The sequence below is a fragment of the Mustelus asterias genome, chromosome 18 (genome assembly GCF_964213995.1).
Source record: "Mustelus asterias chromosome 18, sMusAst1.hap1.1, whole genome shotgun sequence".
Lineage (NCBI taxonomy): Eukaryota > Metazoa > Chordata > Chondrichthyes > Carcharhiniformes > Triakidae > Mustelus > Mustelus asterias.
Genome location: NC_135818.1, coordinates 23,596,250 through 23,668,338, shown reverse-complemented (window position 1 = coordinate 23,668,338; position 72,089 = coordinate 23,596,250). Strand labels below are relative to the sequence as shown.

Here is a 72,089-nt window from a genome sequence, read left to right as displayed (position 1 = left end):
ACCTTCTTCTCTTTAACGAAAACAACCTCAAGCCCCTCAGCCTTTCCTCATACGATTTTCCCACCATACCAGGCAACATTCTGGTAAATCTCCTCTGCACCCTTTCCAACACTTCCACATCTTTCCTATAATACGGCGACCAGAACTGTACGCAATACTCCAAATGCGGTCGCACCAGAGTTTTGTACAGTTGCAGCATGACCTCCTGGCTCCGAAACTCAATCCCTCTACCAATAAAAGCTAACACACCGTACGTCTTCTTAACAGCCCTATCAACCTGGGTGCCAACTTTCAGGGATCTATGCACATGAACACCCAGATCTCTCTGTTCATCCACACTACCAAGTATCTTACCATTAGCCCAGTACTCTGTATTCCTGTTACTCCTTCCAAAGTGAATCACCTCACACTTTTCCGCATTAAACTCCATTTACCACCTCTCAGCCCAGCTCTGCAGCTTATCTACATCCCTCTGTAACCTGCCAGTTCCCTCCGCACTGTCTACAACTCCACCGACTTTAGTGTCATCTGCAAATGTACTAATCCATCCTTCTATGCCCTCATCCAGGTCACTAATAAAAATGAAAAACAGCAGTGGTCCCAAAACAGATCCTTGCGGTACACCACTAGTAACTGAACTCCAGGATGAATATTTCCCATCAACCACCACCCTTTCTTTTCTTACAGCTAGCCAATTCCTGATCCAAACCACTAAATCACCCTCAATCCTATGTGTCCGTATTTTCTGCAAAAGCTTACCATGGGGAACCTTATCAAACGCTTTGCTGAAATCCACCTCTTTGGTCACCTTCTCAAAGAACTCAATAAGGTTTGTGAGGCATGACCTACCCTTCACAAAACCGTGCTGACTATCCCTAATCAAATTATTCCTTTCTCGGTGATTATAAATCCTATCTCTTATAATCCTTTCCAATACTTTGCCCACAACAGAAGTAAGGCTCACCGGTCTATAATTACCAGGGTTGTCCCTACTCCCCTTCTTGAACAAGGGGACAACATTTGCTATCCTCCAGTCTTCTGGCACTGTTCCTGTAGACAATGACGACACAAAGATCAAAGCCAAAGGCTCTGCAATCTCCTCTCTAGCCTCCCAGAGAATCCTAGGATAAATCCCATCTGGTCCAGGGGACTTATCTATTTTTACCCTTTCCAGAATTGCTAACACCGCCTCCTTATGAACATCAATCCCATCCAGTCCAACAGCCTGCATCTCAGTACTCCCCTCAACAACACTGTCCCTCTCCAGTGTGAATACCGACGAAAAATATTCATTTAGTGCCTCTCCTATCTCTTCAGACTCCACGCACAACTTCCCACTCCTGTCCTTGACTGGCCCTAATCTTACCCTAGTCATTCTTTTACTCCTGGCATACCTATAGAAAGCTTTAGGGTTTTCCTTGATCCTGCCCGCCAAAGACTTCTCATGTCCCCTCCTGGCTCTTCTTAACTCTTTCTTTAGGTCCTTCCTGGCTAACTTGTAAGTCTCAAGTGCCCTAACTGAGCCTTCACGTCTCATCTTAACATAAGTCTCTTTCTTCCTCTTCACAAGAGATTCAACCTCCCGAGTAAACCACGGTTCCCTCACACGTCAGCTCCCTCCCTGCCTGACAGGTACATATTTATCAAGGACACGTAGTAGCTGTTCCTTGAACAAGTTCCACATTACAATTGTGCCCATCCCCTGCAGTTTCCTTCCCCAACTTATGCCAGCTAAATCTCGCCTAATTGCATCATAATTTCCTTTCCCCCAGCTATAACTCTTGCCCTTTGGTATATACCTATCCTTTTCCATTGCTAAAGTAAACGTAATCGAATTGTGGTCACTGTCACCAAAGTGCTCACCTACCTCCAAATCTAACACCTGGCCTGGTTCATTACCCAGTACCAAATCCAATGTTGCCTCACCTTTTGTTGGTCTATCTACATACTGCATCAGGAAGCCTTCCTGCACACACTGGACAAAAACCGACCCCTCTAAAGTACTCGAACTATAGCTTTTCCAGTCAATATTTGTAAAGTTAAAGTCCCCCAGAACAACTACCCTGTTACTTTCGCTCCTATCCAGAATCATCTTTGCAATCTTTTCCTCTACATCTCTGGAACTTTTCGGAGGTCTATAAAAAACTCCCAACAGGGTGACCTCTCCTTTCCTATTTCTAACCTCAGCCCAAACTACCTCAGTAGACGAGTCCTCATCAAATGTCCTTTCTGCCACCGTAATACTGTCCTTGACTAACAATGCCACTCCTCCTCCTCTTTTACCACATTCCCTGCTCTTACTGAAACATCTAAGCCCCGGAACCTTCAACAACCATTCCTGTCCCTGCTCTATCCATGTCTCCGAGATGGCCACAACATCGAAATCCCAGGAATCAACCCATGCTGCAAGCTCACCCACCTTATTCCGGATGCTCCTGTCGTTGAAGTACACACACTTCAAACCGCCTTCCTGCCTGCCAGTACACTCCTGCGACTCTGAAACCTCATCCATGACCTCACTACTCTCAACTTCCTGTACACCGGAGCTACAATTCAGGTACCCACTAACCTGCTGAATTAGTTTAAACCCTCCCGAAGAGCATTAGCAAATTTCCCCCCCAAGATATTGGTACCCCTCTGGTTCAAGTGCAGACCATCCTGTTTGTAGAGGTCCCACCTACCCCAGAAAGAGCCCCAATTGTCCAGGTATCTGAATCCCTCCCTCCTGCACCATCCCTGTAACCACGTGTTCAACTGCTCTCTCTCCCTATTCCTCTCCTCACTATCACGTGGCACGGGTAACAAACCAGAGATAACAACTTTGTTTGTTCTAGCCCTAAGCTTCCACCCTAACTCCCTGAATTTCTGCCTTACATCCCCATCCCTTTTCCTACCTATGTCTTGAGTGCCTCTGTGAACCACAACTTGGGGCTGGTCCCCCTCCCCCTTAAGGATATCAAAAACACGATCCGAGACATCACGGACTCTGGCTCCTGGGAGGCAACACACCAACCGCGAGTCTCTCTCGTTCCCGCAGAATCCCCTATCCGTCCCTTTAACTATGGAGTCCCCAATGACTAATCCTCTACTCCTCTCCCCCCTTCCCTTCTGAGCCACAAGGACAGACTCTGAGCCAGTGACCTGTACACCATGGCTTACCCCTGCTAAGTCCCCCCCCCCCCCAATAGCATCCAAAAGTGCACTATCCCCAATTTCTACGACATTTTTTGTTTCTCCCCCCACCACTTGGATGGCTCCCTGTACCTTGGTGCTGTGGTCAGTTTGCTCATCCTCCCTTTCCCTCCCCTTCTGAGCTGCCGGGCCAGACTCTGCGCCGGAGGCACGGCCACTGTTGCTTCCCCCAGGTAGGCTGCTCCCCCCAACAGTACTTAAACAGGAGGTACTCTCTAGTACCTGACCTTTGCCCTTCCCCTCCCTAACCGTGACCCACTTGTCTGTCTCTCGTGGCCCTGGTGTGACCACCTGCCTGTAACTCTTATCTATCACCTCCTCATTCTCCCTCACCAGACGAAGGTCATTGAGCTGCAGTTCCAGTTCCTCAACGTGGTCCCTTAAGAGCTGCAGCTTGATGCACCTGGTGCAGATATGGACGTCCGGGAGGCTAGCTGACTCCAGGACCTCCCACATCAGACACTGAGAACAACAATCTGGCCTCACTATCATAATTCCCCCTTTCTTCCAATGACACAGGAAAAGCTGTCTAAACCTACTCCACCTCTGCCTGTTTACGCCGAAGCCCGATGAGCCAAAGTCCGTCAGCTCTCACTCTACTTCCCACTCACTCCACTGCCCGCTCCCGACGCTGCCCGCTCAAAAGTGCGGCCTGCTTTTAAACCCTCCAAAAACCTTCCCAGGCTTCTCCTGGGCCTACTTCCTGTTTATTGAGGAGTAGGAGATAAATAGGCAAGAATGGATACACCTGTCTATATCGAAAAGACAGTTTTTAAAAGTTTATTTATTAGTGTCACAAGTAGACTTACATTAACACTGCAATTAAGTTACTGTGAAAATCCCCTAGTCGCCACACTCCGGCTCCTGTTCCGGTACACTGAGGGAGAATTTAGCCTGGCCAATCCACCTAACAAGCATGTCTTTCGGACTGTGGGAGGAAACTGGAGCATCCGGAGGAAACCCACGCAGACACGGGAGAAGGTGCAGACGCCGCACAAATTTTGACCCAAGCTGGGAATCGAACCCAGGTCCCTGCCGTTGTCAGGTAGCAGTGCTCACCACTGTGTCTGGTAATAAAGGATGATTCGTTCCCCAACTTCCTGTAATACACGTGGTTTGTGAAGAATTGTGTATCCCTAGTGTAAATATTCAGTTCTGCGAGCTTGTGTTTATTCGGAGATCCAAGTGATTGGGCATCACTCACATCTATCGATGGTACACTTCAATCGCTCATTTATACATTATTTTTGTCTTTAATGTTTTACTCCGAATCACAAATTAAACTAAAACTTTGATTTGTCGAGTTTCTTCCAATGCCACACAAGGTGATCTTATGAGTAGGATAGTTATTTACTGAAATGAATGAGTAGGTAGGGATACCACAACATTGCGCTGGTTTCTTTAAATAGGAAGGGCCTGAGGTCTACATGGGACCCTTAGTGAGGACTATGGGTAGGGCGGTCGCTGTGGTCTCCGGTAAGATAAGATGCAGGCCCTGCTCCTGAAACTTAGTAATTGCTAATTATTATCTCAGAAAGACAATGGGTGAGGCCAGACTGTTATTGCTGTCATTATATTGCGCAATGCCCTTTTTGCTCAATATTATTTTGTTTGTATCTGAAAGCGTCAGGCAACCCAACTTGTACAGAGATCTCTTTCGTCAGATTAGCCAGACCCTTTTCGGTCAGAGCCTTCTAGTTTGTGCTATGTGTCTGAGTCCACCCCCGAGTGAATGTTGAAGCGTGTTATTACCCGGGATATTAACTGCCCACAGACCCACCGACGTTTTTGGCCACTGTTGCATTAGTTCCACACGATCATTATAGTCTCTTATCGGCAGCAAACCTTTAATCTAGATTGACATTTCTCTTTTCTTTTTGTGAGGTGGAAATATTACCATAACAGATAGATGGAACATCCTGATGCAAATCAGAAACAACATCTCCATCAACGTGCCCCCTGCCTGTAGAAACCGGATAAAAGTTCTTCCGCTGGTTTGGGGTGAAGACCAATGTAATTTTCCTACCGACTATGACTTCATTTTGGGATCAGATATCGTCTACGAAGCTGAATCCTATGCCGGCATAAGAGATACACTGTGCCATCTTTGTAGCGATCACACTACAATTTACCTCGTTACTGAATTTCGATGTCACAACCATTCCGAAACTTTCCATAACGTAATATTAACTGAACATTTTAACTGCAACCCTGTTGAGGTTTTAAATGACAGAATTATTGTTGTGTATAAAATGAGCAAAATTAGTGCAAAATCTCCCGAACTAGAGGCAGACACGGTGTCGAAACACTGACATCAGCCAACTGAATTGACCACAGTCAGGACGTCTTAAATGTTTCTGCTTTTTACAAGATAAAACGGCCCAAGTTTCAAACAATTAAGGCTAAAGCAATGTTTAACAATTATGTTCGTCACGGATTAGCTATTGACTGTTTCAATAACAAATAAAGGAGATTTCACCGACAATGTCCCCGAAACCTTTAAATCTCCATCCCCCAGTCCTTGAGCAGAAAATTATGGGAAGGGATTTTCTTCGTCCACTCTTTTAAAACCTGTCATAATCCTGTGTACTTCTTTCAAATCTCCCCTCAATTTTCTTTGCTCCAATGAGAACAATTTCCAACGTAACGTTTTATATTACATCGCGCCGTTGAAACCATGCTGGCAAAACTCCTCTGCTCACTCATGACAGCCCTCATGTTTTCCCAAATTGTAGTGACTAGAACTGGATGCAATGTTCAGTGCCATTTATGGTTTAATCAGAACTTCCTGAAGATTCACCATAACTTCGTATGAACCCCACTGTCCCCCGTACGCTTTACTAATTATTCTCTCAATATCTCATTCCTCCTTCAAAGATCTATACACAATAATCTCCAAGTCTCTCTGTTCCTGCACACTGTGTCATCCTCTCGCCCTGTCTCCCTTCTGTCAAATAACATCCGTTCACACCTAACAAGTGGAAGGGCCATCTCGGCCTTCTGGGCTCTCCAGCATCACAGATGCCAGTCTTCAGCCAATTCAATTCACTCCACATGAAATAAAGGAATGGCTGAAGACACTGGATACTACAGAGGCTATGGGTCCTGGCAATATTCCAGCAATAGCACTGAAGGCTTGAGCTCTATAAGTAGCTGCGGCAGTCACCAAGCTGTTCCAGTGCAGTTACAACGCAGGCATTTACCCAGCGATGTGGAAAACTGCCTGCATGTCCAGTCCTCTAAAAATCAGGACAAATCCGTCCCAGCCAATTAATCGACTATGATCATTAGTAAAGGGATGGAAGGGGTCGTTAGCAGTGCCATTAAGTGGAACGTACTTGAAACAAGCTGCTCACTTTCGCTCATTTTGGGTTACACTCGAGCCACTCAGTTTCTGACCTAATTGCGGCCTTGCTGAAGACACATTTATCAATTATGTTTTTTTAGACCAGTGCTGAAATATTTTACTCGCAATGCAAAAACCCTCAAAAGAGTTTAGCGTATAATTCAATCCCGTTGGTAAAATCGTTTTCAAATGATCGCATTACAGCCCTGGTGACGTGAGAGTAACTGGCTTTGAAATCAATGCAGTATTTGACCGAGTGTGTCATCAAGGAGCACGAACAAAATTGGAATCGATGGGAATCAAGGGAAGATTCAGCGCTGTTTGGAATCATACCTAACACAAAGTAAAATAGTTGCCTTTGTTGGAGCTCAGTCATCTGAGATGCAGGACATCACTTCAAGAGTTCCTAAGGGTAGTGTCCTGGGCCCAGCTATTTTCAGCTCTTCATCCATACCCATCATCCACCATAATGTTAGAAGTGGGAGTGTTCGCTGATGATTGCACAATGTTCAGCACCATTCCTGATTCCTCAGATACTGACGTCCTCTGTGTCCAAATGCACCGAGACCTGGGTAATATCCAAGCTTGGGCTGATAATGATAAGTAGCATTCTCGCCACACAAATGCCAGGCAATGCCATAACCAATAAGATAGATTCCAACCATCTCCCCATGATATTCAATTCATTTCCATTGGTGAATCCCCCACTATCAACATCCTGAGGGTTGTCATTGACTCGAAAACGAACTGGACTAGCCATATAAATACTGCGACAGGCCCAGGGCTGGGAAGAGCAAGTCATCTCTTGACTCCCCAAAGCTGTAGCGAAATTGATATTTAATGATTAGATTTCGCTTAGTTTTCCACGCGCAATCGGAGTATGTCAACTCAATATGGTTTAATGCTGAATTCTGGGACACAGGCACGTTACTTGCCTTGATCTTAGCACCACACTCAAGATTGCCAAGGGAGGAAAAGTGTATGGTCCCTGAAGCTACTGATGCAACACTTCAAGGTTGAATAATTACTGAAGTGGAACTATCCACCTTCCTCGCAATTAAAATGATCAGTTCCGTTCTCTAAAGTCAAAGTCTTATCACACAAAGACAAGCAAACATTAAAACGTCCAGCCCTGTGCATTAAATGAGTGCAGTTTAACTTGTGATCTTTAAGGGAAATCACTTTATTTCACACTATTTGACCATCTTCCATTTTGTAAGTTTATAATGAAGTTCTGTAATTAACTTTTGTAACACTGTCGCTCTTTTAAATTGTAATGTCTGTTACTTGAATATGTTGTGCTACGTTTAGCACACCAAACTCACTTGAGCATTAATGTGAATTTTATAGAGTCTTCGTAGAATTTTTGTAACTTCGTAAGTTTTACAAAGTTATTCTGTAAGTTTATTTGACTTATACAAAGCACTAACAGATACAATAAAAATATAGTACTTGTCTCAGCAAAAACGCCTTGTTAAGTGCCTGTTTTAATGAAGTTAGCTATAGGTCAATTAGACATCAAATGAATCCATGTTCCCAGATATCGCATTCTGTGTTATCTCAAGTAAAAGCAGACATGAAAACAATTATCACATCTATTAGATACATAATACCATATAGTTCATATTAGCATTTTGTCAACCTTTTTATTAGCTTTAAGTTTATGAGAAGCCTTACAACTCTATTCTTTGTCTTAAAAGTGAACTAACTCAATCCAAGTAACCGCAGGTAGAAGTAATAGCAAGCATCAAATATCCCACACAGAACATTGAGTCACTGATTGTGGTTCGATTTAATACCAATTTAATTAGGTTTTCAGAGGATGAGCTCAAGATATCAATCATGGAGCATGACAGCAACATATTTCCAGGGAGTAAATAAAGTAACAAACAAGCTTTATTAAGAGGAATGCTCCCACAAGTATTGATATCTTAAGGACCAGTCAGGGACAAGACAATTGGAAATGACATTAATAGATGACCATCATCCTCGAGAAACGAATTAGAAACTGATGATGCCCACCTAGACCAATCATACATTGATCACACGCCCCTTAAGCCAATTAAGAATTAGCCTCGCCTCATTTAGACCAATGCGAATGCAATGTTGATCACGCTATGAGTCGTGGTTGTGTTGGAACAATAATCATGAAGGTAGTTTCCTGTCGGTATTTTGTCTAAGATTAAGTATCAGATCAGGCACAAAATCAGGTGCCACAAATTTTCTTGTCATTCTTCAATCTTGTGCGTCTCTCTTTTGGGGGCCATGAATTGGATTCAATTTAAATATTGGAGCAAGCAGGCAGATGGATTGAAGGTTTGCTCTGTCCACTCTGTGCATTGGTTTTGTAACTTTAAGAATTGAGTAAAATTCATGAAAGAAACTAAAAAACAGCTTTGAGCAAGTTTCGCAGCAAGTTTGGAACTAAAGTTCATTTGTAAAGCCTGCTGTCCAGGTGCAGCAGAGATGACAGGGAGATAACAGAGATAGTGTCAACCCGCGCTCAAGGCTGAACCAGAGAGTAAGGGCCGTAGTACGCCAGTCAACTCTCGCCCTATCATTAACAGGGTATAAATCTACAACATATTGAAGACTTCTTGAGTTATTTTACCAAACTGTCTCCTGTTGCCAAAAGTGTTGAAGTCTCAAATGAACAAGATTAGAATTTAAGTTCAAATAATACATAGAACTGAAACCATGTTTGGACCAAGGCTGTAATGAGATCGTTTTAAAACGATTTTACTAGCAGAGCACACAATTGGAGTCTTTAGATAGATGGGACAACATTTCACTTCTGGTCCGGAACAATTATAACGGTTTATTTTGTTTTCACAGTAAGAGGTTTAACAACACCAGGTTAAAGTCCAACAGGTTTCTTTGGTAGCAAAAGCCACACAAGCTTTCGGAGCTCCAAGCCCCTTCTTCAGGTGAGTGGGAATTCTGTTCACAAACAGGGCATATAAAGACACAAGCTCAATTTACATGAATAATGGTTGGAATGTGAATACTTACAGCTAATCAAGTCTTTAAGATACAAACAACGTGAGTGGAGAGAGCATCAAGACAGGCTAAAAAGATGTGTATTGTCTCCAGACAAGACAGCCAGTGAAACTCTGCAGGTCCAGGCAAGCTGTGGGGGTTAGAAATAGTGTGACATGAACCCAATATCCCGGTTGAGGCCGTCCTCGTGTGTGCGGAACTTGGCTATCAGTTTCTGCTCAGCGACTCTGCGCTGTCGTGTGTCATGAAGGCCGCCTTGGAGAATGCTTACCCGAATATCAGAGGCCAAATGCCCGAATATCAGAGGCCGAATGCCCGAATATCAGCGGCCTTCACGACACACGACGGCGCAGAGTCGCTGAGCAGAAACTGATAGCCAAGTTCCGCGCACACGAGGACGGCCTCAACCATGATATTGGGTTCATGTCACACTATTTGTAACCCCCACAGCTTGCCTGGACCTGCAGAGTTTCACTGGCTGTCTTGTCTGGAGACAATACACATCTTTTTAGCCTGTCTTGATGCTTGCTCCACTCATGTTGTTTGCATCTTAAAGACTTGATTAGCTGTAAGTATTCGCATTCCAACCATTATTCATGTAAATTGAGTCTGTGTCTTTATATGCCCTGTTTGTGAACAGAATTCCCACTCACCTGAAGAAGGGGCTTGGAGCTCCGAAAGCTAGTGTGGCTTTTGCTACCAAATAAACCTGTTGGACTTTAACCTGGCGTTGTTAAACTTCTTACTGTGTTTACCCCAGTCCAACGCCGGCATCTCCACATCATATTTTGTTTTCAACAAGGAATTAGTCATCTCAAGTTGAACACAAACGTTTTGTTGGCATACGTCATCAGAAATTGCGAATTTTAGAGGCACCTTTTAACACTTACTTCTGTCAAAAACATGGGATCAGGTAACTTAATTCAAGATACTAGACCGCCACCGTGGGATAACAACAACAACCTAGATTTGTAGTACTTCTTTACTATGATAAAACATACGAGGTAATTCGCAAGAACATTATAAACTAAAATATGACACGGGATACATAAGGAGATGATAGGCCGGATAACGAAACGCGTGCGAGCTTAACCAAGTTTCTTATTGGAGGAAAATCAGGTAGGGAGGCGGACGAAGTTCCAGAATTTAGTGACCAAGCAACTGAATGTGCGCCTCTCAATGGTGGAGCAATTGAAATACTCCAGCTGTCCGAATTGGAGGAACGCAGCTACCTGGGAAGATTGTTGGAGTGGAGTATGTTCCAAAATTAGGAAGAGGCATTGCATGCATGCATTTGAAAACAAAATGAGAATTTTAAATCCACCATGTTGCTTGACCTGGCACAAATGTAGGTGAGGGAGAACAGGGCCAATGCATGAAAGGGTCCTGGAGTGAATTAAATGAAGAGCAGAAACCCTAGAAACATTGCAAAAAGATGTAGGCCATTTGGCCCATCGAGCCAGCTCCAGCATTAATGTGATCAATGCTGATCCTCCATCTCAATACCACAGTCCCGCTCTCTTTCCACACTCCTTGATGTCTGTTGTGTCTCGAAATCTATTTTTTTCTTAGATTATACATTCAGTGACTTGGCCTCCACACACAGCCTTATATAGTACAGATTTCCACAGTTCACCACCCTCCGAGTGAAGAAATTTCTCCTAATCTCTGCCCTAACTGGCCTTACCCCGTATCCCGAGACTCTGACCCCCTTGTTCTAGACATTCCAGCCAGAGGAATCAACATACCTATATGATCTGCCCAGCTTTGGCAGAATTGTATACGTTTCAGTGAGATACCCTCTCATTCTTCTAAACTTGAGTGAATACAGACCTAGTAGACCCAATTTCTTCTCATATGACAATCCTGCAAAACCAGGAATCAGTCTGTTGAATTTTCACTGTGCTCCCTCTATGACAAGTATATATGTTCTTAGGTAAAGAGACCAACACTGCACACACTACTCCAGGTATGGTCTCAACAAGACCACGTACGGCTGTGGTAAATCATCCTTGCTCCTGTACACAAATCTTCTTGCAATGAAGGCTAACATTTGCCTTCCTAAATGGTTGCTCCACTTGCATGCTTGCTTTCAATGACTTTCAAAGTACATGAACACCACGACCCCTTTGAGCAGCAACATTTCCCAATCAATCACCACTGAACGAATACTCTGCCGTAGTGTTTTTCCTTCCACAGTAAATTACTTCACACTTATTCACATTATACAGCATCAGTCATGTATGTGCCCACTCACAACTTATCTAAATTGCTTTGAAGCCTCTTTAGTTCCACCTCACCATGCGCTGTCAGCAAACTTGGAACTATTGAATTTGATACCCTGATCCAAATCATTGATATATATTGTGAGAGGCTGGGGCCCAAGCACTGGTCAACTAATCACTGCCGGTTTGCCGTCCACTCCAGAAAAGACCCATTTATTCCTACTCACTGTTTCTTGTCTGCTAACCAATTCTCAATCCATGCTAGGATATTATCTATTCTACTAGTTACGTCCTCAAAAGGCTTCAGTAGGATTGTCAAATACGATTTTCCTTTCCTAATCCCATGTTGACTTTATCTAATCCCGTTGATAATTTCGAAGTATCATTGTTGTCAAATCATTTATAATAGACTCTAGCACTTCCTCTGCTATTAATTTTAGGCTAACCAGTCTGTAATTTTGGAAGACGACAACCCATGCACCCACTGATTCCATGCCCACCACGTTTAACCCCTGAGATGTAGACTATGGTCCGAGGGGATTATCATCTTTGAATCCCTTTATTTATACTACAAGTACTAATTTACTTCATGTCCACCTTCTCACTCGATCCTTGCATCCCTAGCACTTCTGGGAAGTTACATGCTTCTTCTTCTGTGAGGATAGAACTAAAGTGATTGTTTAATTGCGGCACCACTTCCTTGTTTTATTTTATTAATTCTCCCGTTTAAGACAGGAATAGACCAATTGGTTTCACTAATCTTTTTGTTGTTACATACTTAGAGAAGCGTTTACAATCCTCTTTTATATTTCTTACAAGTTTATTCTCATATTTTATTTTACATTCCTTATCAGTCTCTAGGGCCTTCTTTGCTAAATTCTAAACTGCACCAAATTCTTAGGCTTGCTACCTTTCGAGCAACTTTATATGGCTTCTCTTTGGATCTAATACTAACCTTAATTTCTCTTTTAGCCATGGATGGGCCACATCACCTGTCGTGTTGATGCGCCAGAAAGGAATGTGTAACTGTTGCAATGCATGAATTTTTTCCTTAAATAATAGCTATTGCCAATACACCGTCATGCTTTCAATGCAGTTACCTAATCTATCAGAGCCATCTCACCCAACCTTCGTAGTTTCCTTTGTTTAAATTTAGAAAAATGTGGAAGATCAGCCTGCATTCCGTTGATATGGTCAAGTGTGGAGGGCGTTTCAGCAGCAGATGCGCGAAGGCAGAGGTAAATTGAGTATTGTACGGAAGTGGAATTAGACAGTGTTAGTAAGAGACGGAATATGTGTTTGGACGGTCATCGTTGAGACCAATGTGACACCAAGTTTGCAAATACACTGGTTTAATCTCAGCCTCTAATGGACAGGAAGGGTGCTGGTAGCAAGGGAGCAGAGCTTGAATTGGGGACTGCAAACATCAGCTTCAGTATTCCCAATATTAACGGTCCATTATTTACATTCACTATCAGCTCGGAGACGTCTACTATCTTGACCCTACCGTCCAAATCCCGTCTTCCATACTTATTGTTGATAGCCATGATGTGGATTTGCAGGCGTTGAACTAGGGTAGGCACAGTAAGTAGTCTCACAACACCAGGTTAAAGTCCAATAGGTTTATTTGGTAGCACGTGTTTTCGGAGCGCTGCTCCTTCATCAGGTGAGTGCCTGATGAAGGAGTAGCGCTCCGAAAACTCATGCTACCAAATAAACCTGTTGGACTTTAACCTGGTGTTGTGAGACTACTTACTATACTTATTGCCCACACCTCGGCATAATCAGACTGTTCACAAGCCATCTGTACAGACTCTTCTGCCTACACCACATTTTTCCACATTGCGTTTCTCACACCCGACTACATAATGCCATCGTCCACACTGCATGTGTACACTGCATGTGTACATTGCATTGTTCAAACGTCCATCAACTATCCACCTTCAAAGTTCACACCATACTGTTCACATTGAAAAAGTAACACCCCAGCATCCACGTCATTCTTCTTACCATGACGTGAATGCTGGGGTGAATTACCATTTCACTGTCAATAACCAACTACCTTTAAAGCCCTGTCCAAACTATTCTGCCTACAAACTCGACTGTTAATGCTACATTATCCAAGCAGCAGTGTCCACACTCACTGTTCAAACTACATTATTCAGAGCACACAACCCGGGTCCCACATATTCCACGGTCCACTTTGCACTGCCCACACCGAACTTTCCACGTATCCTCATGTCCATACTGCACTGTCTGATTCATAGAGTCATAGACGTTTACAGCATGGATACAGGCCCTTCGGCCCAACTTGTCCATACCGTCTCTCTTTTAAAACCCCGAAGCTAGTCTAAATTGCTCGCATTTGGCCCATATCCCTCTATACCCATCTTACCCATGTAACTATCTAAATGCTTTTTAAAAGACAAAATTGTACCCGCCTCTACTGCTCCCTCTGGCAGCTTGTTCCAGACAGTCACCACCTCTGTGTGAAAATAATTGCCCCTCTGGGTTCTTTTGTGTCTCTCCACTCTCACCTTAAACCTTTGCCCTCTAGTTTTAGACTCCCCTACCTGTGGGAAAATACATTGACTATCTAGCTGATCTATGCCCCTCATTATTTCGTAGACCTCTATCAGATCACCCCTTATGCTCCAGAGGAAAAATGTCCGAGTCTCTCCAGCCTCTTTTTATAACTCAAACCATCAAGTCCCGGTAGCATCCTAGTAAATCTTTTCTGCACTCTTTCTAGTTTAATAATATCCTTTCTATAATAGGATGACCAGAACTGTACACAGTATTCCAAGTGTGGCCTTACCAATGTCTTGTACAACTTCAACAAGACGTCCTAACTCCTGTATTCAATGTTCTGACCAATGAAACCAAGCATGCTGAATGCCTTCTTCACCACCCTGTCCATCGGTGACTCCACTTTCAAGGAGATATGTACATGTACTCCTAGATCTCGTTGCTCTGTAACTCCCCCCCAAAACCCTACCATTTAAATTGCATTGTCCATGCTTGTCTGTCCAGGATCCACAGCCTGCGCCTTAATATGCACACGACATTCACTGTCTACGCGCCACTGCTTAAGGGCAGAGTAAGCATTACATTGTCTAAGCACACTGTCCACATCCCAGTGCTCAGACTGCACCATTCACACAGCATTCTCCCAATCGACTTCATTTCACACGGTGCTCTGCATATCCCAGCATTCACACTCCTCGGTACACACCATGCTGTTCAGCCTCACTACCCGCACCAGCCTCGACATTGCATTTTCAACACGGCACTGCACAAACTATATTAAGTGCATGCCATACCCTTAATTCACCGTTGACAGTCAGTTTTCAACATCCATCACTGAGTACTTGAACCCACTGCCAATACTCCACAATAGACAACACACCTCCATCAAAACAAAGGTTAACAATTCCTTGAAAGGTTCTATTGGATGCACCATCGAATTGCTCCTCAGATGCCAACAATGTAATTATTCAATTTGCTGCCTACTGCCGCATCCTACTCCCAACTTCGTCATAGAAACTCGTCTATTAACTTTCCTCTGATTTTAGACGTCTTTAGGAGTGTTCACAATCTACATGTCAAAGGAATTGCATTCCATGAACGAGGAATGTATTTTCATCACCTTTAATCTGTGCCTGGTTCCCTGGTCGCTCATATCGCACCTTCGTTTTCAACAATCTCCATCACACTTTATCAACAAAAATAGCAAGATGTAAGAATCCATATCGACGGACAGGTACTGTGTTTTGTAACCTTACCAATGTTATCACTGAGGAAATCTGGTTCTAGAGCGAGAATAGTAACATAATGGATCAGACCGCTAGATGGTGACATGAGATAAGAAGGACCCATAAGTACATTGAGCACCAAGGCTGCCCATGTTGCATTAATTGACACTACAGAGAGTAATAGGTGATAACGTATAAACAAGGAATTTCAAATGTGAAAGATTCATACTTTGCAAATTTGTGAAAATGGCAGTGCTTTTTGTCATTTGCATTGGAATTGGAAATGCCCCTTCATTTCAGAAGGCATGGAGATTTATTGAAGAAGCTCCATCATGATCGTCCCTGAATGATGCCCATATCAATGGAATTCTCCTTCAGTTGATGATCAAATCTGCTGCTTATTCTATCTCGAACACAATGATAAAATATATCTAAGGAATAGGTCAGGAAGCAGTAGAGAGAGAGCAGAGAGCAGAGAGAATGTACATGTGCTGAATTGGAGCGGATGAGACTAATGTTGCCCCTCAGGAATCTAAGGACTTTTACCCTGTACCCTTAGACTGTGATCTCTGGTTCTGGGCTCCCCTGCCATTGGGAACATCTTCCCTGCATCTACTTTGTCTAGTCCTCTTAGAATTTTCTAGTTTCCCATGAGATTCCCCCTCATTCTTCTAAATTCCGGTGAATATAATCCTAACAGACTCAATTTGCCACCCCAGGAATCAGACTGGTAAACATAACAAGAAAATCCTTCCTCAGATAAGGTGACAAAAACTGCACACAATATTCCAGGTGTGGTCTCCTGCAAAACTGCAGCAAGACATCCTGCTCCGAATCCTCTTGCTGTGAAAGCCAACATACCACTTGCCTTCTTCACAGCCTGCTGCATCTGCATGCTTACTTTCAGTGACTGGTGCTCAAGGCCACCCAGGTCTCGTTGCACATTTCCCTCTCTCAATCTATAGCCCTTCAGATAATAATCTGCCTTCCCGTTTTTGCTACCAAAGTGTGTTACTTCACATGTATCTGCATTATACTGTGCACTGATCCCTGTGCATTCCACTCGTGACTGCCTGCCACTTAGGAACAGACCCGTTTATTACAACTCTTTTCCTGTCTGCCAACCAGTTTTCAATCCATCTCAGTACACTACCCCAAATCCCACATACTTTGATTTTACACACTTTGATCTTACATGCGGTCTTGTTGAAAGCCTTCTGAAGGTCCAAATAAACCGCATCCACTAGCTCCCCCCTTCTACTCTACTAGTTACATCCTCAAAGAATTCTGGTAGGTTTTTCAAGCATGATTCCCCTTTCATAAATCCATGCTGATTCTGTCTGATCCTGTCACTGTTTTCCAAGTGCTCTGCTATTGTATCTTTTAAAATGTACTCTTTCATTTTCCCCACTACTTACTGTTAAGGATCTGTATTTTTTTGTCACCAATCTTTTTCTCATCTCATATCTATAGAAGCTTTTACAGTCAGTTTTTATGTTCGCCACATTCTTACTCTTGTACTCTATTTTCCCCTCTTTTCCCGTTTGCTGAATTCCACACTACTCCCCATCCTCAGACCTGCTGCTTTATTTTCTGGAAAATTTGCATGCCTCTTCCTTGGTTCTAATAATATCTCCAATTTCCTTTGTAAGCCATGGTTTGGCCAACTTTCCCGTTATATTTTTGCACCAGATAGGAATGAACAACTGTTGCCGTTCACCCATGCACTCTTTGAATGTTGTATGTTGCCTTTCCACTGTCATCCCTTTAAGTAATGTTCCCCAATCCATCATAACCAACTCGCACCTCACACCTTTGTACTTTCCTTTATTTAGATTCAGGACCCTAGTCTCAGTATCAATTACTGCAACTTGATGAAGAATTCTATGTTGCTGATTCCCAAGGAGCCTTGCGCAATTAGATTGCAAATTATTCCTTTCTCATTACACAAAACCCAACTTAAAAATGCCTGTTCTCAGGTAATTCCTCAACACATTGGTCCAGAAAACCATCCAATACATCTTTCCAGGAATTCCTCCTCTGCAGTATTGTTATCAATTTGGTTTGTCCAATCTATATACAGAATAAAGTCACTCATAATTATGCATGTTTCCTTTGATCACATATATCTCGAATTTCATGTTTCGTGCTATTGCCAACATCAACAATATTGTTTGTGGGTCTATATACAGACCCCCACTAACGATTTTTGTCTCTTGGTGTTTTGCAGCTCCACCCATACAGATTCCACATGACTGGAGCTAATAGCCTTCCTCACTATTGTGTTAATGTCGTCTTTAACCAGCAATGCAATCCCACTGCCATTTCCTTTGTGTCGGTCCTTCCTAAATACTGAATACACCTGAATGTTTAGTTCCCACCCTGGTCATGTTTCTGTAATCCCAATAATATCATACCCATTTTCATCTATTTGCATGAGTAATTCATCCACTTTATTGTGAATGCTCCATGCATTTAAGCACAAAGTCTTGAGCCTTCTCCCCTTCACATTTCTTGTCCCATTCCCATTATTTTAACTGTGGCCCTGTTTGATTCTGGTTCTTAATTTCTCTGCCTATCACTTTTCCTTTTCCCCTTTCTGTTTTTTGTTTTTATCCTTGTTTCCCCCTCCTCTGACTGCTTCTTTAGGTTCCCATCCCCTTGTCATTTTAATTTAAACTCTCCCGAACCACTCTAGCAAATGCTACCCCTAGGACATCAGCCCAGATCCTGCCCAGGTCCGGTTTGTAGTGATTCTACCTCCCCTAGAACAGGACCAATGTCTCAAGAATCTGAAATCCTCTCCCTCACACCATGTCTTCAGCCATATTTTATCTGATATATCCTGCTATGTCTGCTCTGACTAGCACATGGCACCGGTAGTAACCCTGAAACCACTAACTTGGAGGTTCTATTTTTTGTTTACTTGCACCTCCCTTTATTCTACTTTTAGAACCTCATTCCTTTTCTTACAGATGTGGTTTGTACTAATGTGCACCACCACCACTAGCTGTTCACTCATCCCCTCCCAAATCTCCTGTAGCTGATGTGAATCATCTTTGACCCGAGCACCAGAGAAGCAATATGCAAAGAGAACAAAGAACAAAGAACAGTACAGCACAGGAAACAGGCCCTTCGGCCCTCCAAGCCTGTGCCGCTCCTTGGTCCAACTAGACCAATCGTTTGTATCCCTCCATTCCCAGGCTGCTCATGTGACTATCCAGGTAAGTCTTAAACGATGTCAGCGTGCCTGCCTCCACCACCCTACTTGGCAGCGCATTCCAGGCCCCCACCACCCTCTGTGTAAAAAACGTCCCTCTGATATCTGAGTTATACTTCGCCCCTCTCACCTTGAGCCCGTGACCTCTCGTGATCGTCACCTCTGACCTGGGAAAAAGCTTCCCACTGTTCACCCTATCTATACCCTTCATAATCTTGTACACCTCTATTAGATCTCCCCTCATTCTCCGTCTTTCCAAGGAGAACAACCCCAGTCTACCCAATCTCTCCTCATAGCTAAGACCCTCCATACCAGGCAACATCCTGGTAAACCTTCTCTGCACTCTCTCTAACGCCTCCACGTCCTTCTGGTAGTGCGGCGACCAGAACTGGACGCAGTACTCCAAATGTGGCCTAACCAGCGTTCTATACAGCTGCATCATCAGACTCCAGCTTTTATACTCTATACCCCGTCCTATAAAGGCAAGCACACCATATGCCTTCTTCACCACCTTCTCCACCTGTGTTGCCACCTTCAAGGATTTGTGGACTTGCACACCTAGGTCCCTCTGTGTTTCTATACTCCTGATGACTCTGCCATTTATTGTATAACTCCTCCCTACATTATTTCTTCCAAAATGCATCACTTCGCATTTATCTGGATTAAACTCCATCTGCCACCTCTCCGCCCAATTTTCCAGCCTATCTATATCCTGCTGTATTGCCCGACAATGCTCTTCGCTATCCACAAGTCCAGCCATCTTCGTGTCATCCGCAAACTTGCTGATTACACCAGTTACACCTTCTTCCAAATCATTTATATATATCACAAATAGCAGAGGTCCCAGTACAGAGCCCTGCGGAACACCACTGGTCACAGACCTCCAGCCGGAAAAAGACCCTTCGACCACTACCCTCTGTCTCCTATGGCCAAGCCAGTTCTCCACCCATCTAGCCACTTCTCCTTGTATCCCATGAGCCTTAACCTTCTTAACCAACCTGCCATGTGGGACTTTGTCAAATGCCTTACTGAAATCCATATAGACGACATCCACGGCCCTTCCTTCATCAACCATTTCTGTCACTTCCTCAAAGAACTCCACCAAATTTGTAAGGCACGACCTCCCTCTTACAAAACCATGCTGTCTGTCACTAATGAGATTGTTCCGTTCTAAATGCACATACATCCTGTCTCTAAGAATCCTCTCCAACAACTTCCCTACCACGGACGTCAAGCTCACCGGCCGACAATTTCCTGGGTTATCCCTGCTACCCTTCTTAAACAACGGGACCACATTCGCTATCCTCCAATCCTCAGGGACCTCACCCGTGTCCAAAGAAGCGACAAAGATTTCCGTCAGAGGCCCAGCAATTTCATCTCTCGTCTCCCTGAGCAGTCGAGGATAGATGCCATCAGGCCCTGGGGCTTTGTCAGTTTTAATGTTCCCTAAAAAACCTAACACTTCCTCTCTTGTAATGGAGATTTTCTCTAATGGGTCAACACCTCCCTCCGAGACACTCCCGGTTAACACGCCCCTCTCCTTCGTGAATACTGATGCAAAGTATTCATTTAGGATCTCCCCTATTCCCTTGGGTTCTAAGCATAATTCCCCTCCTTTGTCCCTGAGAGGTCCGATTTTCTCCCTGACAACTGTTTTGTTCCTAACGTATGAATAGAATGCCTTAGGATTCTCCTTAATCCTGCCTGCCAAGAACATCTCGTGACCTCTTTTTGCCCTTCTAACTCCCCGTTTGAGTTCTTTCCTACTCTCTCTGTATTCCTCCAGAGCTCCATCTGTTTTCAGTTACCTGGACTTAACGTATGCCTCCCTTTTCATTTTAATCAGATCCTCAATTTCCCTGGTTATCCACGGCTCTCGAATCCTACCTTTCCTATCTTTCCTTTTTACAGGCACATGCCTATCCTGCAGCCTTATCAATAGTTCCTTAAAAGACTCCCACATGCCAGACGCGGACTTACCCTCGAACATCCTCTCCCAATCAACATCCACCAATTCCTGCCTAATCCGGCTATAGTTAGCCTTCCCCCAATTTAGCACCCTGCCCGTAGGACAGCACTCATCCTTGTCCATTACTATCCTAAAGTTAACAGAGTTAATCCTGGAGTCTCGTTTGCGGCCACAACAATGCTTATTTATTCCACATATAATTGAATTTGGTTAGCACTGCTGCCTCACAGCTCCAGGGACCTGGGTTTGATTCCCAGCTTGGGTCACTGTCTGTATGGAGTATGCACGTTCTCCCCGTATCTGTGTAGGTTTCCTCTGGTTGCTCCGGTTTCCTCCCGCGGTTCAAAGTTGTGCGGGTTAGGTGAATTGGCCATGCTAAACTGCCCCTTAGTTTCACGAGATGCCTAGGTTAGATGGATTAGCAAGGTAAATGTGTGGAGTTATGGGGATAGGGCCGAGGTGGGATTGTTATTGGTGCAGACTCGATGGGCCGAATGGCCTCCTTCTGCACTGTAGGGATTCTATAATTCTATGAATCCCCTATAACTATAACATTTCCACACTTCTTACACCTCTACTGTGCAGCAGAACCAACCATGGTGCAACATATTTGGCTGCTGCTGCTTTCCGCTGAGAAGGCATTCGCTCAACAGTATCCAAAGCTGTATATCTGCTTTGCAGAGAAATGGCCGCGGCAGGTTCCTGCATTGCCTGCTTAATCTTCCTGCTCTGCCTGGTGGTCACCCATTCCCTTCCTACCTATAAAATTTTAGCCTGTGGTATGACCAACTTTCTATACGCGCTATCCATCATACCCTCCACTTTGCAGATGCTCCACAGTGTCCACATCCGCCGCTACTCAAGCTCTAAAACCCGGGCTTGAAGTAGCTGCAGCCGGTGACACTTGCTCCCCCCAATGCTAACCCCGAGCGTTGGAAATGTCCTCGGCTTCCCAGATACGGCAGAAAGAGCACACCATGTTTTGGAGGTCTGCTACCATGACCTCCTCCTTTAAATTAAACCTTTTGAAAGGTACTTACTTTAAATAATATCGATTCCTCTCGGGCCCTTCTTCCCAGTCACTGCAGAACGTAATCCTACAGTGGCACAGTGGTTAGCACTGCTGCCTCACAGCACCAGTGGACACCGGGTTTGATTCTCGGCTTGGGTCACTGTCTGTGCGGAGTCTGCACGTTCTCTCCGTGTCTGCGTGCGTTTCCAATGGGTGCTCTGGTTTCTTCCCACAGTTCCGAAAGACGTGCTGGTTAGGTGCATTGGCCACTGTCTCCGAACAGTCGGTGGAGTGTGGAGACTAGGGAATTTTCATGGTAACTTCATTGCAGTGTTAATGTAAGCCGACTTGTGACACTAATAAATTAATTTTACAAACTATGACCCACAAAATGGAGACCTTACACACTATAAGCAATTAAATTAGTAAATATTTCCCCGACTGTACTCACCCAATCAACTGCTTCCATTTGCCTCGTCACTTTTGAATCTTGACATCACCTCAGGAGCTCCAAACTCCAATCTAGCACACAGGTTCCTCCCTGCACTCTCCTGCTGTTTTCAATTTCCCAACAATTAACTATCTCCCTTGTAGCCTGTACTCTAGCTCTGGTTGCTGTTGGCTGCGTGTCCCCATGTCCTGTTGTCCTCCTCTCACACTCTCCTCTCGGCACTGCATGTGTAAAGGACCACATTTTTAATTTGCTGACCACGCCACTTTAGGTAGCATAGTAAATAGTGTATATTCAAGCAGAAAGCTGACAAATGACAATGAGTGTGAAAAACTGAGGCAGGTGTGTTATATATTGAGATATCTTCCTCTTGGAACCTGACAAATGCAGATCAGGATATTTTCTAAATAGTAAATAACAATGCAATCTTATAATCACAGCACAGTCAAAAATCTTGAGAGGTAAGTGGTAGTAGGAATAATATGTTTACATGGATTCATTGAGTCATAATTGATAGAGGCATAAAACATTGGATTGCACAAGCATAGAATAAGAAAATTACAGAATTGAGATTGTCTAAACAGTCTATCTTAGAATCATCTCAGTATCAGAGAATCATAGAACTGCAGAAACACGCAAGCACTGAACCATATATTCCCATGCTCTTAGAATCATAGGATATCAGAAGCATAGGACTATAGAATCAGAGAATCATAGATTCTCACAGGATGAGGTTATTCGGCCCACTGAGAATGTGACAGCTCTTGGAAGATGCAGTTTCTAAGGCTTCACACACCTACCCTTTCTTCGTATTTTTCATATAGGAGAAGTGAGAGGCAAGGGAGGAAATTGCTGGGGCCTTGAGAGAAATCTTTGTATTCTCACTGGCTACAGGGGAGATCCCAGAAGATTGGAGAATAGCCAAAGTTGTTCCTTTGTTTAAGAAGGGTAGCAAGAATAATCCCGGTAATTACAGGCCGGTGAGCCTTACATCAGTGGTAGGGAAATTATTGGAGAGGATTCTTCGAGACAGGATTTATTCCCAATTGGAAATAAGTGGAAGTATTAGTGAGAAGCAACATGGTTTTGTGAAGGGGAGGTCATATCTCATGACCTTGATTGAGTTTTTCGAGGAAGTGACGAAGATGGTTGATGAGGGTAGGGCAGTGGATGTTGTCTACATGGACTTCAGTAAGGCCTTTGACATGGTCCTCATGGCAGACTGGTGCAGAAGGTGATGTTGCATGGGATCAGAGGTGAGCTGGCAAGGTGGACAAAGAACTGGCCCGGTCATAGAAGACAGAGGGTAGCAGTGGAAGGGTGCATTTCTGAATGGAGGGCTGTGACAAGTGGCATTCCTCAGGGATCAGTGCTGGGACCTTTGCTATTTGTAATATATATAAATGATTTGAAGGAAAATGTAACTGGTTTGATTAGTAAGTTTGCGGACGACACAAAGGTTGGTGGAGTTACGGATAGTGATGAAGATGACCAGAGGATACAGCAGGATGTGGATCTGTTGGAGACTTGGGTGGAGAGATGGCAGATGGAGTTTAATCTGGACAAATGTGAGGTAATGCATTTTTGAAGAGCTAATACAAATAGGAAATATGCAGTAAAGAGCAGATCCCTTAAAAGTATTGATAGGCAGAGGGATCTATATGTATATAGGTACATTGGCGGCACGGTAGCACAGTGGCTAGCACTGCTGCTTCACAGCTCCAGGGACCTGGGTTCGATTCCCAGCTTGGGCCACTGTCTGTGTGGAGTTTGCACCTTCTCCTCGTGTCTGCGTGGGTTTCCTCCGGGTGCTCCGGTTTCCTCCCACAGTCCAAAGATGTGCGGGTTAGATTGATTGGCCATGCTAAAATTACCCTTAGTGTCCTGAGATGCGTAGGTTAGAGGGGTTAGTGGGTAAATATGTAGGGATATCAGGGTAGGGCCTGGGTGGGATTGTGGTCGGCGCAGACTCGATGGGCCGAATGGCCTCTTTCTGTGCTGTAGGGTTTCTATGATTTACAGGTACACAGATCACTGAAAGTGGCAACGCAGGTGGAGAAGGTAATCAAGAAGGCATACGGCATGCTTGCCCTCATCGGCCGGGGCATTGAGTTTAAAAATTGTCAAGTCATGTTGCAGCTTTATAGAATCTTAGTTAGGCCGCACTTGGAATATAGTTTTCAATTCTGGTCGCCACACTACCAGAAGGATGTGGAGGCTTTGGAGGGGATACATAAAAGATTTACCAGGATGTTGCCTGGTATGGAGGGCATTAGCTATGGGAGAGATTGGAGAAACTTGGTTTGTTCTCACTGGAAGGACGGAGGTTGAGGGGCGACCTGATAGAAGTCTACAAGATTATGAGAGGCATGGAAAGAATGGATAGTCAGAAGTTTTTTCCCAGGGTGAAAGAGTCAATTACTCAATTAGGCATAGGTTTAAGGTGCGAGGGGCGAGGTTTAAAGGAGATGTAGGAGGCAGATGTTTTACACAAAGGGTGGTGACTGCCTGGAACTTGCTGCCGGGGGAGGTAGTGGAAGCGAATACAATAGTGACTTTTAAGGGGCGTCTTGACAAATACATGAATAGGATGGGAATGGAGGGGTATAGTCCCCGGAAGGGTAGGGGGTTGCAGTTGAGTCGGGCAGCATGGTCGGTGCAGGCTTGGAGGGCTGAAGGATCTGTTCCTGTGCTGTAATTTCCTTCATTCTCTGCTCTTTAATGGTATTATCGCTAGACTATTAATCCCAAAACTTAATGTTCTGGGGACTTGGGTTCGAATCCTGTCACTGCAGATCATGGAATTTGAATACAATAAAAACCTAGAATTAAGTATCTGCCAATGACCATGAAACCATTGTTGGAAAAACCTACCTGGTTCACTAATGTCCTTTAGGAAGGTAATCTGTTGTCCTTACCCGGTCTGGCCTATATGTCACTCCAAAACCACAGCAATGTGGTTCACTCTCAAGCCCTCTGAAATTACTTCACAAGCCACTCAGCTTCAAGGGCAACTAGGGATGGGCAATAAATGCTGGCCAAACAGCATGTTCCACGAATGAATAAAATTTATTTTCTGATATAAATATACATTTACTTCATTTTAGACACCAGTGGCCCAATTGTGCTGATGGCAAAATAATAGTGGTGCTCACTGCTTACCTCAAATAAATTTGCCCAGAAAGACAGACCATCTCTCTGGGGCATGTTATCTTTCCCAATGTTAATTTGAATGTCGCACTAAGACAAAGGATTCTCCTGAGATCAGTGATGTCGTGAGCAATGTAAATGGCTAATCATGTCAAAAAATTCTCTGGCCCATGAAATCAAACACACTGGTTATTCTTAATTTTACCTATTTGTTTGCATAGAGGGAAGTAATGATTGAGACACTGATAGTCGCAGATGACAAATCACAAACTTCTTAAAATATTTTATTATATTAAACACGTTTTTATCATAATAGAAACATTTGTTAATAAGCAAAAGTAAAATATCTTCTCCAAGTTTACAAATTTGTTCAGCAATAGTCATGACTTAATATGCCATTAAATACCGAGTTGTTTGGAGAGTGAAATGGTGGTGGGCGGGGTGAGGTTAGGGGAATGGTGAATGGTGTTTAACAGTGATCTTAAGCCATGAAGGGGGGCGTTCTCATCAGTTCAAAGATTTGTAAATATTGCAGTGACTTCAATAGCTTTAATATAGGAAACGGTTGCGTACGTTGATTTTGCTGGGCTAATGCAGAGGCCTGACTTCGAGTCCCACAGTGGCAACTGGACGAGATTAGATTCGTTTAATAAATTTGCAATTGACAAAACATGGTGTCCAAGAATTGGATGATCATAAAAAACTTCAGAGTCTTGAATGTCCTTTGGAGAACATAATCTGTTGCACTTAGCTCGTCTGAACTACATGTGACCCCAGTCCCATATAATGTGGTTGACTTCTAACTGCCTCCTGAAATGGCCTTCAAGCAAATCAGTTGTACTAAGCCGCTCCAGGAAAATCAGCAGGGATAAAATTGGATGGCACGCCCTGAGTAGCTGATGCTGCAATGCCCTTCGTGAAAATTCTATGAGCCTGAGCCACGATTGGAAGAACTATCCCATCGGCTAGTCAGGCAACAGCCTGCCATAGTCATACTCACAGAACCATATCTGACAGCCAATTTCCTAGACACCTCCAGTACTGTTCCACGGGACAGACCTACCAGAAGTGTTGGTGCAGTCGCCAACACTTGTGAGGAAGCTGCTTGGAGACCTCTTCATTGATTCCGATGGCATGGTTGGACAGTGGTTAGCACTGTTGCCACACAGCGCCAGGGACCAGGTTCAATTTCGGCTTTGGCTGACTTTCTGTGTTGAGTGTGCATGTTCTCCCCGTGTCTGCGTGGGATTCCTTTGCATGTTCTGGTTTGCTTCCAGAGTCCAAACACATGCAGGTTAGGTGGATTAGCCATGCTAAATTGCGCGTTAATGTCTAAAAATGCGTAGATTAGGTCGATTTGCCATCGTAAATGTGCGGGGCTATGGGGATAGGGTGAGTAGGGGTTGGCCTAGATATGATGCTCTTTTGGAGAGTCGGTGCAGATTCGATGGGCTGAATGGCTTCTTCGGCACTGTAGGGATTCTATGGTTCCTTAGGATGTCTCGTGGCATCAGATATCACTTGGCTAACAACCTGCCACCCTCCCTCAGTTGATGAATCTGCGCTCCTCTGTTGTAAACCACTCAGAAGACGCACTGAGAGTATCAAGGGCACAAAATTTACTTTGCGTGGGGTCTTTCAAGATCGCCGAGTCCTGGAAGCCATAACTGTCAGATTGGGCATGTGGGAGCTGGTTAGGGAACGAACAAGAGGGAAAATCTACCTGACCTCGCCCTCACCAACCGACCTGTTTCAGGTTCATCGGAGCAAACTCTATTGGCCACATGAACTATACGTTATGTTTTTCTTATATTTTTCTGTTATCAATAGAGGTGTTGCTAACTACATTTTTTCCAGATTTCGGACACGAATGTTTCACCCCGAAATGACGTACGTGAGTTCTGATCAATTTTACATTTCATCGATGGAATGTGGTTCTGAAACTGAAGAGGCAAAACATTCGGCATTTGATGTATCCAAATGTAATATTTTGTTCAAGGATAGGGCGTTCTTTGCTTTGTTTTGTTCCCACAGGAAATAATGTATCACAACGTTGAGATGAAACGATCTTTGTTCTGGCACGTATAATGTTTCAATGCATTCGATGTCGCCATAACTTGCGTATGGAACATGTTGGAGCATCATGAAAAACGATATTTATTACAAAATAATCCCTTTGTCTCTCTTCCCCCGGCCCTGCCTTTTTTTGTGTTCTTGCAAGTCAATTACTGATGTCCGCATTTTACCATAACTAGTACTGGTGCGTGTACTGAGGCATCATCAAGTTATTATGTAAAGTAACATCGATTATTCTAAGCCCAAATCCAGAACGGTTAGTTCATCTGAGTTACAGTTTCTGGATCTCAGATAATGTGTGTGTTCTACAACCAAGCTCATAATTATATGGGGCGTTGTTGGGAGGGGGGGGGGCGGGGGGAGCGGGGCGAGGGGGAGGGGGAGCTCGGTGGGGCAACAGAACTACCTACACGTGTGGGCAAAAACTTTCAACATGTCACTAAATAGCCAATCGCCCAAGCTCCCAACCTAAATTTGTAGCCTGTGGTGTAACTGTAACTGGCTATGTAGATTGTCCCGCTCTTTTCAGTGGAACAAATTCACTCTGGGAGAATATACTTCTCTCCGATCTTGTTGAATTACAGATCAGAACAGAATAGAATAGAATAGAACAGAATAGAATAGAATAGAACAGAATAGAATAGAACAGAATCCCTAAAGCACAGAAGGGGGCTGATCGCCCATCGAGACTGCACGACACTCCGAAAGAGTATGAGGGACGGTCTGATTGAATCATATAGCATTCTTAGTGGGCTTGAGAAAGGTTGCTTCCACTGACTGTAGAGACTAGAATAGAGGCCGTACTCTTAGGTTAAGGAGCTGGCAATTTAAGACTGAGACAAAGAGAACTGTATTTGCTCAGGTGGCTGTGAAACTTTGAAATTCTTTACTTAGCTGTTGAAGGATAGTTTATGGCATATTCAAGTGTAAGATCGATAGATCTTTGGACACTAAGGGAATCAAGGGATATGATAATAAAGCGAGGGGAGGAGCGAAAACAGGAGAGGAACTATGATCTTATTGAATAATGGATAGGGTGGATGGGTATTCATAGTCGCCTCCTGTTCCTATTTCTTACTTGTACGTTAATACCTGACCGATGAGATACACCTCCACAATCGTTTTTGAATAAAGGTGCCTTCTGCTTATCAGGTCTCTCCCATCCACGACATGACGATTACAGTTGGTAGAAGGTCCAGTCACCCTCTCCTTATTCCAATTCCTAACATATAACTTAGGTCAGCATTAGCGAACAGGAATCAACTGTTAGGGGATAAAATTCACGTTGCTGCCAATTTGGGATTATTTATATATCAGAGCGAGAATACTCTTTAATTGTGGTTTGCGCTCTTCTGCCACAAGTGGTCTTCGCCATCCCCTAATTAACTTTGCAGCAGCCATTTACGATCGTCCATAATGGCATGCGATATCTGACATAAATGTGGACGAAAATTAAATGAACTACAGCTCTCCAATTATTCAGAGAATAAGTGCGAGATTAGTTGTTTCCTAAGGGCAAGGGACGCCCTCAAACACATTTAAAATGCACGTGGGCTTCGCATTTGACATGCCAAGCAAAGTTCCGTTAGCCTTATAATAATTGAACGAAAACCCCAAAAGATCTTTTTGCATTCCTGATATTCAAGATCATAAAATTCAAGTACAGCGCCTAAATGATTCGTAAGTTATAGACTCCACAAAAAATGGCCATGACTTCGAAGGGAGCGGGTGAAGTCTTAGCCTAGACATCTCTCAAGCAGAAAGTAGTGAGTAGATGATCTGTCAAGGGAAGCACCAGGCGCAGGAATAGGCGAGAACTATTGATGAAATGTTAAGAGTTTGATACGAAAGGTTTTGGTCAGATATAAGGACCGACGAAAAGAACGACCAAAGTCTCTTCCTTTTTGATAATCTTCTCTAAATTACAGTCTCAAATTGCTCGCTGAGATTCAGCATTGAAATAGTTAGGCTCCTTTATAATTAGCTATAATGTGAGGTACTTAGAACTTTAAGGAAACCAATGGCAAAAATTATATGAGTACTTTATGGTTCAGTTGTGAAATTGGAATTAAAATTAACTATTGGGTCCAACAAGTAAGTATGATACCTCGGTCTCTGAATTGAATGTTGTTGGCTCAGATTCAGACAGAATTCGAGCGGATAATCCAGGTCAACTAGACACTTTAGTATACAGGGAATGTTGTTATTTTGTTTGTTTGAAGATATTCATCTATTTTATTGGAGAAGGAACACCAGCACAACATACAACGACTTATCTGTTGGAAATTTGACCCATGATGATACCATGAATCTAAGAGTAAGCTTTTTCAAATGATTAAATTTCTGTTGAGTATGTTCTATCTTTCTGTCAAACACACCATGTACTGTGTCTCAGTCAGCCTCTGGGTGATTTTCTGTTGTTGATGGCATTATCTTTAATGATCCTGGCACTTCGAAACAAAGGGCTCGCTCACTGAGTTAAAGGGAAGTAGCGTTATTTTTTGCGCAAATAGTAGTTGCACTGTCCTTTCAATGCCTACGCCAGTATTAATTATCCGAACGCCAGACTCACGACTTTATGGTTTTGTGGTGCACAAAATCGATAGAATGTTTCATTGAATCGCAACCGTAATGATGCATGATTGGTTATGACGAGATTAGGTCCGTCCCATACACGTGGTGAGAGGTGGGGTTGGGCTTTGCTGGAGGTGTTGGGTGGAGCGTTATATAAATGCAAGATCCTGTTTCAATCGGACGCCTGAAGCGAATCCCGTGGCGGATCACAGAACGTCCACTGGGAGACTTCCAGAGGTAGATAATGAGCAGCACTACTTGCCAGGAGAACTCCGGCGACGATGCCACAAAAGACCCGAATCAGAATTCGATCTACTACATCAACCAGGACAACTTCGAGTTCTGCGGATACAACTTAAAGATCGCTCGAAGTACCAGCCCGAATCTCGGCGTGTCTGCTTATATCTGGGATGCAGTAAGTGCGCCGGATTGGTCAGATAAAGCAAAAACCTGTCTGTCACATACATTAATTTAATACATTAGTCATTCTTTCAGAAAAATGCATCTTTGTCAGCTCTTTGTTACGGTGGGTTTGCAACTGTCCTCTATTCCTGCTCTTTCTTAAAATTTGGGATTTAAAAACAGGTCAACATAACACACTGAATCTTATCTCTTCCCCGGAGACGATTTTGGTTTGCGGTGGCATTCAATTGGTCCAAGGGTTCCGTGTGGGGAGCCGCCACCTTCCTTCCTCCGACCGATTAAGGAACTCATCCGCCGTCCTTGGTATTAAGCTAACGGTGGCTAGAGTAGAAGACGTGGGCAGTGGGCGGGAGGGGAGGGGGTAGGCATGGGGAAGGGGAGGGGTGCTCAGTGTGTGGAGAATTCCAACAGACAAACCTTGGCGTATTTGTGTGTGGGGTCCCCGGGGTTTTTTGGTTCAGAGTCACTCCGTGTCTGGTCAAAGAATCTGGAGTCGGGAAGCAGGGACACTGAGAGCCACCCTGACCCCCATCCCCTTCCCCTGCGACACCTACCTCGTCATCACTTACCTGTACCTGGTCTCTCGACGGTCCGAGGCTTCCGATGGGTGTCACACCGGCAGCAGCGCAGCCTCCACATAGCTCTGCTGAATGCAGAAGGGCATCTGGCTTCTACATGGCCGGCAGCTCTTTGCAGCCGGGACTTCCAGCCCTTTGATCTCCGGCGAAAGGCCCGCCTCTGGCCTGTTAAGTATCTGAGTGGCACAGGGTGAGCTGGGACTTCCAGAAGAGAGGTAGAACAAGGGTTTCGCTGGCCCTCTAGCCGGTGGCCGAGACCCCCGCACCACCACAAATTCCCGGCCATCATTTCAATCCGTCACATGATTGAAATTCTCCCACATATTGAATCTGAAGAAATGACTTTCCACGACTATCTGATCCTCAGCCTTTTTCATGATGAATGTTAGACATTCTTGAAGCTCATTATATAACAATAGGGGAAGCGATGGACTAATGGCATTGTCTCTAGTACTGGTGCTTGGACAAGTACTCCAGTGACCTAGGGTATTTCTCTGGGGGCTAGGGTTCAAATCCCACCATGGCAGATGGTAAAATTTGAATTCAATTAAATGAGGAATGATAATGATGATAATGAAACCATTGTCAATTGTTGTAGCAACCCACTTGATTTACTAATGTCCTTTAGGGGAGGGAATCTACCACCCTTATCTAGTCTGGCCTTCAAGTGATTCCAGATGTGGTTAACTCTTAAATGCTCTCTGAAAATTGCCTCACACACCACGCAGTTCAAGGGCAATTAGCGATGGGTAATAAATGATGTTACAGTCAGCGACGCCTAAATTTCATGAATGAATAAAACATGTCCGGCGCTATTTTCACAATGTCGTCCCTTTAGGTCAGGATCCTTGGGTAATGTTCATGATGCTAAAGTAGTACACGCTGATGGAACATTGTTACTTCCTGGACTTTGAGATTGAGTACTACAACAACATGTTGCACTGAGACCTCCATACAACTATGTTACTGTGTTGAAGGTTGGCCGTGGGGGGGGGGGGGGGGGGGTCGGTGGTTAGAGGTGCCGCCATTATATTTCATGACGGTTACCAGATGAAAACATTTTTCATCGGCTTTTTGTTTTACCCCTGTGCAGGCACCTGTTCACACCCGTCACCCATACTAGTCTGACAGCAGGCAATGGAACACAACTGCGAGGAATATATTTTTCCTAATGTGCCTATGTGCTCATTATTTTCAGGGAATTGCTCTTTGCCGATATTTGGAGAAAGAGAACATCAGTTTCACTGGGAAGAAAGTGCTTGAACTGGGATCGGGCACCGGAATTGTGGGAATTCTAGCAACACTACTAGGTAAGTAACAGATGGAGTCGCAAGGAACTTCACAATTTTAGAAAGGAATGCGGGCGATAATGATACGTCTTGTAAAACAGTATCGTCAGCCTCTGAATGACGAACGATAGGAATAATTTTTATCTTCAACCACCCGCCTTCCACGCGCCCCACCAATTAATACGGGCTTTGGTCAAAATCCCTTGCAAGTCATTACTGTAAACTTGCATTTGTTATGTAGTAATTTCGAAATCGAAGTCAATATTCTACAAGAGGTTTCAAAGTGACATTATCGCACAGGAAATGAAAACATTCCACTCATTTCCGCCTACATACCTGACGTTGACCTGAGTGTTCGGGTTAGTTCATTTGAATGCAATAACCAGTACTAAATTTCTGTTTGGCAGTGGGAATTTGCATCCTCTGTAAATGCAAAGCATGTAAGCGACATCTGATAAATGATATAGATACAGATTGGAAAATATGATCAGACTATCAGGGGAGATAATCATTTGCCCCCTGGCTTCGGGAATTTCCGTAAATTGTTTATTTTGGGGAAATTGGAGTTAAGGAAGGTACTAAAACAGAGAAAGACGTTTAGGCCTAATGACAATGGCAATCAAATGTTTCAATGGTCGTAACCTCATGATTACCATTCACAGACATAAAGACGTATAAACGTCCGCGTCTCACCAGATCAGCTCAAAGACAGATGTCTCCCTGAACCAGTTTACCTGCGTCTTTGATAGCAATCTTCCAAAATCTTCCAGTTTATTTCAACCCAAAATCTGAAGGTTCAACGTTTGTTTTTTGTGGTCATACGATGAAAACAATAAATCTCGTTGACTACTCTCTCAAGTAATGTTAACTACCGTGCCGAATTTTAAAGGGGTGGAGCAAGAGATAGATCCTATGGCTCATATATGTACATCTTTGGATATAACAGTGCAAATTAAGAAAGCTGCTAGAAAAAGGTGCGGAATAATTTTATTTGTAATTAAAGGCAAAATACAAAATGAAGGAAGTTATGATAAACATTTAAAATTCAGTGACATGGGCTCAGTTAGGGCATTGTTCCAATTCTGGATACCACACTTTTGAAAACATGTGAAGGCATGGCTTCCATAGTGTTTTATCAGAGTTCGTGAGATTCGGGTATGGAGAGGTTAGGGAAACCGAGATTGTTCCCCTGAGTGCAGAGAGCATTAAGATTTACAGAGGATGCAAATGTCCACTGCCAAATAGAAATTTAGCACTGTTATCACATTCAAATGCACTAACATTAAGAGATGTAATAAGGCCTTGAAAATTCTGAATGCGCATTGATGGGAAAAGTTGTTTCTGTCTGTACAAAGGTTACTCACTGAAGGACACAAATAATTGGCAAAACAAAATCCATGGGGTTATTAGGAGCTGTTTAACTCAGAATACTATTGTTTTTTTCCCCAAAAGCTATGTGTGCCTTAAATTACGAGATTTGCTGGAATCCGAAGCAGTACCAGAAAAATAGATTTAACTGGGAAATTATTTCAAAGAATGGAAATGCGGACTGATTTCTGGGCTTTATGGCTTTATGCATTATAACAAAAACCTCTGCCGTTTAGGAACTATTTGTGGGTAAGGGGCGTTCGAATGGCCTCAAATAATTGTATTTGGTCGTGCACGTTACTGAAAGTCAACTTTGAAGTTTGTCCCACACTTAGATGATAAATTAATCCACTAACCAAATCGCTTCCAAATGAAATAAACAGCCAATTGTCCTTAAAGTGAATGATTTGCCAAAGGGCGAAGTCATTCCAGTAATTGGCATATGGTGACGTCTGTCAGGTGGGGGCGAGTGTTGTACTCTCGGGAGGTACATCACTTGGCTCATTGGCGATGTCACCTACATAAATGGAAAGAAACGACTTTCCAATAATCAATCATTTTGGAAAGAGTTAGTAAAGCAAGCAAGATCGATTGTCTTCTCTATGTACTTTAAAACAAGTCATACTTTTTAAAAAATCAGTCTAGTTTTACGTTCACCTGTACCGTTCCCTATTTAGATCACTGAAAGCATATGTGCCCCCTAACATTTGGGTCAGTGCTTCCGGGCATATAATGATCCCAGTTATATCTGTGATTGGACCGTAGAGTCTGTCACTATCTCAGGCGATCCATACTTACAGGAACATTCTTCTTTTCAGAACCGTTACCTTATGAATCATAGAATCATATAATCCTTACAATACAGGAGAAGGCCATTCAGCCCATCGAGTCTGCACCGACCACAATCCCACCCAGACCCCATTTCCATAACCCCATATATTTACCCTACTAATCCCCTGACGCTAGGGTCAATTTAGCAAGACCAATCAATCTAACCCGCACATCTTTGGACTGTGGGAGGAAACCGGAGAACCTGGAGGAAACCCGCGCAGACACAGGGAGAACGTGCAAAATCCACACAGACAGTGACCCCAGGCCGGGACTGAACCCCGGTCCCAGGCGCTGTGAGGCAGCTGTGCCACTGTGCCACAATGCCACCCTTTTGCCTCCATGTTCGCCAAAGATAATGAAACCATGCTGTCAAGGGCAAGTCATTAATGTGGATGGATAACCTTTCTCTTCTTTTTGGCAGGTGGAAATGTTACCTTGACAGATCAACCAAAAATATTGCATCAAATGGAATACAACATCGCCATCAACATTCCTTCTGCTTGCAGACATCGTTTGAATGTACGTCCCCTGACCTGGGGTGAAGATCACACCAACTTTTCTAAAGACTATGACTTCATCTTAGGTTCGGATCTTGTTTATAGCTCAGTTTATTACTCTTCGCTGATAAGAACATTGCATTATCTTGCTAATCCAGACACCACAATTTATCTCTCTTCCGCATTGCGAAAAGGAAATGGCTCCCTTTCTTTCCATGAAGTGCTGCTACCTGAGTATTTTGACTGCCTGGTTGTTGATAGGTTAACGGACAAGGATATTATTGTGTATAAAATGAAAAAAATTGGAAAAGGTTCTGAGGATTGGTTCCTAGCATAAACATTAAAATTTGCTGATCAAAGATGCTGACACTAGGGTTCATGAACTGGACTCATTATATCTGTTTGTTTTTCAAAAGTCTGAATCAAAATTATTTAAGTTCATGTTTTACCCGCCTGTTGCCCCATTCTATCACGTGGCTTGTAATCTTCCATGTTCAGGGATTCCTTTGGTTTCTCTGTATAGCACCACTTGTCATATTTGAATTTCGAGAGTGCTAACAAATTACTTAAATACGGGGATCCCAGAGCTGAGCTAAGTTCTGTGCACACTTACCAATGTAATAATTGAATGATAGGTAGGAATGGAACACTTGAGTAATGTTTCTTTAACAATTTAGCACGCTATGACACAAGGTGTCGCCTAGTTGGAAGACTGCGATATTATTTGCACAAAATTACTTGAATTGTTATTTCCTCTTATTAGCCAGGCTGAACCAAGCTAGCGGGGCACAAACAAGGGAAGTAACCTACTCCTCCCCATTCCACATGTGGAAAATCTATAATCGGTCACCAATTTACTCACTGATCCTTTAGATAAGTAATGTACAATAATATGAACAAGGCTACCGCTACTAATGATATTAATGATTATTATTTACATACTTTGGGCCATGACTTTGAGAAACTCATATGATAGCGGCTTGACAACCAAGTTCCAATTGAAAACAATAAAAAGATAATATTTATTTTCACTTGTCACAATCTGATAGGTTTTTTTTATTCATTCGTGGGACATGGGTGTCACTGCTGGACCAGGATTTATTCCCCATCCCTAGTCATCCCCAAATTTGAGTGGCTTGCTATGCCACTTCAGAGGGTGGATAAGAGGTACTGTGGGCCGAGAATCACATTAGGCCAGACCGGGTGAGGGCGGCGGATTTCCTTTCCGAAAGGACATTAATGAACCAAAAGGGATTTTCCGACAATCGTTTCATGGTCATCAGTAGATCCTTAATTCCAGATTTTAAAAATTGAATTCAAATTCCTGCCGTTGTGGGATTCAAACTCGGGTGCGCAGCACATTAGCTAGGTTTCCGGATTGATAGTCTAGTGATAATACCACCAGGCCATCGCATTCCAATACGTCGCAATCATTCACTCTTGCAAGCCTACAGTATACGAAAATCGGATCGATATAATATTGCGAACAACACCGATGAAATTCACTTCAAACAATGGTCAGTAGCATAGCCTAAATATGTCAAAATATGTTTTCTACTTTTCCTCTCAGGGCAAAGTAACGTCGGCACTTAAAATTTTGGGACAACTTTGTTAGCACTTATATGTCTCTTTCTTGCATTACTGATCACATGGATACCTTTACAGCCAAGACACGAGACTAGCAAAGAAAATTTGATGGATATTTTTGTTCTTGTTACAAACACCAACCAGTAAAGAATTAATTGGTCCGCTTGTGCACTTCGCTTGCAGCAACCCGCTCTTTAAGATTGCGAAAATCTCTGACAGATTGCACTTTCGTGCAAAAGCAACTACATAATCACTGCACAGAACTTGGAGAAAGTCGCAGTAAACCTAAAGCGCAACGGCGCTTCAGTGTTAACCGCAGGGATGCTGACTAAACAGATGGCAAGAGAAACCAATAGTGAAGTTCCCATTAAAATTGATGCAATTGTATTTACAATAGGCATCCAAGTTGTACGGTTAATGCTCCAACTATTTAGGTGCATACTACAACAAAAACATTTTAACCACCACATACTGATAAATGAGGTTGAAAACAACGATCACTGTTGTCATCCGTCCAGTTGTAATGCATGAGGCTCACCTATTTGATTCAAAATTTTCTTAATGATGAAATAAACTTGGGAGTTTTTACGTTGAATCCCGTTAATCATGTGTCACTGCGATCCTAAAGCACGTTTTTCTGTTTCTGAAGATTCCATTGACAAATTAAGGCGCAGATTAAATAAAGTAAAGATACTTACTGAATTTAATAATATGTTGGTTCTCAAGTGCATGTTACTTTTAACGTGACGAAATAGATTATAAACCTGAAATAATAAAAATTGCAAAATCACAGTTTGATCACACGTGTATCTGGGAACTCCTGGGTCTTTCAATTTGTCTTTTCGGCTTTTTTGCGATTAGCCTGGGGCTGAGTGAAGCATCAGACGGCACGGAGGGATATAAAGCCAGATTCCTGAACGATTTCTGTTCCGAAGTAAATATCAACTTCAGTAGCAAGAAAAAAGCAATATTGTCATTCTTGTTCCATGGTATGAGGGATATCAGAATGATAGAATCTTACAAACAGAAGAATGTCTGCGATGAAGACCATTGTCTCTGTGAGGTTCTTTTCTTGTGCTGTCCGATGTAACCTCAGAACCTAGTTTTGTAGCGCTGCAAATTAGTCTTGTTTAAGCAAATGTCCAATTATTGTTGAAAATTTTCAAGGAATGTGCTTCTACCATCCCTAAAGACAGCCCATTCCAAATCCCTGAAATTAGTGGCCCCTCTATTGCTAACAATTGTCAGGGCATCCAAAATTTCCGCCTTTACTTATCTCAGTATGCTTGGGTGCATCAGTACGTGTGGTTTCTTAATTTTAAGTGCAGTTAGCCTATCTCATTACTCCTCTGTCGCCCTGATATGCCAAATCTTTCTAGAAAAGGGCTGCAACATTTGCAATCATTCTGTCCTCTGGTGTGATAAGTTATAGTCCGTTTATAATGCCCCCAGACTAACTTTAAGCAGGAATATATGCTTCGTGCTCACTGGGCTGTGTAACTTAATTTAAGCGATGCCCACCTATTTAGTACTTGTTTTTTATTGTTATACTTTCGAATATCACAACACGCTTCTCCCACACTAGGACATTAACTCAACACTTTATTTTGCGAAAACTGATGCAAAATTATTCATTCAATACCTCCGTTGTATCTGCCTTCGCAAGAAGGTTCCCATTTTGACCTTACCTTTTCACCATTACTTTTATTAATTGTTTAGTTTGTAAATGCTCATAACATTTATTGACTCCCCTATTCTGTAACTCACCAATCTTTTGTCATATTTTTCGTGACCGCCTTATGCCATTTTACACTTCTGTAGTCTGCCTTTTTAAAAATGTTTCCTGTACCTGGCATTCGTCATCAACCTCCCGTTTTTTAATTCATATTCCCGTGGCCGTCAAGAAGGGTTTGTATGCGAAAATATATGCAATTTGAAAGCTTCCTATTGCTTATTTACTTATGTTGCGTCCTTTTTTTGCTTTCTACTTGCGATATATCGCTTCTGAAGTAACTGAAATTAACTCTCCTTTATTGGCTATTTTAAACTTCTACTTAACTGTTGGTAGCTTGCAGCACTTCAGTCTTTCAGTTACAACTCTGATCTTCTTAACTAACCTGTTGACAAGGACAAATCTGTAGCCATTTGTCTACAATTGACACATCTATTCCAATTTTGGAGGGTGTAACTAACAGTAAATGAAAGAGGGCAAGTAGACGTTCTTTTTTGATTTTCAAAGACTTTTGATATAGTGCCACATCCAAAGTCGGTGCACAAAAAACGTGTGCGATAAGGAGTGATATATTGGTATTGATCAAGTATTGATTAACAGACAGAAATCAGGATAAGGATAAATAGATTATGTCAGGACAGCAGGTTGTAACTACTGCCGTGTCACAGAGCTATGAGTATGTTCCAGCTAGTTATAATCCCAATAAGCGATTTAGGTGAGCGTACCAAATGTGATCTATCTAAATTTCCTGTCGATAAAGAACTAGGTGGGAAAATAAACCGTCAATGGGGCACAAAGAAGTGAAAATGGATATAGATCAGTTAAGTGATTGGGCAAGATGATGGAAGCTGGAGTATAATGTAGGGTATTACACGATTATCCACTTGGTATGAATAATGAAAAACAGCATATTTATTAAAAGTTGAGACAACCAAAGAAAGTATTCAGAGACATTGTCTGTCCTTTTATACGAATCATGGGAAAGTTAAATGAAAGCAATTACAACTGAAATTTCTATTTTAGTCTGTCGTGGAATTAGAGCATATGAGTGAGGACATCTTACTGCAATTGCATATAGATTTAGTGAGATTATACCTGGAATGCCATGTTTAGTGTTGGGCTCATTGCATGAATAAAACTGCATTCCTTAAGTGAGGTGCAAGAGAGGTTCACTAGATTGATTTCTGGGATGGAACGGTGAGATTGAATATTCTTCGGAGCTTAGAAGAAAGACACGCGATCTCATTGAAACATACGCAATTCTTAGAAAGTAATTCTTGACAGGGCAGATATTGACACCCTGTTTTTCCCAGCTAGAGTCTAAACATGGTCTCAGGTAGGAATTCAGCCATGTGGGAGTGAAATTAGAAGTTTTTTTTCGCCAGGAGTGTTAGTATGAAGAATAAAAGTAGGCCATTCAGTCATCAGCTCCACTATTCAAGACGATTATCTGATCTTGTACCTCGGCTATATCTCCCTACTTTTTCCTGATATCCTCTGATTCCCTTAGCATCCATTATCCTTGACCCTTTAGCCACGGAAAACATCCTCGGTACATCCACCATGACAAAACTCTAAAGTTGATTGAGTTGTGATTTTTTAGAATTCTCAGCCCAAGAGAACTATGGATGCTGAGTGGATAACGAAGACTGAAATTGATGGCGTTTTGGACAATAAGCAACTCAGCAGATATATGGATCTAGCAGGGAAATCACCTCGCATTGACTGATAGAGCTGTATGCTCTATCCCTACCTCCATTTAACTTGTGGTTATGTTCCCGTTGCATTGACCTGAGACAATATTTCTTCGCAATAACTATCCGTTTCATCAATATTCTAAGGGTCCATGAAAACTCATTTTTAACAATACTCTGAAAATAGCCGAGGAATATCTACTCGTATGCACTTCATTCTGAATGTTTGCAACCCTCATGTATTGCTGGAGGCGCAATTTTGCCGCGCACAATTCAGTGTAATAGGAAAAAGAAACAAGGATGATTCCTTGCACGGCAAGAGATCTGGAAGTGCAGAATCTTTCTGAGATAAGAGACATACCAAGTATTGGGGTGCGTACTTTGGCGGACATTTCGCCAATATAAGCTGCCAGGACAACTGAGCTAATTGAGGTGTACAAAATTATGAGGGTCAAAGGTAGGAAGAAACGTTTTCCCTTAGTAGAGAGGCCAATAAGCAGGGGTATCGATTTAAGGTAGGGTGCATTAGATTTAGAGGGGGTTAGAGGAAAATCTTTTCACCCAGAGGCGGTGTGTATCTGGAACTCTGCTTGGAAGTGTGGTAGAGGTGGGAACCCTCACAACATTTAAGAATCATTTAGATGCGCATTTGAAATTCATAGCATACAAGCCTATGGACCAAGTGCTGGGAAGTGGGATCAGAATAAATAGGTGCTTGATGGCCTGCGTAGACACGATGGGCCGAATGGCTTCTTTTTATGCTGTAAAACTTTATGACTCTATGGAGATTCTTCCAATAACTTGCAAGGTTCCATGGTAGTTGCTAAGATGCGTACAACTCGAGGCTGCCTCGTGTGTCTCAACTGTTTACATCAGCAGCGAGCCCCAATGTGTGGCTTCTGGGTGAAGGGCGATCTAGTAAACGTGTCTCTTAGGATATTAGTTTGGATCCGTGGCATTGGAACATTACCAGGCTACATTTGCTCCACGAGAGCAATCATATTGCAGGCCAAGATGAGATTGTGGTGCTTTGCAGTTCTGGGGGAAATCTCCAATGTGGCGTTTCAACGGTCTGCTGCATTGTGGTAGTCTATTGTGAGTTGCACAATTAGCCAAAGCAGATAAGTCAGGAACTTCAGCTACATGCTGGGGATGAATGCCCATCATTCTCGCAGAACGAGTAGGAGGAGCAGAATGAGGTGAACCTACTGCTCTCAGTGAAGGAAACATGCCGTTTTTATTTGGCCTGGTCTCCGTGTGACTTCGCACCCATGCAAAAGATGTGTCTTACCTGCCCTCTGAAATGATGCAGCAATGCACTCAGTTGTACCAAGCCACTACAGAAGGACAAAATCGGTGCTCATCCGACCCTGCAACGCCCATCTTCCTAACAGTTGGGGCTTGTGCAAAAATTAGGAAAGGTATAGAAACATAGAATGTAAGGGGCAAGAATAGACCATTCGGCTTTTCGATTCTGCGCCACCATTCATTACGATCTTAGCTGATCATCCAACTCAGTAACCTGCTTTTCCCCCAAATCCCTCAATCCCAATAGCCCTAAGAACTTTATCGAACTCTTTCTTTAAAACACATAATGTTTTGGCCTCAGTTGCTTTCTGTGGGCGACAATTCCACAGGCTCATCACTTTCGAGGTGAAGATTTTTCTCTTATTCTCAGTCCTCAATGGTTTACCCCATATCCTTAGACTTTCACCCGTGGTTCTAGATTCCCCTGGCATCTGTAACATTCTTCCTGCATCCACCCTGTCGAACCTTGTTACAATTTTATGGATTTCTATGAGATCCCCCTCCCCCATTCTAAATCCTTACCGACTCAATTTATCCTCATACAGACTCCTGCCATCTTAGGAATTAGTTTGGTAAACATTTGCTGCATTCTGCATCGGAATAAAATCCTAACTCAGATCAAAAGACAAAACCTGCATACAATATTCCAGTTGTGGTCTCATCAAGGTCCTGCATAATTGCAGCAAGATATGGGCGGCATGGTGGCATAGATGGGTAGCACTGCTGCCGCACAGCTCCATGGATTCAGGTTCAATTCCTGCTTTGAATGACAGTGTGGAGTTTGGGCATTCTCCGCATGTCTGAGTGGGTTTCCTTTGGGGTGCTGCGATTTGCTCTCACAGTCCAAAGATGTGCAGGATAGGTGGATTGGCCAAGCTAAATTGTACCTTGGTGTCCAAAGATGTGTAGGTTAGGGGGATTAGCAGGATAAACCTGTGAGGTTACGAGGATAGGGCAGGGGTGGATTTGGGTAAGATGGATAAGATGCTCTGTCGGAGAATTGGAGCAGAATCGATGGGTCGAGTGGCCTTCTTTTGCGATGTGGGGATTCTATATTATGCTGTATCTGCAATGCATTTGCCCATTTACTCAGCTTGTCCAAATCACACTGAAACATTTCCGTATCGAACACACAGCTGTCTCATGCCCACTCCCCCCACTTTTGTGTCATCTGCAAATTTAGCGATATTACATTTAATTCCCCCATCTATATCATTAATATACATTGCAAATAGTTGGTGTCCTATCAATGATCCCGCAGAAAAGTCACTGTCTGCCATTTGGAAAAAGACGCATCTTTGTTTCCTGTTTGTCAACTATTTTTCTGCCCATCTAAATACACTGCCCCCAAGCCCATATGCTTTAAATTTACACACCATTCTCTTATGTGAGATCTATCATAAAGCCTCTTTGAAGTTCAAATAATCGACATCCCATGGCTCCCCCTCATCAATTATATTAGATGCATCCTGGAAGAATTCCAATAAATTTGTCAAGCATGATTTCCCTTTTGCAAATCCAAAGAACAAAGAACAAAGAACAGTACAGCACAGGAACAGGCCCTTCGACCCTCCAAGCCTGTGCCGCTCCCTGGTCCAAACTAGACCATTCTTTTGTATCCCTCTATTCCCACTCCGTTCATATGGCTATCTAGATAAGTCTTAAACGTTCCCAGTGTGTCTGCCTCCACCACCTTGCCTGGCAGCGCATTCCACCCTCTGTGTAAAATATGTCCTTCTGATATCTGTGTTAAACCTCCCCCACTTCACCTTGAACCTATGACCCCTCGTGAACGTCACCACCGACCTGGGGAAAAGCTTCCCACCGTTCACCCTATCTATGCCTTTCATAATTTTATACACCTCTATTAAGTCTCCCCTCATCCTCCGTCTTTCCAGGGAGAACAACCCCAGTTTACCCAATCTCTCCTCATAACTAAGCACCTCCATAGCAGGCAACATCCTGCGGCACGGTAGCACAGTGGTTAGCACTGCTGCTTCACAGCTCCAGGGACCTGGGTACGGTTCCCGGCTTGGGTCACTATCTGTGTGGAGTTTGCACGTTCTCCTCGTGTCTGCGTGGGTTTCCTCCAGGTGCTCCGGTTTCCTCCTACAGTCCAAAGATGTGCGGGTTAGGTTGATTGACCTTGCAAAAATTGCCCTTAGTTTCCTGAGATGCGCAGGTTAGAGGGATTAGTGGGTAAATATGTAGAGATATGGAGGTAGGGCCTGGGTGGGATTGTGGTCGGTGCAGACTCGATGGGCCGAATGGCCTCTTTCTGTGCTGTAGGGATTCTATGATTCTATGATTCTGGTAAACCTCCTCTGTACTCTCTCCAAAGCCTCCATGTCCTTCTGGTAGTGTGGCGACCAGAACTGGACGCAGTATTCCAAATGCGGCCATGCTGACTCTATCTGCTCCTGCTAATGTTTTAAAGTGCTTTTCTATTAAATCTTTTAAAATGGACTCTAGCATTTCCCCACTATCGACGGCAGGCTGACTGGTCTATATTGTTTTCTCTCTACCTCCGTTACCTAGGAAAAACCAAGCAGCGTGCCTTGATGACTATCGGCCTGTGGCTCTAACATCCATCATTATGAAGTGCTTCGAAAGGCTAGTCATGGCACGAATTAATTCCAGCCTCCCGGACTACCTGGATCCACTACATCTTTGCCTACTGCCGCAACAGGCCCACAGCAGATGCCATCTCCCTGGCCCTGCACTCAACCCTGGAACACCTAGATAACAAGGACATCTATGTCAGACTCCTATCTATTGACTATAGCTCAGCCTTCAACACTATTATTCTCATGAAACTCATCTCCAAACTCCGTGGCCTGGGCCTCAGCACCTCCCTCTGCGACTGGATCCTGAACTTCAGGAAGCGTAAAGAAGAACATGCTCCTGTCTGCATCAATGGGGACGAAGTAGAAACGGTGGAGAACTTCAACTTTTTAGGTGTCCAGATTACCAACAACCTGTCCTGCTCCCCCCATGCCGACACTATAGTTCAGAAAGCCCACAAACGCCTCTACTTTCTCAGAAGACTAAGGAAATTTGGCATGTCAGCTACGACTCTCATCAATGTTTGCAGATGCACCATAAAAAGCATCCTTTCTGGTTGTATCATAGCTTGGGATGGTTCCTGCTCTGCCCAAGACCGCAAGGATCTACAAAAGGTCGCGAATGTAGCCCAATCCATCACGCAAATCAGTCTCCCATCCATTGACTCTGCCTACACTTCCTGCTGCCTCGGCAAAGCAGCCAGCATAACTAAAGACTCCACGCACCGCTGACATTCCTCTTTCACCTTCTTCCGTCAGGAAAAAGATACAAAAGTCTGAGGTCACATACCAACCTACTCAAGAACAGCTTCTCCCCTGCTGCTGTCAGACTTTTGAATGGACTTACCTTGCATTAAGTTGATCTTTCTCTACACCCTAGCTATGACTGTAACACTACATTCTGCACTCTCTCGTTTTCTTCTCTATGAACGGTATGCTCTGTCTGTATAGCGCACAACAAACAATACTCTTCATTGTATGTTAATACATGTGACAATAATAAATCAAATCAAATCAAATTTATCGGCATTCCATCCTTTCCATTTCCCTAACACCAGTTCCCTACTAATAGTTTTAATTTTTAAGATTTATTTATTAGTGCCTCAAGTAGGCTTACATTACTGCAGTGAGGTTACTGTGAAGATCACCCAATCGCCACACTCAGGTGCATATGCGGGTACACTGAGTGAGAACTTAACATGGCCAATGCACCTAACTAGCATGTCTTCCAGACTTTGGGAGAAAACCGGAGCACCTGGTGGAAACCCATGCAGACACGGGGAGAACATGCAAACTCCACACATTAATCCAAAGCCAGGAATCGAACCTGAATCCCTTAAATACTAATTTCCTTCAGTTCCTCCCTCTCACTAAATCCCTGTTCCCCAACATTTCTGGTATGTTATTTATGTCCTTCATTATGAAGGTAAAACCAAAGTATCTGTTTAGTTTGTCAACTATTTCTTTGTTTCCCCATTATACATTTCCCTGTTTCTGACTGCAAGGGATCTTTGTCTTCACATGCCTGTAAAAGCTTTTCCAATTAGTTTTTATGTTCCCCACAAAATTGCTCTCATATCCTATTTTGACCTTCTTAATCAACTACTTTGTCCTCTTTTGCTGAATTCTGAACTACTCCAAATCCTCAGGCCTGCTGTTTTTTTGGCCAATCTAGACTAGTCAAGCAACTGCCTGCATAACTCTAATCATACCTTACAACCAGCATTCCAGATACCCCATCACCATGCCTGGGTGCGTCCTGTTTCATTGGTAGGACAGACCCAACAGAGGCGACAACATTTTTTTTTACTTCGTGGGACATGGGCATCGAGCGGGGAGTATTCCATTACCCTCCTTATTGTTATATACAGTTAGTGGGGTGTTACTCTGGAAGCTCTCAACATTGACCCCGGACCGCATGAAATATCATGGCATCAGGCCAAATATTTGCAAGGAAATATGCTGCTGATTATTACTTACCACCGTCCCTACGTTGATAAATCAGTACTTCTGCGGCATTACCTACTTGGGCGGCACGGTAGCACAGTGGTTAGCACTGCTGCTTCACAGCTCCAGGGTCCCGGGTTCGATTCCCGGCTCGGGTCACTGTCTGTGTGGAGTTTGCACATTCTCCTCGTGTCTGCGTGGGTTTTCTCCGGGTGCTCCGGTTTCCTCCCACAGTCCAAAGATGTGCGGGTTAGGTTGATTGGCCAGGTTAAAATTGCCCCTTAGAGTCCTGGGATGTGTAGGTTAGAGGGATTAGCGGGTAAATATGTGAGGGTAGGGCCTGGGTGAGTTTGTGGTCGGTGCAGACTCGATGGGCCGAATGGCCTCCTTCTGCACTGTCGGGTTTCTATGATTTGATTTCTCAATATTGAACACCATTTTGAAGAAGAACTGGCGTAGCAAGAGTACATGATTTATGGTGGGTGGACGAAAGCAACACTGTCACAATGGGTGGCTGGGCAGAGCCATTACTCAGTGAGATGGCCATGTCCTGAAGACATATCCGCCAGTTAGGGCTAGGGGCAATAGAAGGTTAATTTTTCATCAATGGACTAGAAAGATCAGGAGTCGTCAGCTCATTACAGAGGTAATGACGTTGGGAAACAATGTAATGCTTATTCAAGGACACATACTATTATATTTTGTTCTGTCGTCACTGAAAGAAATGTAGCTAAAAACTAACATCAGTGAAAAGAGCTTCGTGGTGGTATGTACAGTGTTGCAATGTATTCGATATTCTTTTATTTACGCATGCAGAGTTTTCTACCAATGTTAAAACTAAAATAGTTGCCAAATCGTGCTGTTGTGCCTCTCTCTTTCGGCTTCTATCTTCCTCCGTATTTTTATATTTCAATTACTGCAGTAGTCTTGTTATCAGTATCCAAACTTGGGTAAATTGCTGGTGTTTATCACCGGGGTCTCTTCTAAAATATTGATGTTTATGTTTGCTATACTGTAAGGTCCATTCAAGAATATTAGGATAACCAAACCCTTTTTTTATTTCCCCCCAATTTGCCTGTTCTATTACTGTTATTCGATTACTGCAAATTTGCAGACCAACACAAGGTGGTAAAGTGAATAGTAGTTTTTATATGATTTAATGAAATGCGAGCATCGCTGGCAAGGGTTGTATTTATTGTCAATCCTTAATGTCCCATGAGAAGGATGAGGTTATCCGTGTTTTTGAACCGCAGCAGTCCATTCTGGTGTAGGTACACCCGTAGTGCTGTTAGGATGGAGTTCCAGATTTTTTTTGTTCCAGCGACAGTGAAGACACATTGATATAATTTCAAGTTAGGATCGCGTGTGACTTGGAGAAGAACTTGCAGGTGGTGCTACCCTTCACTTCCAAATCGGTAGAGAGGCAGGAATTGGAAGGTGCTTTGAAGGAGTTTTGGTTATCGTTCAGAAAATTCCCAGGGACAAATGATCTTTTGAGAGTTTGCATGTAAAAAGTTATTGTAGTCAGTTGTCCCCAAACCCATGACAATGCAACATGGCTTCTTAGTTGGAGACTTTTTTCACCAGGAAACAGTTAACTTGTGCTGCTTTGGAGGTTAGTCTCAGTGGGAATATTACTGTATTATTCAAGATCAAGAAAAGGAATAGACAAGATAGACAATGTATATGCTTTACCGTAATCGCAGCTTCTGCATCTAAAATGTAGATTATGACAATCAAGAGAGGTAGTTTGGAAAGGCTGTTTAGGTTCACCTTTAAGTAGAGCAGAAGCCCTTATATTTATTCAATTATCATGACTCCTCTACTCATTGTACTCATTGGAGTTTAGAAGGTTGAGGGGAGATCTTATAGAGACATATAAGATAATGAAGGGGCTAGATTGGGTAGAGGCAGCGAGGTTGTTTCCATTTACAATGGAAACAAGAACTAGGGGGCATAGCCTCAAAATACGGGGAGTCAATTTAGAACAGAGTTGAGGAGGAACTTCCTCACCCAGAGGGTAGTGAATCTTTGGAATTCTCTGCCCAATGAAGCAGAAGAGGCTACCTCGTTAAATGTGTTTAAGTCACAGATAGATAGATTTTTAACCATGAAGGGGAATTAAGGGTTATGGGGAGCGGGTGGGTAAGTGGAACTGAACCCACTATCAGGTCAGCCATGATCTTATTGAATGGCGGAGCAGGCTTGAGGGGCTAGATGGCCTACTCCTGCTCCTATTTCTTATGTTCTTATGTTCTACTACTTTAACATTATTTTATTGCAGAACAGTTCATGTTGTCTTGTAGGAAATGACAGACCAATTTGCACAAAGCGAGCTACCGTGAGCAGCAACGAGGCAATGGTCAGCTGTTCTGTTTTAGGTGTCAATTGAGAAATAATTATGGGCCAGATCGTTTAGCATTTGGTTTGCCATTCAATAGAAGGCATCCTGAAAAGCGCAGCATTCCATGGACTCCCAGATAGTATGGATGAACTGGACAGAGAATCTTGGGAATACTGGGAAAGGATACGAAAACAGCATATGTCGCAACACAACAAAGCTCATAAAAGAAAGAAGTTCGAGGACAAGCAACACGTCCCAAAGACCCATGTCATTAAAACGAAGGCTACAGCCTGAGTACAGAATTTGAGTCACAGCCGTACACTGCTCCTTACACGTCAAACCAACAGACAGAACACAGGACAGTACTGTGAAAGCGAGTTCATCAGCTTCATATGACACGACTCAGACAATGCCACCGAGGGAAAGTGTGTTTAACATTTTGATTTACTGGTGAGTGGTGCAGAATAAAATTCAGCACGGTATTGAGGCTAGGTCTTGATAATATATATATGATCATAAAATTGAGATGGGCTTCAAGCACAGCATTCTGGTTCTGACGCAGGAGTGTTGCCAACTGAACTACGCCTGAACGAATGGAGACAGTGGAGCTGATTGTGTTAATAATTCAACCAAACGCACTTTATATGGACTCCTGTGCGTCGGGATCGTTCTCCGATATGTTATTAGATATTACTTAACTAATTACTCAGATCACTGCTGTTTGCAAAATTGACTGCTACATATGATTACATAAGATGTCATGACGAATTGAAACTTATATAAGTGCTTGTTCAGTTATTTCTTCAAACCAGAATTAGGCGACAAGCTCATTGCAAATCACTGCACGGATTCTGCAGAAGAATGGAAAACATGACGACGACTAAGTATGAAACATATTCCAGCTCCCAAACTGCCAAGAATGAGAATTCCACCTCGCCTACTTCAATCCGTAGGAGCAACTACGTATTTTGCGGATTTAACTTAAAGATCACTGGATTCATGGACGCTGAAATGGGCGTTTCTTCGTATATCTGGGAGTCGGTAAGTCCACTGCGTTCGTCGGATAGAATAAAACGGAGGCTGAATCATGAGATGAGCAGTTAAACGTAGTTACTTCCCCGTTCTCGGTTACATTTGATTTGAAGCTATTTTAAAGGAAATTAGCTTTGAAAATGTTTCAGGGATCAGGTACAACTTACAAATAATATAAGTTGCACAATCGCCATATAGTCTAATGCATTAATGGAACGAATGTCTCGCATATACTACTTTTTTGTATATTAAAAGTGCTTACTGATGCTGAGACAATATATATATATATATAACATATTGCGTTTCCAATATCCCCACTACTGAAAGCACTTATCTGTGCTGTCCATGATTACTGAGCCTGAACGACCAAAATGTGTGTTTGAACGTGGCCACTCAATGTCCTTGTTTTGTCTCCTCCTGTCCCCAATCCAATTCCATTGTCTTGCAATTTACCACAATGGTCAGTAATGAGCAACTAAGAACGCTGGTAACAGTATATCTATTAAAATGAGGAATTTTGGGGCGGCCTTGGGCTTTACAAAAAGTGTTGCATTTTCACACTGAGCGAATGTTTCCGTTAACAGGCTCGCCCGGAGCTGCTCTGAACACATTTGGAAGTATTGAGAATGTGCAATGAAAGATGTACAGAACCTTCCTTTATCACGCAAGATGATATAGAAATGATAGAAACCCTACAGTGCAGAAGGAGGCCATTGAGCCTATCGAGTCTGCACCCAGGCCCTATTCCCGTCACCCCTCATATTTACCCTGCAAATCCCCTGACACTAGGGTCAATTTAGCATGGCCAATCAACCTAACCTACATATCTTGGGATTGTGGGAGGAAACCGGAGCACCCGGAGGAAACCCACGCAGACACGGGGAGAATGTACAAACTCCACACAGGCAGTGACTGCAGGCCGGAATTGAACCTGGGTCCCCGGTGCTGTGAGGCAGCAGTGCTAACCACTGTGCAAACGTGCCGCCCAAGTTTGAACACGCCTGGTTACAAGTGTTAATTTCTCAGTGGGTTAATCCGGCGGTACCTGTTTTTCATATATTTCAGGGGCTTGTGCTTTGCCAGTACTTCGAGAAAGCGAACATCAGTTTTACTGGGAAGAAAGTGATTGAGCTGGGGTCAGGCACAGGAATCGTGGGGATTTTAGCAGCCCTCCTTGGTGAGTAGCAGTATGGTACTGATGCAAAAAGATACAATTTTACTGGCGAGTGGAATAACTGAGAGTCTCATCTATGTCCGGTAAGACGTTATGCCATATCTGTAAGTAAGGAACGATGTGATTAAGGGAAGAATATAAGAACAAGAAGCTGGAGTAGGCCATTTGCCCGTTCAGGTCGGTTTCGCCATTGAACCAGGCAGTGGCTGATCTCCTACCCCAATCTACTTCCATCTCTGTCCCCGTTAATTCCCAAAAAAACTACCGACTTCGACTTATTTTGTGAATATACTCAATGAGTTTAGAAAAGTGATGGGTGACTTGATTGACGTACATAAGATCCCGAATGGTCTTGAAAACGTGGACGTGGAAAGTATGTTTGCTCTTGTGAGTCCAAAACTAGAAGGCACTGCTTTAAAATTAGGGGGGTCGCTCTTTTAGCACATAATTGAGGAGACTCCTTTTCTCTCAGAGAGTTGTGCGACTTTGGAACTCTCTGCCTTAGAAGACAGTGGGGGCGGTGTCGTTGGATATATCAACGGCAGAGGTGGATAGATTCTTGTTAGGTAAGTGAATTAAAGGTTATTGGGGGTAAATGGGAATGTGGAATTTGAAACGGAAAGATCATGCATGATCTGAGTGGTAGGCGAAGCAAGCTCGAGGGGCTGAACGACCTATTTAGAACATAGAACATAGAACAGTACAGCACAGAACAGGCCCTTCGGCCCACGATGTTGTGCCGAGCTTTATCTGAAACCAAGATCAAGCTATCCCACTCCCTATCATCCTGGTGTGCTCCATGTGCCTATCCAATAACCGCTTAAATGTTTCTAAAGTGTCTGACTCCACTATCACTGCAGGCAGTCCATTCCACACCCCAACCACTCTCTGCGTAAAGAACCTACCTCTGATATCCGTCCTGTAACTCCCACCACGAACCCTATAGTTATGCCCCCTTGTAATAGCTCCATCCACCCGAGGAAATAGTCTTTGAACGTTCACTCTATCTATCCCCTTCATCATTTTATACACCTCTATTAAGTCTCCCCTCAGCCTCCTCCGCTCCAGAGAGAATAGCCCTAGCTCCCTCAACCTTTCCTCATATGACCTACCCTCCAAACCAGGCAGCATCCTGGTAAATCTCCTCTGCACTCCTTCCAGCGCTTCCACATCCTTCCTATAGTGAGGTGACCAGAACTGCACACAATATTCCAAATGTGGTCTCACCAAGGTCCTGTACAGTTGCAGCATAACCCCACGGCTCTTAAACTCCAACCCCCTGTTAATAAAAGCTAACACACTACAGGCCTTCTTCACAGCTCTATCCACTTGAGTGGCAACCTTTAGAGATCTGTGGATATGGACCCCAAGATCTCTCTGTTCCTCCACAGTCTTCAGAACCCTACCTTTGACCCTGTAATCCACATTTAAATTTGTCCTACCAAAATGAATCACCTCACATTTATCAGGGTTAAACTCCATTTGCCATTTTTCAGCCCAGCTTTGCATCCTATCTATGTCTCTTTGCAGCCTACAACAGCCCTCCACCTCATCCACTACTCCACCAATCTTGGTGTCATCAGCAAATTTACTGATCCACCCTTCAGCCCCCTCCTCTAAGTCATTAATAAAAATCACAAAGAGCAGAGGACCAAGCACTGATCCCTGCGGCACACCGCTAGCAACCTGCCTCCAATCCGAAAATTTTCCATCGACCACCACCCTCTGTCTTCGGTCAGACAGCCAGTTGCCTATCCAATCGGCCAACTTTCCCTCTATCCCACACCTCCTCACTTTCATCATAAGCCGACCATGGGGGACCTTATCAAACGCCTTACTAAAATCCATGTATATGACATCAACTGCCCTACCTTCATCAACACACTTAGTTACCTCCTCAAAAAATTCTATCAAATTTGTGAGGCACGACTTGCCCTTCACGAATCCGTGCTGACTATCTCGGATTAATCCGCATCTTTCTAAATGGTCGTAAATCCCATCCCTAAGGACCCTTTCCATCAATTTACCAACCACCGAAGTAAGACTAACCGGTCTATAATTACCAGGGTCATTTCTATTCCCTTTCTTAAACAGAGGAACAACATTCGCCATTCTCCAGTCCTCTGGCACCATCCCCGTGGACAGCGAGGACCCAAAGATCAACGCCAAAGGCTCTGCAATCTCATCCCTTGCCTCCCAAAGAATCCTAGGATACATTTCATCAGGCCCAGGGGACTTATCGACCTTCAGTTTATTCAAAACTGCCAAGACATCCTCCCTCCGAACATCTATTTCCTCCAGCCTACTAGCCTGTAACACCTTCTCTTCCTCAAAAACATGGCCCCTCTCCTTGGTGAACACTGAAGAAAAGTATTCATTCATCACCTCGCCTATCTCTACTGACTCCATACACAAGTTCCCACTACTGTCCTTGACCGGCCCTAACCTCACCCTGGTCATTCTTTTATTCCTCACATAAGAGTAAAAAGCCTTGGGGTTTTCCTTGATCCGACCCGCCAAGGATTTCTGCTCCTATTTTGCATATTCATATATTTGATCGTATGTCACCTGTCGTAATTTCTCCTAATGTCGCTTCGTGTTATATTTGTTTTATAATGCTCATGTGACACATCTTGGGAACTTTTATGACATTAACAGTGATATATGAATTCACGTCCAACAGTCCTTGAGAACTTTTTCAATGCCAGGAGTATTGTGGGGAAGGCAGATGAGCTGAAGGCGTGGAGAGACACGTGGAAATATGACATTATAGCCATTATTGAAACTTGGCTACAGGAGGGGCAGGACTGGCAGCTCAATGTTCCAGGGTTCCAATGTTTCAGGCGGGATAGAGGCAGAGGGATAAAAGGTGGAGGGGGGGGGGGCGGTGGCATTGTTGGTCAGGGAAAATGTTACAGCGGTACTCAGGCAGGATAGATTAGGGAGCTTGTCTACAGAGGCCCTATGGGTGGAGCTGAGAAACAGGAAAGGTATGACCACATTAATGGGCTTGTATTATAGACCACCCAATAGTCAGCGAGAATTGGAGGAGCAAATCAGCGGAGAGATAGCTGACAACTGCAAGAAACACAAAGTTGTGATAGTAGGGGATTTTAATTTTCCACATATAGATTGGGACTCGCATACTGTTAAAGGTTTAGACGGGGTAGAGTTTGTAAAATGTGTTCAGGAGAATTTTCTACATCAGTATATAGAGGTGCCAACTAGAGAGGATGCGATATTGGATCTCCTATTGGGAAATGAGTTAGGGCAGGTGATGGATGTGAGTGTGAGGGAACACTTTGGATCCAGTGATCATAATGCCATTAGTTTCAACCTGATCGTGGATAAGGTTAGATCTGGTCCTCGGGTTGAAGTTCTGAACTGGAAAAAGGCCAAATTTGATTAAATGAGAAGGGATCTGGGAAGTGTGGATTGGCACAGGCTGTTCTCTGGTAAGGATGTAAATGGAAAGTGGGAGGCCTTCAAAGGAGAAATTTTGAGAGTGCAGAGTTTGTATGTTCCTGTCAGGATTAAAGGCAAAGTAAATAGGAATAAGGAACCTTGGTTCTCGAGGGAGATTGTAACACTGATTAAGAGGAAGAGAGAGTTGTATGAAATGTACAGGCAGCAAGGAACACATCAGATGCTCGAGGAGTATAAAAAGTGCAAGAAGCTACTTAAGAGGGAAATCAGGAGGGCTAAAAGAAGACATGAGGTTGCTTTGGCAGACAGAGTGAAGGAAAATCCAAAGAGCTTCTATAGGTATGTTAGGAGCAAAAGGATAGTGAGGGATAAAATTGGTCCTCTTGAAGACCAGAGTGGTAGACTGTGTATGGAACCAAAAGAGATGGGGGAGATACTAAATGGTTTTTTTACATCCGTATTTACTGAGGAAACGGGCATGGAGTCTACGGAAATAGCGCAAACTGGTAGGGAGGCCATGGAACCTTTACAGATTAAAGGGGAGGAGGTGCTCGCTGTCTTGAGGCTAATCAGAGTGGATAAATCCCCAGGACCGGACAGGGTATTCCCACGGACCTTGAGGGAAGCTAGTGTTGAACTTGCAGGGGCCCTGGCAGACATATTTAAAATGTCAGTATTCACGGGGGAGGTGCCGGATGATTGGAGGGTGGCTCATGTTGTTCCGTTGTTTAAAAAAGGTTCCAAAAGAAATCCGGGAAATTATCGGCCAGTAAGTTTGACGTCGGTGGTGGGCAAGTTATTGGAAGGTGTGATACGGGATAGGATCTACAAATATTTGGATAGACAAGGACTTATTAGGGAGAGTCAACATGGCTTTGTGTGTGGTAGGTCATGTTTGACCAATCTATTAGAGTTTTTCGAGGAGGTTACCAGGAAAGTGGATGAAGGGAAGGCGGTGGATGTTGTCTACCTGGATTTCAGCAAGGCCTTTGACAAGGTCCCTCATGGGAGGTTAGTTAGGAAGGTTCAGTCGCTAGGTATACATGGGGAGGTAGTAAATTGGATAAGACACTGGCTCAATGGAAGAAGCCAGAGAGTGGTTGTGGAGGATTGCTTCTCTGAGTGGAGGCCTGTGACTAGTGGTGTGCCGCAGGGATCGGTGTTGGGTCCATTGTTGTTTGTCATCTATATCAATGATCTGGATGATAATGTGGTCAATTGGATCAGCACGTTTGCTGATGATACAAAGATTGGAGGTGTAGTGGACAGTGAGGAAGGTTTTCAAAGCTTGCAGAGGGATTTGGACCAACTAGAAAAATGGGCTGAAAAATGGCAAATGGAATTTAACGCAGACAAGTGTGAGATATTGCACTTTGGAAGGACAAACCAAAGTAGAACGTACAGGGTAAATGGTAGGACTCTGAAGAGTGCAGTTGAACAGAGGGATCTGGGAATACAGGTACAGAATTCCCTAAAAGTGACGTCACAGGTGGATAGGGTCGTAAAGAGTGCCTTTGGTACATTGGCCTTTATAAATCGGAGTATCGAGTATAAAAGTTGGAGTGTTATGGTAAGGTTATATAAGGCATTGGTCAGGCCGAATTTGGAGTATTGTGTACAGTTTTGGTCACCTAGTTACAGGAAGGATGTAAATAAGATTGAAAGAGTGCAGAGAAGGTTCACAAGGATGTTGCCGGGACTTGAGGAGCTGAGTTACAGAGAGAGATTGAATAGGTTGGGACTTTATTCCCTGGAGCGTAGAAGATTGAGGGGAGATTTGATAGAGGTGTATAAGATTTTGATGGGTATAGATAGAGTGAATGCAAGCAGGCTTTTTCCGCTGAGGCTCGGGGAGAAAAAAACCAGAGGGCATGGGTTAAGGGTGAAAGGAGAAAAGTTTAAAGGGAATATTAGGGGGGGCTTCTTCACGCAGAGAGTGGTGGGAGTGTGGAATGAGCTGCCGGATAAAGTGGTAAATGCGGGGTCACTTTTAACATTTAAGAAAAACTTGGACGGGTTCATGGATGAGAGGGGTGTGGAGGGATATGGTCCAAGTGCAGGTCAGTGGGACTAGGCATAAAATGGTTCGGCACAGACAAGAAGGGCCAAAAGGCCTGTTTCTGAGCTGTAATTTTCTATGGTTCTATGGTTCTAACTGTTCAAAAATCTAAAGAATTCTAGAAGACGAAAACCAATGTTAACGCTATCTTTGCGGCTATCACCTTAAAAAGATAGGATATAGGTTGTCAAATCCACTGAATTTGTCACCACTTATTCCCACTAATACTCCAGTACTATATCTTTGCTTATTTGGATTTGAATTCCCCATCCTTTCGACATCTTTGGTTCCCAGTTCCTTTCACTGCCTTATGTGCCTTCATCCCTGAAAGCATATACAAAGAATTTGATTAATATTGAGCTCGTTCCTTACTTCTCATTATTATTTCACCTATCTCTGGTTTTAATGGGTCTACGTTGGCTTGTACGAATCCTCTTCTGTTTACCAACCTTCAAAAATGTGTTTTATGTCTCTTGTTCGTCTACGTCATATTTTCTTTTCTCTTTCTTTGCCGGTTTCTTGGCTATCTGGGGCTGGGCAAGGCGCTCTTTCGGAGCTCTGAGAGTTAACCAACATTTTGTAAAGTTCCATAATTGTTGGTTTTTGAACGCTTGTTTAATCCAGTCAACTGTCACTTCACGTTCCAATGTGACTATGAACAAATGAGGTAAGGGCTGAACCAGCCAAGAAATGAACAAATAAACCGGCATATGAGGCTGTTTCTGTTTCAGTAGTTGAAACTTCAACTGTGAGTAACTCATAAATATTTAAGCAGGATCTGCTGGCACCTATACTAAATAGAAATTGTACTCACGACAAAGGAAACAAGGAATATTCCTCGATTCCAAGGCTAATTTTCTCATAATCGGGTTGCGGAATATCAATGAATTGTTGTAAAATTTATGGATCTAATCCTAAAATCACTTCTGTTACCTACAAGCATGCGAGTTAGGAGCAGCAGAAGGCCATTCGGCCGCTCGAGGCTGCTCCGATGTTCAATGAGATCATGGCTGATCTGATTGTGGCCTCAACTTCATATCCGGCTACCCCAGTAACCATTGACTCCATTATTAGTCAACAATCTTTCTAACTCTGTCTTTATCAATATTTACGACTGCTCGCTGGAGAATAGAACAAAGAACAAAGAAAATTACAGCACAGTAACAGGCCCTTAGGCCTCCAAGCCTGCACCTACCAAGCTGCTCCTTCTGGGGACCATGTCCCTCTATTCCCATCCTATTGATGTATTTGTCCAGACGCCCCTTAAAACTCATTACCGTATCTGCTTCCACTACCTCCCCCTGCAGAGAGTTCTAGGCACCCACTGCCCTCTGTGTAAAAAACTTGCCTCGTACATCTTCTTTAAACCTTGCTCCTCGCACCTTAAGTGTATGCCCCCGAGTAATTGACTATTCCACCCTGGGAAAAAAGCTTCTGACTATCCACTCTGTCCATGCCCCTCATAATCTTGTAGACTTCTATCAGGTTGCTCCTCAACCTCCATCCTTCCAGTGAGAACAAACCATGTTTCTCCAACCTCTCCTCATAGCTAATGCCTTCCATGCCAGGCAACATTCTGATAAATCTTTTCTGTACCCTCTCCAAAGCCTCCACATCTCTCTGGTAGTGTGGCGAACAGAATTGAACACGATATAGGGCCCAATTTTACCAAAGATCCGCGCCTGTTTTCGGGCGCGAAATCACGGTAAAGTCGGGTGTCGGGCCTTTAACGCGATATGCACCTGAATCTGAACAGATCGTGGCTTTACCAACACCTCATTCGGGCACGGGTCCGGTCCACGCTCGAATCGGGTGGCCCGATGATTTAAATGCATTAGCATGCATTTAAATCGACTTATGAATTGCGCGCCGAACTCTACCACCAAATCCCACTTTACCCTCTTCTGGTCCATTCCGGGTCCACGCTGTAAGTGACCTGCCGAATAAAAATCCAAAGCGGATTTCTATTCTGCGGGGGAACCTCCGAAGCCCTCTCTGCCCTTGTGAAGTCACCATCCTCCTCGACCATCCTTCGCAGAGCCCCCCGCAAAACACCCCGGCAGACTCCCCCCCCCCCCCGGGACCAGACCCCCCAGGAGGCAGGCACCCCTGCAAACCCCCTCCCCCCCTTGGGATCAGACCCTCCTGGGAGGCAGGCCCCCCTCGGCAGACCCGCCCCAGGATCAGACCCCCTAGGAGGCAGGCCCCCCTCGGCAGAGCACACCACCAAACTACCTCGATTGCTGGTCTGCCTCCACTATCCTTCTGACCTGCAGTCCTTTGAGAGCCTGCAGCACCTTCCTGGCCTTCCGTTGGCATCTGCCGGAGGAGGGGGCAGGCTCAGATGGATCTCTGGTTGTGGAGGGCGGGGGGAGGGGGGGGGCGGGGAGGATGGACTTGGGAGAATCTTGCAAACTGAAAATAATGTAGCATCTTCTTTGTGCTGCCTAATTATCTATGGGAAAGGTAATTAAACTACAGTGTCCTCGTGAGCAATTACTGACCTGTATAATACATTTGTGATCTGTAACTGGATTGTTGATGTACCTGTAGCCATGAGCCAGGTGCTCAAATGTTCAGAGTCATGTGGTGAACTTGGAAGAATTGTCCCCGTGGTGGAACTTGGTTAGAAATAAGATTCAAGGAGATTACTAAATCTGGGAAATCAACCATAGTGAAAAGAAGTTTGTATTGGCAACTCTTCTCTCACATTCCATGGTAGATGTGCCCCTACTTATGAATGTGACTCGCATGGGCAACGTTGAGTGCAGCCAATCTGCCTCTGGAGCAGCCTTGGATCCTTTCTGTCATCTTGTTTTCATCTGAACATTGCACAGAATTAGAGGAATTCCCTTTGGAAGATAATGTCAAAATTATAATCGCAGGAACTAAAAACCTGACAGTCAAAAATTAGGGAAAATATTTCAAAATATGGATGGGGGATATATATTTTGACTACCTTGACTACCTGCTTTGCAACTTTCAGTGACCTGTGTACCTGTACACCCAGGTCCCTCTGCCTATCAATACTCTTAAGGGTTCTGCCCTTTACTGTATAGCATTCCCAAGATTCACGACCTTCTGAGACAGAAAAGAAATCTTCAAATATGTGCAGGTTAGATGGATTGGCCATGCTAAATTGTCCTTCAGTGTCCCAGAATATGTAGGTTAGGGGGATTAGCGGGGTAAATACGTGGGCTATGGGGATGGGGCCTGGGTGGTGTGTTCTGTTGGAGAGTCGGTGCAGACTCGATGGGTCGAATGGCCTCCTTCTGCACCGTAGGGGTTCTATGTTTCTGTAATTCTATCCTGTGATCTTCTCATCTCGTCTTCAATGGGAGACCTCTTATTTTCAAACGGTGTCCCTTAGTTCTAGTGCTGCAACTTCGTTCAACATTCTAAATTTTGCTGAATCATTTGCACAAAATGTTGCAGCTGTTAAATGCTGTTGGCGGGATGGGCAGGGGCTTGCGGGGATGAGTTTAGGCTTTATTGCTGCTGGCTCTATTTATTCAATATGTTTTTGGTGCGAATGAGTGATTACACGTAAGTTCCATCAACCTTAGTGTTCACGAGGTTCTTCGTGCCGACCTTTTGAAGCTGACGGTTGATGTTACACCCATGATTGTATCCTAAATTTGTCATATATGAACAGACAGGAATATCAAGTGATGGATGAACGCAACAAATGGACACAGTCTTAAAATTGAAGACACGCTGTAGTATTACTGGAGTAAAAGAGTTCTTATGGGTTTGAGCATACAGGTTCTCTGCCTCTGTTTAGATGGAGTAAATTCAACACATAGGGCCTGATTATACCATTTTGAGTCTAAGTGCCGAATCTGGGCGTCAAGTAGAACTGAGCCTGGAATCCTCTTTCCTGCGCGCCCATACGCTTTTTGCTGGCTCCAATCCGATTCACGCTGTGAGCGGGGCTTACCGCTGCTGCACCGATCGGAACTCTGAACTGCGCATGTGCAGTTCGAAAAAAGATCCGAAGCAGCGCGCCTGGGTGGGGAGAAAAAAGCAGAGACAGCGGCTGTCTGAACCAGATCATCTGGAGGGGGGGGCGGCGTGGGAGGAGGAGAGGGGGCAGGACCCAGCTCACCCTCTGGGCGGGGGGGTGGGGGGGGCGGCGTGGGAGGAGGAGAGGGGGCAGGACCCAGATCACCCTCTGGGCGGGGGTGGGGGGGGGGAGTGGGAGGAGGAGAGGGGGCGGGACCCAGATCACCCTCTGGTGGGGGGTGGGAGGAGGAGAGGGGGTGTGACGGGTCCATCTATCTCACCAAGTCAGTTACAATACTGCGTTCAGCATCTACTGAACCATTTTGGATACAAAGGATAATGGCATTAGGGTCCTGCATGTAAGCCTTGCTTATGCAAAAAATTACATCCTTGGTGTCGGCAGCCATTCCTGACATTACAGTGCTGATAGCACCAGGAAGATCGACCAGTACCATTCATTATCCTTTGTATCCAAGGTGGTTCAGTAGATGCTGAATGTAGTATTGTAACTGACTTGGTGAGCCAGATGGACCCACAAGGCAGAAGGACCATCTTTGTGTTGACCAAAGTGGTTCTAGCTGAGGAACATACAGCTTATCTTGCTAACGGAAGGATGGTGGAGGGAGACCAGCGATCGAGGTAGATTGGGAGTGTGCTCTGCCGAGGGGGGCCTGCATCCCAGGGGGGTCTGATGCGGGGGCGGGGGATGCTGCCAGGGTGGTTAGCGGGGGTCTGCGAATGATGGTCGAGGAGGATGGTGACTTCACAAGGGCAGGGAGGGCTTCGGAGGTTCCCCTGCAGAATCGCAATCCCCTTCGGACTTTTATTCTGCATGTCGCTAAAAGCTCGGATTCGGAACGGACCAGAAGACGGTAAAGTGGGATTTGGCGGGAGGGTTGGGCACGCGGTTCATTAAGTCGATTTAAATGCACTAATGCATTTAAATAGTCGGGCCGCCCGATTCAGGCGCGGGCCGGACCCGCTCCCGAATCGGGTGTCAGTAAAGCCGCGATCTGCTCGGAATCGGGTGCAGATCGCGGTATAGGCCCGACACCCAACTTTACCGCGATTTTGCGCCCGTTTTCGGGCGCGAAGTTTTGGTAAAATCGGGCCCATAGTCACTGTTTAGAAGACATCGGTTGAGGATAGAATGAGTGTCGGTGGGGATCTCGACTGGTTCCAAAGAACGGCAAAGCAGTCAGCAGCTTTGGCACTTGAGAAGATCTTGCAATAAGATGGTTTCTCGGACATCTTTTTAAAAAATCGATATCATTTTCAGCATCGCCTGATAGTTTAATTACTATTCAGTCTTTGTGGCGATTTATTTCAGATTATTCATTTTGCAGTTATCAGTGCCTTCTCAGGCTTTGTGCATCAGTTTGAATCAGTTTTGCATCAGCTGTGTTTTGGGTGAGTTGTTCAGAGAGCTTAGCGCTACCCGGGGCGATACTCTGTAAACATAATGTGAGATCAAATAGTTAAGGGCAACTCATGAATAAAGCCGTGTGTTTTCTTGTTCTCAGGTGGAACTGTTACCATGACAGACCTACCAGAAATTCTGAAGCAAATAAACAACAACATCGCCATTAACATCCCCTCTGCCTGCAGGCACCGGTTAAAGGTCCGTGCACTGACGTGGGGCGAAGACCATGCTGATTTTGATAACGACTATGATGTCGTCTTGGGTTCGGATCTTGTTTATTCCTCATCTTCCTATCCAGCGCTCGTCGATACTCTGCGATATTTCTGCCACCGAGGGACTACAGTTTATCTCTCTTCCGAGTTTCGGAACGGAAATGGGTCCCTTCTTTTCCATGAAGTGATGCTGCCAACTCATTTTAACTGCCAGATTATTGACAGATTAGAGGCTAAATACATAGCTGTGTACAAATTGACCAAACTTGAGTCAGAAGCCAGTAATAAATAAATGAGCTTCCCCGCGCCGCTATTAGCCTCTCCACAAGCTGCAATGTTTAAAACAAATCGACCAAATTATCGCTACATTTTTATGCAACATAGAGCTTTAAAGATAGTTTTGAATTTGAATCGGCAGCGATGAATGAAAACGAAGAGACCTCACGTCATTTGTTTTCCTGACGTGGGTTGTATAGTCTTTGACAACGATTCATTCATTAATCATACTGTGGGTTTTGCTTATGAACAAGAAACAGGTTAAGAAAAATCGTTCAAGCAATATCCTAGCAGGACATCTAAATTACGCAATTATATTTGCACCGCTTGAATGAGAATAATATATTAACGAAGACTGGTGGATGGATACATCAGTTGAAGTGTTTAAGCTATTGATTGGTTTTGTCAAATTAGACTATTCAGTTTGCACTATTTGTTTTTGTATTAAAGTCGGTGTGAAATGGAATCAATGCTATGTTTATTGCTCCACAATCACCAGAGAAAACACTGCACAAGATCAAGTTATGATGGATGTAAAGGTATAGTTTAACGGATCATAAAATTTATATAGCGTAGAAGGAGGCCATTCGGCCCATCGAGTCTGTACTGACCACAATTCCTATCCCCATAACCCCATGCATTTGCCCTAGCTAGTCCCCCTGACACTAAGGGCATGGTCAATTCACCTAACCCATTGCATCTTTGGACTGTGGGAGGAAACCGGAGCACCCGAAGGAAACCCACGCAGACACGGGAAGAATGTGCAAACTCCACACAGACAGTGAGCCAAACCGGGAATCAAACCCGAGTCCCTGGCGCTGTGAGGCAGCACTGCTAACCACTGTGCCACCCATCTCAACGCATCTGAACGGATGCACACTTTCGAGTTGAAGATGACCATGCTCATCATCTGGGGCGTTTGATAGGGTCCGTTTGATAGGTTTGATAGGTTTGATAGGGTGCTTGGTGGGTCCGCTGGTGATCTACGCCCAGTAGGTTCTGCTGAAAATAGGACAGGATATGACAGACAATTGAGTTTTGGATGAGTTCTTGCGTTCCTTGCATTTATATTTCTGTTTTTGATATACAATTGCTTATGAAGGAGGTTGCGCCCTTTTTTATTTGGTTTGGCCTGGTGCAGAGATCCTGAACGAGTTTCTTCCAGATGTCGAAACCCCTATCAAAATTCCGAAGTGAAGCCTTCACAGTTTCTCCCGTTGACCGACATGAGAGCTCATTTCAGACTCAGATTTCCACAGAAGATTCGCTTTAGTTAGAGGCTATCAAGTATTCTGGCTACATGATCTGCCCAACACAGAACTAATCTGTCTCATATTCCAAACATAACACTTCGGTTCATTTGGCTTCTACTCAAACAGCTGCAACCAGCATCTGAGCAGGCCGTCCAAGTTATAAGTTAAATGCTACAGATGCGTAATTTCCATTCCAAAAGTTAACGCTCTCAAGTACGTATGAGGTCAAAATCTAGCAACTATTGTTGTGCCATATACTGTCGTAAAATGAGAACTACATCAACCTGATCTTCTGTGATAAAGTATTTCAATGTTGAAATGAACTTGGGTCACGTTACACGGTAATGTTGTAAGTGTTGTGCTATCGGGATTCTATTCCTACTTTTTATTGTTCGGGTTCTTACCATTCCGTTGACGAATGGACACAGTTATAATAAAATAACGATATACAAGTGAGTGAATTAGTTCTGACTCAGTATGTGTTTCTGTTAAGTCGAGCAAACAGATAACGACACTTGAATTATAAATGTGATTAAAATGCTGTGGTTTATTTACCTGAATATCTAGGCCCGATGACTTTTGATTTGGTTTTTTGGGATATGACTACGCGAGGACTAAATGGTGTATCACAAGGGATGCGACCAGCTAAAATCAGATGTGCAATCAATTCATGCCTTAAGGAAAATACATTAGAAATACCAACAGATATGTACAGCGTAATAACATTGCTACCCGTGGGCAGAGGAAATGTTTCGCTCTGCTATCCTCGTCTACCGCGTGGATTCATCATCTCAGGGCAGAATAGGTACAGAAAACAACATAGACTATTAGTAGAGCGGACATGTGGGGTAGGAAGCCGACTTCCGTCGCCTCAATTATTCCAGGATGCTTTACAGCATAATTTTAATCTATCATGGGCAATATCCAGCCTTCCAAATTCTTCTTGGTGAAATACGGGCCTAAAGTCGGATAAACATGATGAAGGTTATGAAGATGAATACGCAGATGGAGATGATGGCATGGCCCAGACAGGATATGTTTTACAAGCTTGGATCGGTATGTCCTATCTTGTGCAACAGATTTTATTAAGTGAATTTAAGTGCCATGATTGTATTTGAAACTGTGTCCCCAGAGCATTGTGCGTTTGGTTTATTAGTTCAGGAAGTCTACACCACCATCGCCCTTTTCCCCCCCAACGGGTGAAGGTCAATTCTTATTGTATCAGGAACAGCCCATATGAAGCGAGTGCAAAATCTCTGTTAAAGGCGCAGTTATATGCCAATTGCTCCAAGTTGCCATATGTTTGTCTATTAGTCAACATTGTGATTTGTTGAAGACTTCTTCCTGAGTGGAGTCTGTTAGATCAGTTCGCTGGACAACCGGGGTTTGTGATGCAGAATGATACCAATAGCGCGGGTTCAATTCCTGTTCCTGCTGATGTCCTTCGTGAAGACCTTGCTCCTCCCCTGATTACCACGCATTTGGGACTATGGCGACTTTACCTTTATTGGGGCGGCATGGTGGCACAGCGGTCAGCAGTGCTGTCTCACAGCGCCAGGGAGCCGGGTTCAATTCTGGCCTCGGGTCACTGCGTGAAGTTTGCACATTCTCCCCGTGTCTGCGTGGGTTTCCCCCGCGTGCTCCGGTTTACTCTCAGTCCAAAGATGTGCGTGTTAGGTTGATTGACGATGCTAAATTCACCCTAGTGTCAGGGAATTAGCAGGTTAAATATGTGAGGCTATGCGAATAGGGCCTGAGTGGGTTTGTGGTCGGTACAGACTCGACGGGCCGAGTGGCCTCCATTTGCACTGTAGGGATTCTATGGATTCACTCCTCGGTGCAAATAAGTTCTAATGCCGCATTGAGGAAGTGGGACACTTCTGGATGCGGTGCTTCCGAACCGGTCCAAAACAATTAAGTATTTGGTCTCTTAAATGGCGCTAGTTGAAGAACAGTTTGTGTCCTGGTCAGCAGTCTTTATTCAACCAGCATCACAAAACTTGTTTTAGAATTGCTTTAATTCTTGGTTGTGTTTACTCTTCGTCAGTCATCCTGACTTGAAATGTTAGCTCTGTTCGCTCTCCACAGATGCTGTCAGAGCTGTTGAGAATTTCGAGCGAAAATATGTTCACAGCGAACATTTCTGTTGGCTTTAGATAAACAGAACCTTGCAAGCAGCCAGTGTCAAAACTGGTTGGGACATTCTGGGGTAACTTGCAGCAACTGAAGCGCTTTCGTTCAATTGTTCGTCTGAACCCTATAGCCAAGCTTGCGGTTCTTTTAATAGCGCTTCCCCAGGGTTACACTTTACTCAAGAACAGCGGCCCAAATCAAGATCGCCATGGATATTTGAAAATTCTGAGAAATAACCAAGTTAAAACGTCTTTCTAAACTGCAGTAAAACATAGAAAGCACAACATTTAGTCATACGCTTCAATAACAAACACCAAACAATTTTCAGCCAGCGTTTATGATTCAGTTTCCCTTTTCCTCCCATTGTTGTATGCACTTCATTCTCGGCGCTTTGACCAAAATGCTTTCCACCGGGGTCGCCGGCAAGGCTAGAATATTTTGCCCGTCCTCAGTTGCTCAAGATACTGACAATAAAACTGAGCGGCTTTTTCGGTTACTTCAGAAAGCAGTTAAGAAGCGATTATTTTGAAGTCACATTTAAGCCCTCCTATAATTCAGTTTCCCAAGAACATTAATGTACCAAATGGGGTTTTAAGGACAGGCCGAGTTTTTCATTTGCACATCTATATTTTAATTGAATACAAATTCACAAGATGTCGTGGTGGATTATTAGTCCTCGCCTCTGGATTATAATATGCAGCATAATCACAATGTCACCGTACCTAACGCACGTTTCAGTTTAATATCTAAACTTACCCGAGGTGGGAGGCGAGATATGCTACAGAATATAAAGGTTAAATACTGCGGACCCTGGAAATCTGAAATAAATAGTGGGAAATGCTGGAAATGCTAAACATATCTGGCAACATCTGTGCAAAAAGAAAACAATGTTAACATTTCACGGTTCTTCTTGGAGCAGAGAAAGTGAAGAGCAGATTTGATAGAGGTCCTCAAAATCAGGATAGAGAAGATAGAGAGAAACTATTGTCATTGGAGGAAGGATTGAGGACCAGAGAGCGCGGATAAGGTAATTGGCAAAAGAAGCAAGAGAAACAAGAAGAAGACGTATCTTTTTAACTCAGCGAGTGATTAGGATCTCGAATGCACCCGAAGAATGTGGAGGCACTTTTAATCGTGGCATTCAGAAGGGGGAATTTGCAGAACTGGAGGGGGAAAGGAAAGGAGACAGAGTGACAGTTGAATGGCAGAAAAGCAGCACAGACAACACGGGCCGAATAGCCTCCTTCTGTGCCGTAAGCATGACATGATTCTAATCCCATGCTGCAGTTCTTGACATTCTTTACTTACTGTACGTACATACTGTACATATTCAATATAACAGTCGATTCGAAATTAAGTGATGTGTTTAGGTATGTTACTAAATGTATACTCATGCTAAGTCATCAGGCGTGTGCATATTTTATTCGCATCTTTCATCCGTGCGGATCGTTGCCGGGTGCAGGCAACTCCAGTAATGCATACGGTAAAATAATACATACAACCTAGATCCCATTATTTACTCTCATTAAATCCGGAATGTAAATGTTCAGTCTCTGATCAAGCATTTGATTTCAGGGCTGTATACAAATACAAATTGTGCGCTGATTACCCCGTTGCCCCGTGCTTTTTGCATCGCCATAATTCGCGCTGAGCGGCAATATTTTTCCATCATACAGAGGACTCATGGGCGGACTCTCCTCATCGGCCTCGGGATTTGTGCTTCAAGTGACGGCGCCTCCTGCTGACAGGAATCGCTTGATGCGCTGTTTGCTTATTTATCTTTGTGCAGACCAAAGGACTTTCACTGGACAAGCTTACCAGAAGATAGACAAGTCCATCAAATCTGTCCTAGACTGTTAGGACCAAAAATGCACCTTGACGCCTAGTTTCACTCACATTTGAGGCCACGTTGTTGTTGATTGTCGCTGCTGTTACAAGGAGTTCTGAGGTCAATGGTAAATTGCACCCGTCCGTGTGGCTCAATCCTCACACATGCACTGCAACCATTCTGTGAGGTCCGCCATCCACCTATGTCTATGAGGTGCACTCCTCTTTCTGCGGTCCTTCGCTTTGTTTAAAAAAGATATCTGTAGCTTCCAACTCTGATTAAATAGCCGAAATACTGACACTTTCTTTTCAGGGTGTCACTTTCACGTTATTTTTGCTCCTGCAACTTGCTCATTCATCTTATGGTCTGTATCTGGGTTTCATTTAGCATACACATTGGGCCCGATTTTACCAACTAGTTGCACCCGTTTTGGGGCGCGGCGCAAAAACTTGGTAAAGTCGGGCGTGAGGTGAGCAGCTCGATCCGCGACCGCCTCGGCACCTGTTCCCCCTTTACCAAGTGGCAAAAATGGCCATGATCGGCACTGCACCCAAAACGGGCACCACATCAATTTAAATGCATTTGCATGAAGTTAAATGGACTTAATGGGCTGGACGGCCAAATTTACTGGCACTTACCCCTTTACCATGCGTTCATCCGTCCAGATTTGGCGTGAAATAGATATGGTCTGTACAGGTCTGTTTCGGGCGCTCCAGCTTCTGAGGAGGTAAGTTCAGAGCTTCCAGCAGCTCTCTGACTTAAGTGGGGTGGTTGGGGAGGGAGGGGGCCAAATGGATCTCTGGTGGGGGGGAGGAGGAGGGCCAGATCATTCTCTGGTGGTGGTGGGGGGGGGGGGGGGGGAGGGGTGAAGATGAGTCAGATCGTTCTCTGGTCGGGGGCGGGACAGGGGCAGGGAGGGGGCTGCTGCCACTCTGCGGACGATCGGTGGGGGGGAAGTGGGGCAGGAGACCGCAATTGCCTGGGTGGCGGAGAGTGCGTGGATAAGGGGGACAGTTATGTTGTGGGGGTAGGGCAATGTCTATTGGGACCACTGCTCTCTTACTGATTTATGCTTTTTGCCCTCTTTTTAGGTCAAACCAAATAAATGGGTTTCCTCCGGGTGCTCCGGTTTCCTCCCACAGTCCAAAGATGTGCGGGTTAGGTTGATTGGCCAGGTTAAAAATTGCCCTTTAGAGTCCTGAGATGCGTAGGTTAGAGGGATTAGCGGGTAAAATATGTGGGGGTAGGGCCTGGGTGGGATTGTGGTCGGTGCAGACTCGATGGGCTGAATGGCCTCCTTCTGCACTGTAGGGATTCTATTCTATTCTATTCTATGAAACAAACTCAGATTAAATCAGGACAAAGTAAAAGGGGCAGCTCCCCAAAAAGGAGGGGGAACAGCCCGAACAGAAATCAAAGTGCAAAGGAAACTTAAAAACATCAAATTAAAATGTGATTATTAGGGTCAATAATGCACCCCAACCCCTGCGGTGCCCAGTGGGCGCGGAAGGCGTCAACCGCGCCCGTGGACACCGCATGCTCCCTCTCCAGGGACACCTGGCCATGAACGTAGCCGCGGTAGAGGGGCAGACAGTCAGGATGGACGGCCCCCTCGATCGCCCGCTGCCTGGACTGGTAAATGGCACGTTTCGCCAGGCCCAGGAGCAGGTTCACGAGGATGTCGCCATCCCGACCCTCCCCTCTCCGCACCGGGTGTCCGTAGATCAGGAGTGTGGGACTGAAGTGCAGACAAAACATCAACAAAAGGTTCTTCAGGAAAACATAAAGGGAGTGCAGCCTAAGACACACAACATAGACATGGTCCACGGACTCCACAAGGCCGTAGAAAGGGCAGTCTTCGGAGCCCGTGAACCAGTGAATCCTACGGTTGTGCGGAACTGCTGCATGCATCACCCTCCACCCCAGGTCCCCGACGTAATTGGGGGAGATCCCTCCGTAGAGGGACCTCCAGCGGGGACCTCCGCCGCCCGGCGGCAACAAGGCCCGCCAAGGTGTATCCGGGCGACAGGCGAGGAGGCGGTAGTGGAAGGTGATTTATGCTTTTTGCAGCCCCGGAGCGATGTGGCAGAGGAGCATTTTTCAATTTTTTTGTATTGTGCGCACAGTTGAAGGCTCTGATTGGAGCAGCAGTGTTTCTGGCACGATAAGCCCCATCCACAGGCTTCTGCAGCACGATTCAGAATCGCTGAGATTTTTTCAGGCAGAGTGTGTATGGGGGCACCTGAAAACAAGTCGGATCTGGATCACTCCCAGATTCAGCACTCAGAATCAAAATGGTAAAATCGAGCCCATTACGTCACATTTTAGAGGCCTTTATTTTTTTTCACTGTCATCACCCTAGATCCAGAAAATATCTAAGAAGTGAAGATTTTGTAAAGCTTGAGGACCTATTGGAGGTAAAGGTCCATGGAGCTTCTATCCCACAACTGATATTTCCATGCTCCGGGCAGGCGCGTTTCCCGTGGGAGGGATGGGCATGGGTGCCCATCCCTTCACTTTCCCACCCACTCCTGGACTCACCCCATAATGGGGGCAGGGCGGGGCAATGCTGGGCGAGTGCCGACTGCCTGCCCTCATTGAAATGACAATTTAATGCTCAAATTAGGCTTGTTATTAAGCCTATCAGCCCAAACAATAACTTGCCCACATCACAATACGTGCAGGGAGGGAGAGGGAAGCCCAATTTTTAAGCTAAATAGTTAAAGGGCAGGGAGGAAGCGGGTTCCACTCTCCGGGACTGCCTTTTCACAAATGCAATTTGCCCCCCCCCCCCTCCCCAAGGCTGAATTCCCCCGTCTTAAACTTCTTCCCACCTTCCACATCCCAAAACTCTACTTCCCCTGTCCCTATCATGTACACACACTCATCAGGCTCCATGTCTCACCTGCAGTCCCAGCAACTGCCACTGACAACTTCCCAGTGCTGCCAGGACTGCTGGAGCTGTCAGCCAATCGATTTGGCTGGCAGTTCCAGAGGCCAGGATTTTTGCCCCAATGAGGCCCCACTCGGCCCTTGTTATTCAGCCTTAATGTTTTGTTGCTGCAGGGCTGCTCAGCGAGTAGCTGGTTGGCTTCCAGCCGATGTGCTTTCTGGTAGGGGTGGGTGGGGTGGGGCCCTCAGTGGGCGCTGCCACCCACCGCCTCTCATTCATCCCTGGGACTTGAATTGTACACTTCGACACCGGCGGGTATCTAGGTGGGATGTATGAAATTTCAGGGACTGGATTCCCTCTGGGTTCTCACCGGGTGTAACCACGCACAGTTTTACACTGGGAGAAGCCGCCCTTTAATAGCTACTTAGTAATAATTTAGAAACATAGAAACATAGAAAAACTACAGCAAAAACAGGCCCTTCGGCCCACAAGTTGTGCCGAACACGTCCCTACCTTCTAGACCTACCTATAACCCTCCATCCTATTAAACTCCATGTACTCATCCAGGAGTCTCTTAAAAGACCCTATTGAGTTCGCCTCCACCACCACTGACGGCAGCCAATTCCACTCGCCCACCACCCTCTGTGTGAAAAACTTCCCCCTAACATCTCCCCTGTACCTACCCCCCAGCACCTTAAACCTGTGTCCTCTGGTAGCAGACATTTCCACCCTGGGAAAAAGCCTCTGAGAGTCCACCCGATCTATGCCTCTCAACATCTTATATACCTCTATTAGGTCTCCTCTCACCCTTCGTCTCTCCAAGGAGAAAAGACCGAGCTCCCTCAGCCTATCCTCATAAGGCATGCCACTCAATCCAGGCAACATCCTTGTAAATCTCCTCTTCACCCTTTCAATCTTTCCACATCCTTCCTATAGTGAGGCGACCAGAACTGAGCACAGTACTTCAAGTGGGGTCTGACGAGGGTCTTATATAGTTGCAAATTTTAGGCTGGCGGGAACATTGACCTTGGGTGTGGAAAGCTCAGAAAGAATCAGATGGATTTTGGGTGGGGGACGCGATGGCGGTGCTCCATCAGAAATCCCTTCTGACTGGTACGCCTTCTGCTTGAGATCTGGTGACCTCCGAGTCTCTCCCCCTCCCCACCTCTTCGCGGTGAACCCAGTCAACCCCTACCCCAAGATCACTTCCTTCTCCTGTGGCTCATGCATTTCGGCTCAGGCAGGCTGGTGTAGTTCATCTTAGGTCCACTGCAGTGCTGTCGGGACTGGAGAGCGACCGGCCAATCAGATTGGCTGACAGCTGTCAAAGGCGGGACTGCCTCACCAGAGAGGGGCGGAAGTCCCGTCTGCAGCCAATCAACACTCACTGGAGAGTCAATTGGCGGCGGGGCAGGAATGGGAGGGGCTGCATTCCCGCAAATTCATCGGATGGTGGGACGCGACATCAGAGTACCTCGTGTAACCTGTTAATATAAGTCACTAAGTCATAGGCCTGAGGCAGTGCTTTGAAATTCCAGGTTCTGAAACTCACAATGGTAGATCATTGAATTTGATTTCTGAAATCAGCCGGCCATCCAAAAAACTATGGACCCTGGGTAAAACAAGATCCACAGAGACCATGAGGTAAATACCCAGCATCCCACCAGTCTTTTGTATACTATTATATTCATCACAGCAAGGAACACATCAACTTTTTGGAACTGTTGTCTCGAACCATTAGAACCAGGAAATTGTTCCAAATATTGACAACTCGTCTAACCTAGTCCGACGTTTAGATACTTTGGACAAATTGTCCTCATAAACTCGCTCTAGTTCCTTGACAATATGAATTTTTTTCAAATCCTAACGTTTCTAAGTCTAACTTTACTAAAAGTTTTTAAATTATGTGTCGCACTAATTGACCTCTTATGAATCTTTTCCACACATTTCAATATTACCCACTAGATGGGGGGCACACCCATAGTGGTATCACAGCACAGCTGTTGTATTCATGGGCTAGTAAGCGAGTTAGTCTGGCCTCGTCCATGTGAGTTCAAATTCCAATAATGGCAATTGTGATTTTTAATTTAGTTAATAAAAATAATTTGGAACAAAAAGCTAGCATCGGATTCGGACTGGACAAATTCATAACAGTTTCGTTAAAGTTGCAAAGCTGCAAGTGAACGTGGCCACATATTGGATTTTAGATGTTACGTGCGCTCCAGTTCCACAATCAATGTAAC

General features: G+C 44.3%; 2 protein-coding genes and 1 pseudogene across 2 annotated transcripts; all 3 read left to right on the top strand.

The window, feature by feature from the left end:
* Positions 1 to 5,504, top strand: part of LOC144506894 (EEF1A lysine methyltransferase 3 pseudogene) — a 7,029-nt pseudogene extending 1,525 nt beyond the window's left edge.
* A 24,710-nt stretch (positions 5,505 to 30,214) lies between these two features.
* Positions 30,215 to 36,875, top strand: LOC144506893 (EEF1A lysine methyltransferase 3-like). The gene is made up of 4 exons (XM_078233248.1): positions 30,215 to 30,385; positions 32,170 to 32,281; positions 34,881 to 35,267; positions 36,727 to 36,875. The coding sequence occupies exons 1-4, from the start codon at positions 30,215 to 30,217 to the stop codon at positions 36,873 to 36,875; spliced, it is 819 nt and encodes a 272-aa protein (XP_078089374.1).
* Positions 36,876 to 49,002: 12,127 nt separating this feature from the next.
* On the top strand, positions 49,003 to 61,755 carry LOC144506892 (EEF1A lysine methyltransferase 3-like). Its single transcript, XM_078233247.1, has 3 exons — positions 49,003 to 49,173; positions 50,230 to 50,341; positions 61,352 to 61,755. Exons 1-3 carry the CDS (start codon positions 49,003 to 49,005, stop codon positions 61,753 to 61,755), a joined length of 687 nt encoding a protein of 228 aa, XP_078089373.1.
* The last annotated feature ends 10,334 nt before the right edge of the window (positions 61,756 to 72,089 follow it).

Coding starts and splice junctions, on each gene's coding strand:
- LOC144506892 (XM_078233247.1), top strand. CDS start 49,003: ATGACGACGACTAAGTATGAAACATATTCCAGCTCCCAAACTGCCAAG. Junction 49,174..50,229: donor CTTCGTATATCTGGGAGTCG/GTAAGTCCACTG, acceptor CATATATTTCAG/GGGCTTGTGCTTTGCCAGTA. Junction 50,342..61,351: donor GATTTTAGCAGCCCTCCTTG/GTGAGTAGCAGT, acceptor TCTTGTTCTCAG/GTGGAACTGTTACCATGACA.
- LOC144506893 (XM_078233248.1), top strand. CDS start 30,215: ATGAGCAGCACTACTTGCCAGGAGAACTCCGGCGACGATGCCACAAAA. Junction 32,282..34,880: donor AATTCTAGCAACACTACTAG/GTAAGTAACAGA, acceptor TCTTTTTGGCAG/GTGGAAATGTTACCTTGACA. Junction 35,268..36,726: donor AATGAAAAAAATTGGAAAAG/GTTCTGAGGATT, acceptor CTTCGCTTGCAG/CAACCCGCTCTTTAAGATTG.